General features: G+C 53.6%; 1 protein-coding gene across 1 annotated transcript; it reads left to right on the forward strand.

Annotated features, from left to right (window-relative positions):
- Positions 1–11,727: 11,727 nt before the first annotated feature.
- HS6ST1 (heparan sulfate 6-O-sulfotransferase 1) lies at positions 11,728–55,890 on the forward strand. The gene is made up of 2 exons (XM_080799336.1): positions 11,728–12,515; positions 52,359–55,890. Exons 1-2 carry the CDS (start codon positions 11,989–11,991, stop codon positions 53,065–53,067), a joined length of 1,236 nt encoding a protein of 411 aa, XP_080655462.1. The 5' UTR covers positions 11,728–11,988; the 3' UTR covers positions 53,068–55,890.
- Positions 55,891–70,514: the final 14,624 nt, after the last annotated feature.

Raw genomic sequence — 70,514 nt, forward strand, 5'->3', positions numbered from 1 at the left:
GAAGAGGGGATGTCTCTTTTAGATAAGATGAACAGGGAAGGCAATTCTAACCAAATGTTATCTGAGCAGAGACCTAAAAAAAATGAAGGCCATTTGGATGTGGGAAAAATTATTTCAGGCAGACAGATCAACAAGTCAAAGGCTCCTGAGAGGAGAACAAGCTAGGCATACTTGGGATATCAATAGGGAAGCTGTCCTGTCCGGAACAAGAAGGGGAGTCAGGGACCTGATATTCCTAGAAACTAGTATTCTCATACAGTGCTACCAGACCTATTCATTGGTGAAAGTTTTTGAAGGACAACTTGACAATATTTAACAAAAGATTTGAACCACACATGCACTTTGATTCCAAAATTCAAAATTTCTGAATTTACCCTACTGCAATAATCAGATGAGCACACAAAGATATACATACACGAATGTTTATCACAGTATTACTTACAGTGTAACCTAAATTTTCAACATTTTGGGTTATTTAAATTATGGCATCTTCAATGGAATTCTGTATAGAGTAATGATACACTTGTCCATTTCTTGACCATGGAATTCTGTATAGAATAATGATATACTTGTCCATTTCTTGACAAGTAAAGGTGTTCATAACATGTTTTAAAATGGAAAAAGTAGATTATAGGATGATATGTACTCTATGATTCCTTTTAACTAAAATGTTTGTTCATATGCATTTATATACATAGAAAAAGATCTGGAAATACAAATATCAGAATATTAGTGATAGTGTCTTCTTGGTGGTGGAGTTGCAATAATTTTTTTTAACTGGAAGTTTATATTTCTTAATCCCCTTTACCTATTTCACCTTTCCCCCCCACTCCTCACCTCTGCCAACCACCGGTTTGTTCTCTCATGAGAGAACAAAGAGAAAAAGAGACTCTCATGAGTCTGTTTGTTTGGGTTTTTTTAGATTCCACATGTAAGTGAAATCATATGGTATTTGCCTTTCTCTGCCTGACTTGTTTCACTTAGCATAATACCCAATATTCATGTGGCCGCAAATGGCAAGATCTCATTCTTCTTTATGTGTGAGTAATATCCCATTGTATATTTATAACACTTCTTCATCCACTCACCAGTCAATGGACATTTGGGCTGTTTCCATATCTCAGCTATTGTAAATAATGTGGCAATAAACATAAATGCACAAAAAAATGGTGCATATATCTTTTCAAATTAGTGTTTTTATTTTCTTTGGGTAATTACAGTAATGTAGTAGAATCACTATATCATATGGCATTTCTATTTTTAGTTTCTTGAGGAATCTCCATACTGTTTTCCATAGTGGTTGCACCAATTTACATTCCCACCAACAGAGCACAAGCATTCCCTTTTCTCCACATCCTCACCAACACTTTTTATTTCTTGTCTTTGTGATAAGTAGCCATTCTGACAGATGTGAGGTGATATCTCATTATGGTTTGATTTACATTTCCCTGATGACTAGTGATGTTGAGCATGTTTTTATGTGTCTGTTGGCCATCTGTATGTCTGTATGGAATTGCAGTAATTTTTATCCTTTTTATTGAATAACATGCTTAATTTTCTTAGTCACCTTGTATTTACATAACTTAGAAATAATGTTTTTAAAATCAAGAGACCCACCAAAATGAGAACTTTTTATTAAGTTTTTTATTTTAATTTAGTATAGTTAACAGTGTAGTATTAGTTTCAGGTGTACAAGACAGTGATTCAACACTTCCATATTACATGCTGTGCTCATCACAAGGGCGCTCCTTAATCCCCATCAACTATTTCATCCATTTCCCCCAGCCACCTCCCCTCTAGTAGCCATCAGTGTGTTCTCTACAGTTAAGAATCTGTTTCTTGGTTTGTCTCTCTCTGATAAGGGGAAATGTTTTTAAAAGACAAATCTCAGAAAGAAGCAAAGGAAAAGAAGACAAGGTTGAAGACAAGATTCCCTTTGACTGCCATTAAGAAGTTTTTCTTTGTTGGGCACCTGGGTGGCTCAGTCAGTTAAGCATCTGCCTTTGGCTCAGTTCATGATCCCCAAGTCCTGGGATCAAGTCCCACATTGGGCTCCCTGCTCAGGGGGAGTCTGCTTCTCCTTCTGCCCTTCCCTCCATTCTCGTGCTCTCTCTCTCTCTCTCTCATGTGCTCTCAAATAAATAAATAAAATCTTTTTTTTCTAAAAGTTTTTCTTTGTCTTTCATTTTCACAAGTTTAATTATGATGTGTCACATAAATTTCTTTGGTATTATCATAATTGCAGTTCACTCAGTTTCTTGAATGTGTAGGTTTATGCATTTTGCCAAACACAGTATGTTTCAGCCATTATTTCTCCAAATATTCTTTCCGTTCCTCTTCCCAGCTGGACTCCAGCATTACATGACACACACATTGGATCTTTTGTTATCATTCCACAGGTCGCTGAGGCTTTGATTTTAATTTTGATTTTGTGTTTTTGTTTTTGTTTTCAGTCTATTTTTCTCCCTATGGTTCAGATTGTGTCAATTTTGTTGTCCTGCTGTGAAGTTCATGGATTTTCTATTCTCTGTCACCTCCACTCTTCTATTGAGCCCCTTCAGTGGGCTTTTTCAAATTTCCATTATTGTATTTTTCAGGTAAGGTTTTTATTACTTCTATTTGCTAAGATTTTCTATCTTTTAAATTTGTTTCAAGAGAATCTGTTATTACTTGTAGAAGCATTTTTATTATCACAACTTTAAAAACCTTGACAGAGGGGCACATGCAGTGGAGCTCAGTAGGCTAAGCAACCAACCCTTGATTTCAGCTCAGGTCATAATCTCAGGGCCATGAGATCAAGCCCTGCATCAGACTCTGTGTTGAGCATGGAGTCTGCTTGAGATTTTCTCTCTCCCTCTCCCTCTGCCCCTCTCCTCTCCTCTCTGTCAAATAGATAAATCTTAAGAAATAAAAATAAAGTAGAATAGAATAAATTAAATAATAAAACCCTTGACAGAGAATTCCAATATCTGATTCATCTCTGTGTTGGCATTAATTAATTTTCTTCTCATATTCAAGTGGTAATCTTCCTGGTTCTTGCTATAATGCGTGACTTTCTATTGTATCCTTGACTATTATGTTCGGAGACATAGTGTTCGGTTAAACATTTAATTTTAGCAAGTCAGTTGCCAGTTTAGGTTCAGCATGCAGGTCCTGGCCTACTTTTGTGGTCTGTGTTTCCAATGAGAATATAATTTTCAGAATTTATAGCACTATTTTTGTCTGTTTGGTTGGCCTAGTGCTGCTGGGATTCCCGCTGGTCCCTGCTGGTGTTTAAAGGACAGATGAGTTTGCCTCAGGCCCAGCCAACTGATGCTTCTTGGTAGTGGAGGGATTCTCCATCCCATAGGGATGAAAGGACTTCCCAGGCTGGGCAGTAGTGGGGGTAGAGTACCCCTTGCTGCTGCCACTGTTTCTGGGGTGAGAGGGGAGTGTTAGGCCCAGGAGGGACAGAGGGCTCTTCCCCTGGCCACTTATTGTCATCGGACCTCCTGGCTGAGCTTTCTTGCTCACCCATTTTGGCATCACTGCCAGGGGAAGAGTGAACCTACCAGGCCTCTCTACATTGCTAGCTTGGGGGCTGGGGAACACCAGGCCGGGGTCCCTTCTTCTGTCAGGAGGGTTCATGAGCAGCCCTGCCACAGTCTCAAACCAGCTTGCTTTCCTCCTCCACCTTCCAGAATCCTCCTTTGCTTTTCTCTTGTGCCATTTCCAAGGTCTGTAGCCGTACTCAGCAGGGAGGAGCATGGAGAAATGCATCTCTACCACCTCTAAGGCACTTTTTAAAAGATTTTATTCATTTATTTGAGAGAGAGAGAGAGAGTGAGAACAAAGAAGGGGAGAGGGACAGAGGGAGATGGAGAAACAGACGCTCCACTGAGCAGGGAGCCTGATTCGGGACCCACTCACAGGACCCTGGGATCATGACCTGAGTCAAAGTCAGACGATTAAATGACTGAGCCACCCAGGCACCTGTCATTAGGGCATTTTAAAGTAAATTCTGTAAGTACCCCAGTTTGTATCTCTAATTAAGAGTAATCCTCAAACCCTCCCTTCAGAAAGCCTCCTCTCTATTTGCATGGCTCAAATAAACATTTGGTCTTTCAGAATTCAAAATTCTTCAAAAGACCCCAGAACAAGAGGGCAGGCGAGATTTGCAGGCTGCAAGCTAGTGGCAGGGCATGTCAGCCACCGCCCAATGTGGGGAGACTGGTTGAGCCTTCTGGGCAAGCATGAACAGAGGCCTTGCTGCAGGCCCCATTTCTGGCTGTTCCAGGAACAGCCTGCCCCCAGAGGCCCATGGGGAGCCACCCTGCTCAGCCCAGGTCTCAGTCAGTTTCCACATCCCCACTGGCGGCATCAGGATCCTCTAGGCCCTATCTCCACCACAAAAACCCAAAGCTGCTTAGGAAAAGAAAAAGCCCATGCGTCCTCCTGAGCACACAGCCCACCATATTTTATCCTCCTGGGGCTTCCCCATGTTGGCACAGGCAGCCCTGCATAGCAGAATACACCCAGCAGTTCCGGAAGGAATAGGCCCCTACAGACATCTCTACATTAGAGCATACCCACTCCCGTCTTGAAAATGCTAAAAGATAAAAGATTTAGAAAATCCTCATCTCTCAACAAAGTCTGCCTTTCAAGCCTACTGGCCAGGTGCAAACTCAGAAAGCTTCAATGTGGAATTCTGAAACTAATATTCACTCTTGCAAGCCCAAACCGCCCGAGGCAAAAAGGATACCGCCAGCAGAAGAGGGAAAAGTCAGGACCAAGAGATGCAAATGAGATGCATGTATTAACATATTTCAAGAACTGCTGTCCCTGTAAGGCAGTGATGAAGGCTATGTGAGGGGAACCAGTGCCTTAGGGACACAAGCAGGAGGGTCCCAGGTAGGAACACAGAAGCCCCATACCCAGCCAGACCAAGGAGAGTCAGGCCAGCCTGGAAGCACCAGAGAGAGCCTGGTTCTCAGGTCCCCAAGGGCTGAGCAGCCCAGAAGTGGGACAGTGAAGAGTGCCCTCAGCCAAGACTCTTGCCAGGCAGGGGACAGTGTGACCTTGGTCAAGCCTCTTATATCTGCTCAGCCTCAGCTTCCCCATCTGTGAAACAGGCAAATGATGCTGAGAGAACCAAATAAATGACAGTGTAGAGGAGACCAGCATAGGGTCGGGCCCACCGGAGGATCTGCACAGCTGGTATTTAATACACTAATACACTAATACAGTGCTTACCATAGGTCAGCGGTATCTTTAGGCCTTTATATATGTCGGCTCACTTGTCCTTACAACCCCAAAAAAGTAGGTCCTACTCTTATCCTCCTTTTATGGAGGAGGAATTCGAGGCTCAGAGAGGCTAAGTAATTTGCCCTGGACCACACAGCTGGGTAGACAGGGCTGGGGTGTGAACACAGTACCCCTTGCTCCTAACAGCCCCACTTGACTCTGTTTTTATACTAGGCTGAGGCCGAGATTCTCCTCCTTGGGGCCCCAGCCCAGGTGAGCCAGGTGGGGGGGGGGGGAATGGGTCCCAATCCCCAGTGACCCCAAAGCCAAAGCCAGGAGCCACACACCTCCCAGAAGGCCCTCGCTCAGTCCAGGGGGGGCCAGGACATGGATGGCAGGTGCCACAGTGCAGGCCCTCTTCCCCAGTCCCCCTCACCACAGGCATAGCCTCTCCAGGCCCGGCAGGCCTCAGCGCTGGAGGAAGAGGCCTCTGTTCACCCTCTGTTCATGCCTCCTCTCACGGCTGGCTCTGTGACCTTAGAGAGTGACCTGACCAGAGCCTGGCTGGGCCTGTGTCTAATTCCCACAACAAGCTCCCCATTAAAGGAGAGTGGTAAAAAGAGGGAGAGAGAGAAATGAATGGCAGGAACACAAAGAAAGGTGGTCAGTGCACAGCTGGGAGAAAGTGCCATGGCCAGCCAGATTCACAGCAGCTGGCACCTGGGGACAGAGGGACAGCGCTGTCCAAGGCCCGGTTTCCAGGACAGACAGCCCCCTCCCCACAGTGCCACTGGGGCAGGTGGGCCACCCAAGTGGCCTCTCTGAAACCTGGGCCCTCTCCAGAAAGCTTCCAGTACCCCCTGCTTCTGTGCACAGGCTCAGGGCCCTGGCCCCATCAAAGGCCATGTGGCTCTGCCCAGGAAAGCAGCTTCTGTCAGAAAAATCAACTGACTTGTCAGGCCAACTTTCATCTATCAGGATGGCAAATCTTTTCTAACCGTCAACATGAATCGAGTTAAAAAGAGCCAAACCAAATAAGGAGAGGGCATGCTACTATTTTCCAGCAAGGGCCGCTCAGCCCAATAGGAAGAACACACAGGGTGAGTTTTGGAGGAGGTGCTGGGGCAGGCCTCCTCAATGATGAGGTGCCCAGCAGAATTCAGGAGACAGAGAAAGAGGCACAGGCTATCCCTCACATAACATAAGGATGAAGCCGCCTGGAGGGTGCTGACTCCCCCCATCTCAGCCTTGCAAGGCATCAGGGCCTCTGCACAGATCTCCTTCACCCCATGTCCTGTCCCACATGGCTGTGAGGAGTGAGGTGGAGGGCAGAGGCAGCGAGCACCCAGGGTCCTGGTGGCTCCTATCAGCCTACACCATTTAACCCTCAAAGGGCCACTGGCCCCCGGGGAGTATTCCTAGCGGTACATCTTTCTAAAGTGCCCGTACCGCCCTCCCTGGTGGACCCACCACCCCAGCTGGGTTGGGCAGAAAACATAGTTGCATAAATCAGGGATGCGGTCCCACTGGGAGTTGGACCCTACACTGACACACCTCTCATTTCTCACTCCACCCCTCCCTGTGACACAGGCTTTGCCAGCCTTGACTTTGCTCTGGAATTTCTAAAGGTCTGTCCCTCTAAGAGACGTTCGAAGTGTAAGAATGAGGACAATGCCCTCAGGATAACATTATGCCCGTGCACACCTCACCGAGCTGGCAGAACCTGCCTCTGCCTGGTTCAGGCATTGCCCTCTCAATAACCTCAATAGCAGGAATCCACCCAAATAGGAAGGGGGGCTTCCCTGCTCCCTCTGTGATCCAGAGAGGGAGGGAGACCCAGAACAGAGCCTCCACTGCTGGACAAGGAGTCCACACTAGGCACCAGGCCAATCACAGCCCTGCATCACCCACCCACCCACTGTCAGTCCCTCCTCACACAGGAGGCCTGGCATGAGTGAGCAGCCAGGGTAGACAGTCACCCCAGCCTGGCAGGGAAGGGGCTGTGGAAGGGCCACACAGGGCCACAGCCAGGTCCCAAATCTCTGCTCTTAGGGGCAGGTGGAAGATCAGGGCTACATTGTTTCCATCTAAATTGCTCAGATTCTCCCTGATCTATGGATACCCCCACCTTCTTCCCAAAAGGGTTTCAGGAGGCCTTCAAATCCTGCAGAAGAGAGTGCAAAGTGAGGAAGACCTGGAAAGAAGGCACCTGCAGCATCCTGCTGGGGCTGCCTGTGCTCCACCTTCCCACCACTGCCCACTGGCAAACTGGGCCACCAGGCTCAGGACAGCACGGAGAATCAGAGACAGCTTCTCTAGCGTGCCCTCCATGATGCCTGGTCCGCCCAGGTCCTTCTGAAGCTCAAGTGGAGACAGGGGCAGCAGGCCTCCCAATTGCCCTGGTGGCCTCTTCAAGCCTGAGTCCTTCAACTCACAAGACAGCCGCCCTGGAAGACAGGGGCAGTTCTCTGTGTAGGGCTGGGGTAGGGGGAACGGGGTACCTCGCAGAGCCTGAGGTGCTAGCCGGTGGTACTACAGCAGGACGGGCAGCTCGTCATAGGACAGGTCTGCTGTGAGAAGGAGGGGGGCCTCCTGCAGGAGGAGACCTTAGACAGGTGGTAGGACTCTCCAGGAGACCGGGGCAGCGGATACAGCATGGGGGGAATGGCAGGAGGCACCAAGGGGCAAGTGTGGACACCCCAGGAAAAATGGGCTTCCACAGAGAAGGGCGCCCAAGTTAACCCAGAGCGGCCATGAGTCGCCTGGCTCAAAGCCCTGACGCACGCCCGCCCCCAGATCCCCCTGAGTCGGCCACTGGGATCAGCGCAGGCCGCTAGCGGCCCCACAGCCGGCCCCTCGGGCATGTCTAATAGCAGGCGACACAGTCCGCCGCGATCCAAAGTCCCCTTTAAAAGTTTGTCCCTAAACAAAACCCCTCTCTCCGCCCCGCCGTGGGAATCGGCGCCATCCCCGGAGGAGGCTCTGAGGACAAGCGCGGTTGCCCTCCTCCACCCCTTCGGAAACAACAATGGGCGACCGGACGAAAGAGAACGAGGGAATCAAGTGTGGAAAATCCCCCAGTCTTGCAATGTCAGCCGCCGGTCGCAGGGCCGGCCGGGGGCCGCCGTGCTGCCCCCGCGCGCCCTTCCACAGGATTGCACGCCCGGGGGGGAGGAGCGTTGAGGGTTGATCTCCTGGTTCTCAGATTCTAAGAGCGCGTGGCGCGTGGCGCGTAGGGAGGGAAAGCTTGCGTTTCAGTTCCGAGGCTATTTTAGATTCAAAAGAAATCTCATTTCATTACCAAAGCCGAAATTGTATCGCGCCTTACACTTTCCCGGGGCAGAAGTACAATGACTTGTTTTTATTTGATCATCGCATCCTACCACTAGCCGTGTTCTTTCCCTTTTCTTCAACATTAAGTCAGAGATCATACATTAAAGAATTTATGAAGAGGATATTCAGAGAACAAAGATAGTCACAGAGCAGAAGAGCTGCAATGGCTTTTCCCTGAACTCTGAAAATATTCAGGGCTGGGCGCTGCCTCCAGCAAACAATTAGCTTTCCTATACTCACATGCAATCTTAGGAGGGTGGGAAAGAAACCTTGGCTACCCACTGGTCAAACAGTGAGAGAATGCAGACAGGAAGGGAAGAGGACCTACTGAGGGCCAGGCTGTGCTGGGACCTCACTTGAATCCACAACTCCCTTTCAATGTGTGTGTTTCTGCCAATTTGTCAGCGATGACACGGAGGGCTCAACAACACACACAGAAGGTTGAGAAAGCCTCCAGTCGGCAAGGGTTAGCCAGACAGTGTCTGCATTCCATCCTGTTCCCAAATGTAGACTGACTTTTAGGATCAGTGGCTCATCTGACTTGACTTTGAGATATGAGAAAATCACCTACAGCCTTGGGGTCTCACAGTGCCAGTGCAGCACTTAAATCAAAGGGGGAAATTGAGTAAAATCCTGGAGGCAACTAGAACTTTCTTCCTCCTAAGAGAATTCTAGGAATAAAAGTTTTCCTGCCTAAATAGGTGGTTTTCTATCCACTGTCCTGGCAAAGTACAAAGCCGGGTTAAAAAGCTTCCCTGATGGAAGCACCTGGGCCTCAGTTTCCCCATTGGGACACTGAGATTGTCACAAGATGAGACCCTAGGCCAAGCACAGATGGGTTCAGTGGCCTTTCAATAAAACTTCAGCTCTCTCTTGAACACTCTGCACCCGCATCCCTATCTGGCAGCAGATAGACACTGGGAGCTGAGGAGTGGCCTCTCACTGCCCCCAGTCAGCCTTGGCATCTGGTCTGGGGGAGCTGAGAGGAGTACAGGGGTGAATAAGGGCTGGACTCTGAAGCCAGACAGCCCAGGATCAGAATTTTGACTATCATAAGAGTGAGAGGAGCTTGGCCCACCCTGTGGCCTCCATGCTGGGCCCAGATACTCAGGCCTCAAGGGATGAGTGTGACCATGGGCAGGCTTTTGCTCAAGCTTTATCCACCCTGCTGTTGTGGGTCAAGCAGAGGTAGCACCCAGAGAAAGATGGTGACTGGTCACTACCAGTCAGCCATGTGACCTTCTGTTTACCCTTCTGAACCTCAGTTTTCTATTCTGTGAATAGAAAATGGGTATTATAGTCTACTCCACAGGCTTGCCAATGGGATTGAGTGCCTAGTACTCAGTAGTTCTGGATAAAGAGCATCCTCAATTTTGATTTACTACTTGATAGAGAACTGTCATCTGGGTAAGGCTGCCTAATGGTTTGACCCAGGGTGGTCCTGCCCTCCATGTCTGGACTGCTGCCTTCAGGCCCATGAAAGGAAACTCCCCAGGCCTCAGACCAAAAAAAAAGAGTCAAGTAACTGCAGGCAGAGGCCGGCACCTCCCGGCATAACACTGGGCCAGTCCCCACTCCTGGAAAAAGTGAATCATTGCTGGGGAAGCTGGGCCAAAATGCCCCCCGGCCTCTCCTGGCCAGGGTCAGTTTTAAAGCAGCTTCAGTGTGGGCAGGGGCTTTGGGGCCCAGGGTCACACCTGGACTTCCCAAGTCACCCCCGGTAGCTCCAGGTCACTCTGTATTGTGTTCAGGGTGCTGCACAGGCCTGTCCAGAGCTGATGTTCCTTCAGCCCCTTTTGAAAACTAAATGATCCCCTCTTAGTCGGGTTTTGGGGTGTTAATTTTTGTGTTTCCAGTTATCTGGGTTTGTTTCCAAGAGGGCTTTCTGATGTGGTTTTTTAGTTTATTGAGGTATACTTGACACAAGAAGCCCGTATCAACCCTCCCCTCCCATCCCCCCACCCAGGCATGCTCTCAGGACCCGCACAGAAGGAAACCAGGGGAGCCCCTTACAGGGGGTGGTGGGAGCATTTGAACCCATCGCAGGTGCTATTCTGGCAGGTCATTTCGCCTCTCCATGGAGGTGCCACAGCCTCGGACACAGTCAAGGGCCAGGGCCCTGACTTTGGGATGTGGCATACCGGAAACCCAGGGGCCAGGTGGGGGGCCTTCTGCTGAGGAGCTGGGCACCTGGCCCAAGCTGGAAGGCGTAAGCAAGCAGTGCACGACCGGGCCAGGAAGCCCGATGCACCCACGAGCGCGCCAGCGAAAGCAAGCACGGGCCCAGGGCTGCCAGACCCTCTGACTGACCTCCCAAAGACCAAATTGGAAAACTTTTTGTGGACGTTCACAATTTGAAATATTGGCTCAACTCTTTATAACTTTTTTCATTAGGTTTATAATAAACGTGGAGGGGGGGGGAAAAAAAAAGCACACTAGCAGAAATTCCTTTCAAGAAGACTGCGTGTAGCTGGGCCGAAGACCTCTTCGGGACACCTCATTATCTCTCCAAGGGGAGCTCCGGGTCATTGTCCCAAAGCCTTGGGGCAGGCGCATACCGATCGCGGGCGCGCGCCCCGGGCTCTGCGTCCCCAGCCTTCCCTTCTCTTCCCGTCGCCCGGGCCCCACTGCCCCCAGGTCCCACCAACCGCAGCCCGGTCCTTTCGCATTTGGAACTTCAGAGCGCCCAGCGTGCAAGGTCAGTGGCTTTCCTCCGGAGAAGCGCGGAAAGGGGTATTCCACCAGCAGCCGGGACTTGCGGGGGGAGGCGGACCCAGGTGCCAGGGGTGCCGGTTGCTGTGCGCCCCGCTCTAGCCCAGAAGGGCCGCCCGCACCCTTGTTCCCTAGTTCCCTAGTCGCTCCCTTCGACTCTCGGACAGGAAACAGTTCCAAGTCGGCGGCGGCCCGCCTCGGAGCGTTCCGGCCACGGCCACAGACCCGGATCCCAGAGCCCAGCACCAGCCTGAGGCCCCGCGAGCTCCAGGGGAGGAGCCGGGGATCGGCGCGGGCGACAACGGCAAGAGGCGCCGCGGGGGCGGGCCGGGGGCGGGCCGGGGCGGGGCGGCGGCGGACTGCGGAGACGCGGCGGCGCGCGGGGCGGCGCAGAGCGTTCTCGGCGCGGCGCGGAGGAGAGTGGCCGGCACCGGGCCGCAGGGGGCGCGGGCCGGGGCCGGGGCCGGAGCGGAGCCGGAACCGAGCCCGGGGTCGGGCCTGGGGAGCCGGAGCCGGGGCCGGGCGGAGAGCAGCCATGGCGCCGCGCAGGGCCGGGGCCCGTGCCGTTGCGGGCGGCCTGGGCGCCGAGTAACCGGGCCGGCCCGGAGCGCGGGCGGCGGCTGCGGCGGCTGCGGCGGCGGCGGCGAAGGCAGCTGCGCCCGCGCCCCCCGCCCTCCCAGGCCCCGCGCCCCGCGCCCGGGCCGCCGGCGATGGTGACACATGCGGCGGCGGCGCGCCGGCGGCAGGACCATGGTTGAGCGCGCCAGCAAGTTCGTGCTGGTGGTGGCGGGCTCAGCGTGCTTCATGCTCATCCTGTACCAGTACGCGGGCCCGGGGTTGAGCCTGGGCGCTCCCGGCGGCCGCGCGCCGCCCGACGACCTGGACCTCTTCCCCACACCCGACCCGCACTACGAAAAGAAGTACTACTTCCCGGTGCGCGAGCTGGAGCGCTCGCTGCGGTTCGACATGAAGGGCGACGATGTGATTGTCTTCCTGCACATCCAGAAGACCGGTGGCACCACCTTCGGCCGCCACCTCGTGCAGAACGTGCGCCTCGAGGTGCCCTGCGACTGCCGGCCCGGCCAGAAGAAGTGCACCTGCTACCGGCCCAACCGCCGCGAGACCTGGCTCTTCTCCCGCTTCTCTACGGGCTGGAGCTGCGGGCTGCACGCCGACTGGACCGAGCTCACCAACTGCGTGCCCGGCGTGCTGGACCGTCGCGACCCCGCCGCGTTGCGCACGCCCAGGTGAGCGCCCGGAGCGACCGGGTCCCAGCTGGCGGCGGCTGCCCCCGAGCCGTGCCCCCGCTGGGCTGCCCTGGGCCCGCTCTACCTTCCTTGCCCTCCCTGCCCTCGTCTCCTGTTCTCTTGGGGCCCCCACTCGCCGCAGCCTCTCTGGACCCCCTCCCGACCTGCTGGGCGCCCGGAGCTTCCAGTTCCTCTGCTGCGGCCCGTTTCACCCTGCCCTCTATTTTCATCCTTTCCACCTCCTCGCCTTTCAACTTCTCTCCTCCACCACCCTCGCCCCCCAGGTTGTGCAGTGCCTGAGCGTCCCTCGGGTCACAGCCCATTATCTTGGGTTGTCACTTGCCTTGTCCCATGGGCCAGTGTAAAATGTGGCCCGCCCTAGCTGTGAGTCCGGCTGGCCTGGTGTTGTCCGGCGGGAAAGTGGGTTCTTTTGCGTGTGTAGCCCACCTGGAATGTTCGCTTACCTTGGCTGCTCACACACCCGGAGCGGAAGTGAGCGAAGTGAAGTGCCTCTCCCCCTGCACCTGTGAGCCCCCCCACCCCACCCCCCATCCTGCCTGGAGAGGGCTGGAGAAGAGCTGACAGGGAAAGGGGTGGGCTTTGCCTGCCGGTGTGTGCAGGTAGAACAAAGGCCTGAGTGTGACTTGGGGCTGGGGGCAGGGAGGAGGCAGTGCTGCCTGCCCTCACCAGTTGGGCCAGAACCAGTTGCAAGCTCTCTCTGAAAGAGGAGCAAAAGCAGACCGACTGCTAGATTGGGGGAACTGAGTTGGTAAGGGGTACCTATTCAATCACTTTCCTTGGCTGCCCCCCATTTCTGTGGAGGTTGGAGTTCCAGGATGACCTGTGTGGGGGGCAGCTCTCCTGGGAAGCACTTTGTAACCATAATCTCAGAGGGCAGGCTGGGTTTCCGGAGCTTAAAATTTGGACTCTTTATTTGGATTCTTTATATCCCCATGATATCTGGGCTGGGAAGGGCCAGGAATGAGGTCTTCTTGCCTGTCTTTTGTTTATCTTCTCTATTTGTCTTAGGACTGCACTTACAGATAGGCTGGGGGTGGCGGAGCTTCTGTGAACCGAGTAGGTGTGTTTGTTGTCACTCTTCTGAGTCAGGACGGGGCAGGGTCTCTGGTGTGTTTGGGGGATAAAGGTTGAGGATCTGGCCAGTCCACAGTTAAGCGTGGTCCATGGCATTGCTGTCCTGCTCAGTTCTTCAGTCCTCCTGTGGTCTTCCCATACTGCCAGGAAATTAGAGCGCTGGAGCTAGGGTCAGAGGTCATCTTACTTTCTCTTGGCTGCCCCACCTCCTGCCCACAGATGGCAGCTCCAAGCCTGTGACGTGGTGTTACAGGTCTCTTAATTCTCCACTGGTAACAGATCTACCATCCCAAAGCCTTTGAAGTCTTGCTTCCTGTTCAGCATTTGGTCTACTCTGCATGAGTGCATTTTCCTGATGTAGCGCCCACCCCCCACCCCTTTGCCACCGTGGTCAGCCAGTCTATACCATACTGAGCCAGGGTCTGGGGTTTGCATCTGCTGGCCCACCAAGACTGTAGTCCCCTAGAACTGGGCACTGACCAACCCAAATAGGCCTAGGGGGGCACCTCCCTGCCTGCAGGAGTGGGGATGGGAGTAAGTACCATCCTGTCTGCCAGAGGGAATTAGCCTGGGAGAATCCCAGAGGGAACAGTGTGCGGAACTTGTTCAGGGGGCTGCCAGGACCAGGACACTTTTTCTGCGGCCTATCTCCTGAGGCTGTTTCCCTTTGTGTCACCAGAATGAAGGGCCCCTGACCTTCCTTTTCTGGAGTTTGTCCAACAGAGCAAGAGCCCAGCCACCCTTTCAGAGAAGAGTCGGGAGACCAAGTGCAGCAGACAGGGTCCCCCTGTGCCACACAAGGGAGGCCCAGCACCCGCTCCTCAAGGTGGGCGTGTGTAGCAAGAAAAGAAAATGCCTGCCTAGTCAGCCGGATGCCTCTTGCTATGGGGGGCTGCCAGCCCCTCTGCCTGGACGTTGCTGAGCTCAGCAGCATGCAGGCCAGGTGGAGGCAGGGTTTCCAGGGTCCTCAAAAGGCCCTCCCTCTCCTGTGCCATGAGGCAAGTGACAGAGCTTCCTCTGTGCTGTTCGCCCCCACTCCCTTCATTTCTGTTCCAGAGGCTAGGTAGATTGCTTTTTTGATGAGCTTCCCTAACAGGCGGGGTCATCTTGGCTTTGTGTGTTTATAAGCCCATCTGACTAAAGTTCACCTGCTGAGTATTCCTGTAGTCTGGGACTGGACCAGGGTGCTTTTGAAGGTAGGGATACAGGTCTCCCACCTGCCCCAGGGACCCCGCACCACTCTGGACAAGTATTGTCAGTGCCGAGATTCCATGGGATACCTGGTTTCAGGAGCCCCAGATGTCACCCTCGCCCTCCTCCCAGAAGACTATGGCTTGTTCTCCCTCATGGCCATGTGAGTGCTGGAGTGACCACTTGGCTGGGTAACTGAGGAGAGGATGGACCTGGCTCTGAGAGCCACTCTGACAGGTCCCTGGGGGTCTGGGCTTAGGGTGAGGACCTTTCCTTCCTCCCTGGTCCCCAGGGCCAGGCATGTCGCAGGGCATGAACGAATGCTCCCTGCCATGAGGAGTGCTTCTAGAAACTGCACCAAGCCTCTCCCAATTCCTGGTGCTAGTGTCTGTGGTACTGGGGGGCCTAGGAGAGGCAGGCCTTCTGACTCAATGGAGTGGGGCTTTCCATGGCTCCAGTACCTCCCCATCACACAGCATCAGTCTTGGGGGTTCTAGGTGGGCAGGTGTTGTGGTGACGAACTTCAAGATGGGGAGATGTACCTTCCTGGCATACAGTTTGCAACTTCTAGCAGTGGTTAGTACTTCCTAAGTTGAAAGAGAGAAAAAGGTGTGTGAGCAACGCATCAGTAGGTCCCTGTTATATGGCCTGTGTCCACGGAGGGGGCTGCGACACCTGCTCACATCAGCCAGTGTACTTGAAAGGCCCCCAAGAAGGACTGACTTTGCAGTAGTGTGGCTAACCAAGGCAGCTGGCAAGTGGCTGGCCAGCTGTTGTCAAGGACCACTTCGGTTAGTGTCTCTGCACCCCATGCTCTGCGTCATTTCGTAGAGTCAGAATGGTTCTCCTAACGGCCAGAATGTCTCTCCTTCCTCTCTTCATCTGCCTAAAGGGGACAGAAGAGGAGACACAGTTGAGGTCTAGCCTGGGTGGCCCTGGAAATTCCTGAAATTGTGTAGGCTTCATCTGGAGCCACCAGGAGCATTTCGGTCCCCAGTATGGCTTCCAGGCCACTTCCATGTGGTATTGGGCTTAGCCATACCCTCTCTACAGCAGGGCCCCCCAGGAGCCCCTGGTGGGTTCCCAGCATCTGTGATAATGCTGTGTGGGAGCCCTAGAATTGATGGCTTGTGCCCTCTCAGTGCCCAGCCTCATTTCTGGTCATGTACCCTCCACGATGCTGAGTTCCTCTGTGTTCCAGAAATCTGCCAGTGCTCTCAGCTCAGCCTTTGCTACCTTCTGCCCCAGCATGCTGTCCTCTCCTCCCACTCCTCTGCTGGCTTCTCCCCACCCTTCAGCCTCAGCTCTGCTTCCCCTTCCTCCAGGAAGACTTCCCTGGCAGCATCCTGTTGCCTTAGATGCCCTTGGCCATCCTGGCATGTCCACAGCATCTGGCACTGGCCGGATGCTGAGTGGGTACTGCCCACGTGTTGGCACCAACTAGAATGTTCTCTTCCTGGCCCCACACCCTCTCCAGGAGCTGTGCCCCTCCATGAGTCCTTTAGTGAATGAGATTTAGAGTCAGCCTTGAGTGCAGTGCTGGTCCCAGAGGGCCTCAGGGGCCCCTCAGTGGGCTCAGCCAGGTTGGACAGACTTAAGATTCGGGCATTTTTGTGGCAGTTCTTTCTGTGGCACTCAACAATTTCCAGCTTGCCTTCACAGTTACTCTCTCATACGTGATCAAGGGACAAGGCCTGCATTTGCCTACACTGGGGCAGATGTTACCTAGAGCACATGATTGGAACCCATGAATGGGGCCCAGCCACTTAAGGGACCTGGTTGGGTGTCACCATGACCTGAATCATCCAGGGAAGCCTTGCATGGAGATGAGGGGAATGTGAGGTCAAGGTGTTCGGAATTAGATTTTCATTCATAGCCAAAACAAAACACATCTTCTTTTTAGGCAAATGCATGAGAAGGCAAACTTTCAAATAGCTTACTGAGGATTATGTTAAATGGTGCTCTGGCTTGTGAGGTTATTTGTGTAACTCATGTTTTCTTTAAAGCAGTGAGGATTTGCAAGACCAGGGCTTCCTGTCCTTCTAGGCCCCTCACTTATAAAACCTGGAGCCATGCAGAGTGGGCTGGACCACTGTGCTGAAGTGGGCTAGCTCTGATCTGCAGACTGTCTGCTCCCAGGTCAGAGAGCCTTTCCCAGGGGGCCCAGCTCCTACCCATGGGGTCTGTGAGGCCCCTTGTCTTTTTCTTTCTTTCTCGGTTGGCAGTGTGAGAGATTCAGCTGCTGTACTTGGGGAGTGGCAGGCGGTCAGCGGAGGCCTGGCTTTGTCATCCTTAAGGGACTCTGAGTCTTTTTCTTTCACATCTCATTCTTTTGTTGTTGTTGTTGTTGTAATAATTATGTGATAATTGGGAGGAAAACATAAAAGAGAAAAGAAAACTGTATTCCTCACACATACTTTTTTTTTACTATAATTGAAACCGTAATGTAAATTCCCCATAAATGTTGTTTCTTCTTATTAAAAACTTAATATTTTAGTAGCTGCAGACGACCCCCCTCTGGGTGCCTTGTTAGTTCTGCTGTGTTGTTGAACGTGCAGATTTCCCATTTCTGGCTCCTATAAGTAATGCTGGAGTGAGTGTCCTCATGTGTAAATGTTTTCCGTAGCTCTGATTTCCTTTGTAAGCTCGTAGGAGAGGGATTTCTGAGTTGAAAGGTCTGAAGGTTCAAATACTATCAGTGTTGAGTGTGAAGTTGCTTTTGGGAAAGTCTGCACCTTACCATGTTGCCACATGTGGTATTTGGGTGCCCGTTTGGTATTGAACAGTGTTGTGGGTTTGAAAAGAGTTTACTTTCTTAAATCAGCAAAATATGTCTCTCTGTGGTTTTTATCCAGAAGTCCTGCTTGGTGCATGGACCCTTAGAGGTGGTCTAAATCTCAGGGGATTTGGAAGGAGCCATGCCCAGTCACCCCACATACCTGCTCATCTGCTCACGGATATCTGCTTTTTGGCCCTGTGCACAGCCAGGTGCAGCTCTGCCATTTGGGGCGAAGGAGAGGAGTGCTGGGCTATGGGGACCCAAATCTGGGGAGGCCAGGGTGCAGAAAGGAGGCTGGCTCTTGTCCCCCAAGCACTCAGTGGGTACTTGGGATGGGTCATCTCATTTGGCCTCACCACCCCGACAATGCAGGCATATGACGATTGTCCCAATTTCCCACCCAAGGAAGTCTAGGCCCCGAAAAGGTGGGTAACTTGCAGAGTCCCTCAGCCTGGAGAGCCAGGAGCTGACATTGAGATGTCTGTCCCAAAGCCTGTTTGCCCCACCAGCCCTCTGCTGCACCAGCCCCCCATGCCCAGCCGGGAAGACTGTCTGTGGATGAGAACAATAGCCAACCGTTCAGGCAGACCCACCAGGTTCAGCACATGCAGCTTCCAAGACCCTGGGCAGACACGGGCAATTTCACACGCAGACCTGAGTCGTCGCTTTACTGGAAAACATCTGGCGGCCTTCACCCGAGTAGCAGTGAGACAAGAATCAGGCACCATCCCCTTGGCTCTGGCAGGGTAGCACGGTGGTGCTGCTGGCAGCCGTCTGTGGCAGTGCACAGGGGCCTCCCTAACAGCCTGGCCATTGCCCCCCGCTGCCCTCCCATGTGATCCGCTTGTCCACAGGGGTCCTGAGGGCCTGCAGCCACCAGCCCGCCACCTGGCCCTGGTGGAGGGGTTGTGTGATTCCCTCCAGCACATAATTCAGCTGGTCTGTTGAGGGTTTGAGAAACAGGCAGGGCGCTCAGGCTCTCTCCTGAGAAGATGGTTTCTAAGTACTTCTCCTCAGCAATTATTTATAACCACGTGGACCCTTCTTATTGGCAACCCTGCTCTCCTTTTCCTTGAGGCCTATATGTCGGCCTCACTTGCCAGCACTCACAGATGAGGAGATGTGTTTACAGGCAGGTTTCTGTCTCTCCAGACTCTTGTTCTTGCCTCCTCCAGAACTCCACTGGCTCTTTTTCTCCCTGTTAAATTTTGGCTCTCTGTTCGGGTTACCAGGGCCACTGGGGTGAGATGCTATCCCAGCTACAAAGATTCAGACAGAGGCCCAGGTGCTGGTGTCCAGGCCGCCCCTGAATGTAGGCCCATCACTTTCAGGCTGTGGGACCTGTGGTCCAATTTCTGGTTCCCCCACGAGGCTCCTGATGTGGCTGTGTCCCAAGTCCCTAGCTTGCAGGGCTGGTTATTCTGGAAGTGTGGTGTGTACGTAGCCACATACCAGGTAGTTAGCATGTTGATCCCAGGCTGCCTGCCATGGACACCTGTTAGAGGACATCAGGATCAGCTGGGAGGATGGTGGGCATAGGATGTCCAGCCACTGAAGACCACACACATGCTGCCCCAGCCTGGGCCTGGGGTCTGGGGCCTGTTTTCCTTGATGGGGAAGCAGAAACCAGCTGGTGCAGCCCTTCTCTCCCACAGTCACCCACAGCCCCTGACCAGGCTCTGGCCAGCTCTGGGTGCTAGGAGCTCTGCTTGGGCAGCACAGCCCCACAGGCCAGTCAGCAGCCCTTCCCTGCAGTGCTGTCTGCTTCCACCTCTCTGGAGGCTTCCTCCAGAGCGCATGGACCGCCCTCAGGTCCCACCCCCACCGCAGCTGCTGGTCCTTCATTCACTTAGCCAACCATCCTGGGGCCTCTTTTCACCAGGGCTGCCTGTGGGGACTGGCATCCCAAGTTCCACAGAAGCTCATGGGTCCTTTCTGTGTAGACAGGGCTCTGAGGCCCCAGTGAGGACGGAGACAGGTGGGACTCACTTTGGGTTCCTTCCACAGGGTCCAGGCAGCAACTCGGGGCCTCCACAAGGAACCAGAGGAGGAGAGGGGAGCCCCCTAGGCAGCCTGTTTCCCCATCTCAAAAATGGGGTTATGGAGTTTGTCATTTGGTTCTCCAAAGGAACCAGTGATTTGTTGTCCATGACTGCATAGTCCTTCCAGCCCCAGATTATGTTTGGGTCTTAAAGGAGTCCCTCTCTAACCCTCTAGAATTCTGCAATCCAAGTCATAGCCAGGAGTGGGGCCCAGGCCCTCGAGTGAAGGCAGCTGTCAGTGGCTAGCTACAGCCCAGCATGGGGCTGGCTGTGGTGGCGGGGCGGGGGCTTCAGTGAGAGGCAGCCCCCGACAGCTGTGCATCTGGCCCGGCTCCGAGGGCCGCATGTGAGCATCGCAGCTGCCTCCGTGTGTTTACACAAGGAACGTTTAAAAGGCCCAAATGGGGGGTGGGGGGGTCACAGCAAATCAACAATTGTCTAGAAAGATGGTAACTAGAGAGATTAAAACCCTGCAGTTAATTGTTTATAAAGCTGTGGAGTTGAAGGGGGTCAGTGGCCAGGCAGGAGCAGGGGACCCTGGGTCTCTGGAGACTGCTGCGATGCACCGGGGTGGACACCTGAACGTCTGAGCCCTTGAGTCACACCAGCCTGGGACCCAGGTATGCCTGGAACTCTCTGAGCCTTGTTGCCCTTGCCCGCCTGGGTGTAGCAGGAGGCGTCGGACAAACCAGACCCCAGCAGTTAGCCAGCTCCATAAGCTTCTCACTGCCCACCGCAGCTTGGAAGGACAAAGGCCGTCCATGGGCAGCCTGGCAGCAAAGAAGCCAGCGGGAGGAAACAGCTCAAAGCCAGTGGGAGAGCTGGAAGAGCAGGTGGGCAGAGTGGACAGCAGAGCAAGGGTGGGGGCCTCGGGCTTGGAACAGGACCAGCTGGGTCAAATCCTGGTTCTACCACTCTCGAGCTCTGTGAGCTCCGTTTCCCCATCAGTAAAATGGGCATACTGACAGTGCCTGTCTCAGGGGAGTAGTTGGAATGTGCCTGGTGCTGGAGACTGTTTTACAAGAGGCCACAGTGCATCCCCTCTCTCAGAGGACAGGGAGGGGTCCTTCAGGACCAGCTAGGCATTTGGAACCTGTGGTGGTCAGCTTGAGGGCCAGCAGGAGGCTTCCTTACAGCACTCAAAGTCTAGGTAGCTAGCTAGGGTCCCATCATGTGGGACATCCACCAAGCATCACTGGTTTTCCAACATGACAACCTGAGATGCGAGACATGCTGTGCTTCAGCTGTGGGGGTTTCCTGTTCACCCTGGGCTGTGGCACTGGGGACCCACCCTGTTCCTTCCCATCAAGGGCTTTGCTGTGCTTCGTCCCTGGATATCAAGCAAGCCCTCGGGCTGTGCTCTCCTTCCAACAGGCGCTGATGGGTGTGATGTGGCAGGTCTTCACTTGGTGGTGGCTGTGACCTGGGGCTCCAGTCCCTCTGTCCTTACTGCAGGCTGAGGGTTTAAAATAGGGGCGCCAAGGCAGCCTAGTGTGGCTCCCCTCTGCCCTGTTGCCCCCCTCGCCACTGTCTGTGTTTCGTGGTTGTCAGCACTCTTTTGTATATTTTTCCTGCAGACATGTATTCCTTAAACAGCACCTAGCATTGTTTATGCACCTTTCAGAACTTGCATCAGACTGTACTTGACCTTGTGCAACTTGCTTTCTTCACTCAGCCTTGTTGTTGAGATTTATCCATGTTGGTCCATGACATGCATATTTAATTCATCGACTGCTGGATTTAACATCAAGTTTGTCTAGACGCATCTCTTTTTTTCCCGTGCTTTGTTCCAAGAACAGACAGGAGGAGTGTTTTACAGACCAGGTGGGAGTAGCCAGGCCTGGCCACCCCTCCTCGCGTGTCCCTGGGAGTGGGCTGGAGGGCAGGTGGTCCGTGACGCCGTGCCTGAGGTCTGTCCCCCACACTGTGCCTGATGTGCCCCCACCATGTGGCCTGACAAAAGACATTGTCATCTTTGCCAGGCCAGCAGCTGTGAGATGTACCGCCATGGTCTTAGCGCCTGTCCCTGTGGCTGGTGAGACAAGCATCCTATTACAAGGTTGCTGCCACTTACCTGTTTGTGTCTCTGGGCTGTTTTCTGCCCTGAGGGGTCTCCTAGTACGAAGTTCTGTGGGTTCTGTGCTTGCTAGAAGTCCTCCCCACTGTCCTTCCATACTGCAAGTCACTGTGAGCATTTGGTTTACTGAATGCCTGTGCTGGTGTGGGCCAGGCAGGCCAGCCAGGCCTCTGCCCTCCAGTCCATGGCACCGAGTACACATGCAGGGTATGGAGGGGAGTGTACCTGCTGACCTTGGAACCCCTGTGGGACCCGCTATCATTGGAGCTCAGCCAGAGGCCTGGAAGACTGAGAAGATGGACAGATGGCTGACTAACCAGCCATCCTTCCTGCAGTAGGGATACCCTGAGGGCCTTCCTTGGAAGCCCTCAGCAGCACCCAGGGCAGCCACTGCGTGAGCCTAGCCCACAAAACCAAACAAGTACGGGGTCCTCCTGCCTCTCGTCTCACACCCATAGATCCTGGTTGTTGGGGTCTCTGTGAGATTGGATTGGGGAAAGATTCCTACGGTCGAAACCAGAGCCTGGAACCCACTGCTCTAAAGTCGCAAGAGCCTCCTTCCCATCCAGTGAAAACCAAGGCAGGGCTTCCCCAGAGGAAGGCCTAGCTCAGGAGCCAGACACCACTGCCTTGGCCTCCACTCTGGTGCCTGTCCCTGTCTGCTACAGTCATACCCAGGGCAGTCCCTGCATGATCCTCCTCTGTGGACGAGGTTCCTGCACCCTCCTCTCGTCATCCCCGGGCCTTAGAATATACCCCAACCACCCTAAGCCCCACATGGCCCCAGCCCCATACGTGAAGCATTTGCTTCTAGACCACATCCCCAGCTGGCCTGGGAGGAGTGGCCCATGCATCATTGCCCATCTGAGAATTAGCTCCTGCAGCCACAGGGCTCATGAACGAACATGGGCAGCGGGTGAGCATCTCCCCGCCGAGTTACGAGCTTGAGAGCCTAACGTGTAAATATTTACTTTTCTGGAGCATTGGTGTCCTTGGGAAAAGAGGACCAGCAGACATCGAGTTTGGCGTTTGCATCCCAGCAGCAAGTGGGGGGATGGGGGGTGTCGTCTTGGAACAGTGAGGCTGGGTGGCATTCTCTCTGAAATCCTGGTTCCCATTCCCTATGGGGGAAACTTCGCAGCCACAGACAGAGGTCCTCCGGCCAGACTACAGCTAACGGAGGGGGGCTTGTGTGAAGTGGAGCTGCTGTGCCACGTGCACCCTGCTTACGTTGTGTGTGCGCTGTGCTGGTTGGGGAGCAGGACAAGCAGGTGTCCTCACCTGAAGGGCGCAGGCCAGGAGCAAAGAGTGACTGTACTGATCTGCCACACTCGCTCATTGCTAGGCTGTGCTTGCTTATGCCTCATTCTTAGGGGCCCCACTTCACAGTTGAAACTATGGCTCAGAGAGCCTGAATAATTTTGTCACTTGGCAGAGATGGGTTTTGCACACAGGCCTCTGGCTCCAGGGCTTCCTGTTACCCCCTCCCCAGGGTCCCCAGGTGCAAAGGGGGAGCCAGGCATCTCCTGGGCACAGGGTTCAAGCCAACACACTGCCTGCTGTGGTGAAGGGTAACAAGGCTGTGTCAAGGATGGGCTTTCCCAGGAGCCCAAGATGGTACCATGGGGATCAAGGGCAGGTGGAACAGAGGAAGGGCAGAGCAGATGGCCTCCCAGGGGAATTTGGAGGTTTCTAATGTCCCCTATAAGGAGAGACCTTGCCCAGGCAGACACAAAGCCTGGGAGTAGTAGGTGAGCCACTGCTGAGCGTGCAGCTCCTGCCCAGTATGCCAAGCCAAGGCCTCACCTGTCTAGCTTCAAACCGTTGCCTCAGCCCTCCTTCCTGCCCAGCTCCCTGCAGCCCTCCAGGGCCCCTCGTCCCAAAGAGGAGTGACCACAGCTCCAGGCACAGGCCCCTTTCACCTCTCCTCTGTTCCCTCATGGCCAGAAGGCAGGCGGGCAAGCAGGTCTGGGCAGCTTGCTCTACTCATACAAGTCCAGACAGAAGGCTGCTTGTCAGCCCACCATCGGAACCCTGGAAGTTCAGGGCCTCCAAGTCCTCCTTTAACCCATTCGATGCAAGCTGTCAGGAAGCCCAGTCCTGTAAGGGGAAGTTGTGCCCAGCAGAAAACACCATTTTTATCAAGTAAAGGTAGTCAGGTTTTAGCCAAGTGGATAAAAGGAGGGTGGTGAGATTGATGTGGGGTTGTTCAGAGCAGGAGCAGACCCCCGTCCTTGAGCAGTTGAGTGGAAGGGGAACCCAGCAGGCATCAGGCAGGGCTTCACCCAGAGGCACAAAATGCACACCAGGCCAGCAGACTCCCAGAATATGAGAGCTTTGCTTAGAGGCCCTGGTGCCCTGATACGTTCTTCTGGCTTATGGGCCCTGTTTGACCTCATGGAGCCCTCAATTTGCCTGTCAGATGCATAGAAGACTCGAGAAGCAGAGGCCAGCAGCCAGTGCCTGGGGCTCCCTCACACGCCGCCATGTCTGTCTGGAGGACAGGCGCTGTCCATGAGGCCCAGTCTGAACCACAGAGTGGTTCTGCATTTGGCAGGGACTCCCCACAGACAAAGAACCCTACCTGGCTGGGGAGATGGGCCTTGCTTGGCGGGGCAAGGTTGAGCAGGATCCTGTTAACTCTCTCACCACCCCCCATTCTGTGCATGCTCCCCGGCCTGGGCCCTGCCATCTCTGGTACTGTGTCCATCTGCCTGCCAGGCCAGAGGCAGCCTGTGGTGATGCTAGGCATGAAAGTCTGGTCCTGGGGCTGCAGACAGGGTTGATTTCACGTCCCTTCCAGTATGCCACAAATGGGGTGGCCAGGTTAGGAGTGGCACTGCAGCCCAGCCAGTCTCCTGCAGAACAGTGCCCTGTCCATTCATCATGTGAGCTATTCTGGGTCATTTCCAGAGGAAACCCTCTCTGGGAGGATCAGTGGGTTACCAGAGAGGCTAGGGGTGGTGGCCTGCAGACATGTGTGGCCTCCCCCAGCCTGCCTCAGCTCTGAGCCCTGGCCAGGCCACACAGCCAGCTGGCGTAGGAGCCTGACCCTTGTGGGCCAGCAGCTGTTGCCTGCTGAGGTAACAGGAAATCCCAGCCTTAGCCAGCCTGGGCTTTGTGCTTGGAGCCCTGTGAGTTGTTTTAATTTCTTCAGCAGGTTTTTCCTGAGCCCTCGTCTGTGCAATCTTGAAAGGGGCACTGACATCAAATCGTGGTCCCCATCTTTCCCCGCCAGGGCTAATCAACTGTGTCTGACAGGCAGCCCAGATGCAGGAGGTCCCAGGGGTCATGGCAGTGGACACACCCTATGGCTTGCACTGTCCGCTCCCTCCAGTTAACAGGGGCAACATGAGGGCCTTGATTCCCTTGGGTGACGTTTCTGCTGTCCATCTGCCAGGCCAAATGTGGGTTTTCTCCAAGTTATGGTCCTTTGACATCTTGCTCTGACTTAATTTGGATGCACCCTGGACCCCCACTCACCCTGCCGGGGACTTGGCACTAGCCTGCAGGAACCAGTAGATGGAGAGGCAGGCACTGTCCAGGTCACCGGGAGGTGGCTCCACTATTCTCCCATTACAGAGGTGGAAGCAGAGGCTCAGAGAGTCCAGGGAACTTGCCAAAGTTCACGTGGCTTAGGTAGCGGACTCGGTACTTGAACTTGGGTGTCCTAGAGGTCCATCTGGGCCCTCGCCACACCCATGGCTGCAGCTGCTTGGCAGTTGTCATTGTAGAGCCAGTCCTCAGAGAGGGAGAGATGGTCCAGGATGGGCTCAGGTCTTCTCCGTAAGGTGCAGCCACTTGCTGAGGGCAGACAGTCACAGGAACACACCCAGCCTCCTGGCGGGGGCGGCGGGGTGGGGGGCTGGTCAGAGGTCATCCATAGCCTGGTTCATCTCACAAGCGGCAAAGAGGAAGCTCAAGGCTATGGAAAATTTTGTGGTAGACATGGAAGCCATGTTTTAAATATTTATCATCAGGGTTTTTCCTGGAGTACACGCTCAAGCTGGGGACCTGATCAGGGAGTCATGGGCCCAGGACCGGGCATTCTGCCATTGCTGTGCCCCCATGAGTCCATCTGAGGCAGCAGCACTAGCTGACAGTGCAGGGCCTGGCTGCAAGCGTGCGGTGAGGGGTCAGGAGGGCCGGTAGCCTTCCGTGTTCCCAGCACCCAACAGGTTGCCAGGTGCCGCCAGGTGTTCCTCAGGGACACATTTGGCTTTGTGACCCTGGCAAGAATGTTTTCTGATTGGGGCTTAACTTTAGCCACAGAGAGGACCCAGTGGGCACCAAGGAGAGCCTAGCCCTCTGCCCTCCCTTTCCCTCAGGCCAGCTGAGCCCCAAGTTCCATAGGTACCAGAGGGTCCCAGGAGGGCCAGGCTCTAACAGGCAGGCTGTCAGGCCTCATACCTGCCCGTGTGTCCCTGAGGTCAGGAGAAGCCTATTCATCTCTCTCCTCTGCTCAGATTATACACACAAGTGGCAGCCGTTGGTCTGATAAGCACAGCGTCTCCCCTGGGCTCCCAGCCCCCTCCCACCTCATGCCTGCCATGTATGTCACCCAGGAGAAGAGGTGACAGGCAAGCGCTACTACAGCAGGGGCCTTGGCCTTTCTTGGGCCAGCCACATGGCCTGGCCCCTTCTCCAGTTTGAAGACCTTTTTTTGTGGCCGGTACTGCATGTCACTGCCAATCACAGGCCATCCTCCACCTCACAGAGCAGTAGACTTCAGGCTGGGGCTACATTCATGTGGGCCTGGGGGACAATGGCCCCCTCCCCAGGAGGGAGGGAGGCTGACCACAGGCTGCGAAAGGCACCACACTCACACAGCCACACACAGCTGCACACCCACACTCACACACTCCTGGCAGTAGCTCGAGCTGTGGAGCCAGCAGTGACTCAGAAACATTCTGGAACAAGAATTCCCTTTTTCCTTACAAGTGGTGGGCACTTTGGGACGTTTCCTCCCATTTGCAATTCCTTCCCGCTAGCCCCCTTTAAGAGCCAAGCAATTTTTCCACTGCGCAGCTGGGCCATCCCTCATCACACCCCCTCAGAGCAGGCCAGGACTATAAGGAAGTGTCTTTTCAAGGAAGGTTTGCTGCCGTTGCAGAGGGGTGGAGGGGCAGGCTGGAACCAAGGCAGGCTGCCCCTCAGGTCCCTTGCCCCAGCAGAGAAGTGGAAGCCCAGCAGCTGGGCTGTGCAGGAGGTTCTGTCGAGGGTCAAAGACCAGACTCCTCAGACAGCTGGACCTTGGGGATCCCTTCCTCCTTACTGCCCTCCCAGGAGAAGGGGTTCCGGCTAATGACCGTGACAGCCATCCTTGTTTCTTAAGCAGGTGTGATGGGCAGTGTACCGTGGGTGCTCTCTATGGCTGCCATCACCCCTCCCTTACCACACCTGAGACAACCTGAGTGGTTGTGGTCCCACGGGCAAGGACCTCAGGCTGGGTTGGAGTAAGAGACTGCTGCATTGGTGGGCTGAAGCCGGTGCTGCCTTCGCTGCCTGGGGCTTGTCCCTGGGGTGGCCTCCTGGAGTGACCGTGGGGGCCCCTGGCTCCCAGACCGAGGGGGACTAGAAGCACGTATGTGACTGCGGGGCTGAGGGCATGGGTGACTGCTAGGTAGGAAGCCAGGCTCCAGTCATGGAACCTACCCTGTGCACCTGCATCAGCCTATCCTCCTCCTCCCCCTCTCCTCTCAGGTGTTTTTCAGGCTCGCTTGAAGAGATAATTACAAACAGGTAACTGGACAGATAGTTGTGTCTGGAGGCCCAGCTGCCTCTCCCTTCCCCCGTTGGAAGAAGAGGACAGGGGTGACTAGGAACAGGCCTGGGGCAGGGACTGTAGACCTCCAGCCACAGTTGCTGCTCAGCTGCTGGACCAGAAGCCCCAGAAACCCCCCACACCACCAGCCCTCAGGGAGGCACATGCCCACTGCCCCCACATACAGCCCCCCAGGAAGACACCCCCCCTGCCCCCCAAACTACCCCTCCCCAGTAGACCCATATGCATCACCGCAAATCAGGTAGACCAGAGGTGCAGGGTCAGGAGAGTGGGCATCTCCAGGACACTACACCTCCTGGGCATGGCATGAGGTCATGGGCAAGGCCCTACAGTGAGGCCAGTGTGGAGAGGGTGAGTGGGCCTACCATCTGCACCAGTGTGCCCCATCCCTGCCAGGTTCCAGCAGGGTGGTAGTCTTTGTCCTGGGCAACAGTCTCCACTTTATCAACCCCAGTGTCAGCCCAGGGAGCTAAGGGACTTAGGGGACTGCCAAGGTGGGTTGGGGACCAGGGTCCCAGCTTCCCAACCCAGGAGACTTCCTGTGCAATCTTGCCTACACCAGCCCCACCCTCGGTGCATGCCTTGTGTGCCTGTGACTCTGTGCAGAAATTTGGGGTTGAAATCTGTTGGGGGTCCCTGGAAAAGTCCCCCATTTTGCATAAGGTGCAGAAGGAGAGAGCCGAATGAGGTTGACAGAGCGGGACTTAGCTCACCCAGACCAGGGCCTGACATTTCCCGCTGTCCCAGCCTGGGCCTTAAAAGAGAAACCTGATGTTCATTGGATGGATAGAAGGGGCCAGTGCTCCCGGCCCCAAGATGTGGGGCAGCCTTCTGCCTGCTGAGGGCTGGTGTTTTTGCTGTTGTAGACCTCATATCTCTGCCTGGCAGATGGACAGTGTTTGCAGGACTGGGAGCCGGTGAGGGGCCATGAGCTGCTTTCCACCACAGCCCCCACCCTGCTGACCTCTGTCCCACCAACAGCTGGAGTCCCTCAAAATAGGCTGGGCCACCATGAGTCATTTATGTCTCCTTATCCTTTGCTGAGGACCTGATACAGATTAGGTCTTGATCTTCAGAAACAGAACCCTTCTGAAGCCCCACTGTGCTCCTCACCAGTGTGAGACCTCAGGCAAGAGTGACCTGTCTGTGCCTCTGTTTCCTCATCTGTCAAATGGGGCTAGGATGGACAGTGCAGCCTGCTGGAGTGTCTGGAACCCATAGGAAGGGTCCTGGGTAAGAGGGCTATTCATTCTGTTTACCTTAAGATGACAAGTTTGGGATAAGATTGAATTCACAATGTTTGTGGTTGGTAGTGACTTCTTGCAGTTTGTTGAGAGCTGGGGCAGAGGGCTGGTTCCTGCTTGTGGTCCTGCAGCCAAGGGCCAAACCAGAGCCTCCTGGAGCCTGCTTACTCCTGTCATTCATTCATAGGACAGGGGAGCAGAGCACCACCTCAGGGTTGTTAGAGGTGTGAGGCCCCCTCAACCAGTGGCGTTCGGGTCACCAGCATCACATGTGATAAGAGGTGTGGTACGGGGGCTGGAGAGGGGGCTGTGTGCTCCCTTGTCCCCACAGTGAGGGACGGGTACTTGCTGAACCCCTGCTGTGTCCAGCTAAAGAACAGAAACGGGGTTCTCAGATCACCCCTGGGTCCTGGGCTGGATCTGCATGCATATCTGCCCCATCCAAGGCCACACCTGGTGATCTGGGTCTTCTCTTTGGTCCTGCAATTCCCCAGGAGAGCCAAGGAAGTACCCCCCTTCCCAGACATACTCCCGCTGGGGCAGGTTTCACTGGGTGGACTCTCTTTGTCACCCAGTCACTGAGGGTCCCTTGGGGTGACTGTACCCAGAGAAATGACTTCTCTCCTGAGGAGCCTGCCGTGGTTTTTTTCTTGAGGACTTGCCTGGCCCGGGGCTGGCTGCAGAGCCCCCATCACGAGAGAGCCTTTTTTTTTTTTTTTAATTGTGTTCATATATGCATAACATAAGATTTACCATTCTAACCATTTTTTTTAAAAAAGTACACAGTTCAGTGGTTTTAAGTCCATTCACATTGTTGTACAACTGTCACCACCATCCATCTCCAGAACTTTTCCATCTTCCCAGCTGAAACTGCCCATGAGACACTAACTTCTTATTGTCCCCTCCTTCAGCCCTTGGCAACCACCATCTACTCTCTGTGTCTGTGAATTTGATGACTCTATAGACCTCACATAAGCGGAATCTGCAGTATTCGCCTTTTTGTGGCCACCTTACTTCACTTAGCATCACATCGTTAGGATTTATGCATGCTGAAGCCCGTGTCAGCGCTTCCTTCCTCCAGCTGAGCACTGTGTGACTGTATGCTATGTCACATTGTACTTATGCACGCATCTGCGGACGGACTCAGCCTGTCGCTATTGTGAATCCTGCTGCTGTGAACACAGATGCGCATTTCTGTTCAGGTCTCCACTTGCATTTCTTTTGGGTGTATAGCTGAAAGCGGAGTTGCTGGGTTATATGGCAATTTGATGTTTCCTTTGTTGAGGACCCACCGTGCTATTTATATTCCCACCAGGAATGCTTCAGAGGTCTACTTCCTCCACCGGAGCGAGTAGGACAGTCCAGAGCACAGTGTGGATAATGCTGGGGTGGGAGTTACTACCCCAGAGAGCCCTGACTTGGAGTCTTGGGGAAGGAGTCAGACAAAGCCAGGGTCAGACTCTGGGCCCCGAAGTTGGGGAAGGCAGATGCGGAGGACAGCTCTTAGGGTCTAGGCAGGTGCAGAGAGAACTGTGTAGGTCCCCACCCTTGGGAGGTGTGGAGCCTGAACCCACTGGCCATAGGGCAGAGCTGAGGAACAGGGGCTGTCACAGTTGTCTTGTCCCTGCAATGGTCTCCATGTGGACCCCGCACTGGGCCCAGACCCACCCCACTGCCACCACCACCCGAGAGGTCCAACATGGCCAGTTCAGCTTCTGCCTGGCTCAGCATGGCCACGGTCCCCTCCTCACGGAGCCCTCGCCTCCAGGTAGCCTCCCACGTCAGAGGGTTGATTGTTAATTCTCAGCACCCGTGGGCAGCCCTGAAACAGCCATGTCTATACTGAGGTGTATGAGACTCCTTCTTTCACCCATGGCCTAAGGCTGCACACATATGGGCTCTGGGTGCCAGGCACCCCCGAGGTCCTCTGTGCCTTTCTGTCCTTGTAGGCCCAATGCAGACCAGCCCACAGGAGGCTGGGGGTGCATGCCAAGTTCTCACGGCCTCAGGAACCCCGGATTTATGAGGGAGCCCTGCACAGGGTCATTTATGGCTCTGGAGGCTCCTGGGTCTTGGGCTGTAAGAGACTTGGTGCTTCCCTCCTGGGTGCGGGGGCTCCTGAGGACAGACAGGATAGTTATGGCCCAGCTGGCGCCACTTGCCAGCCTGCAGCCTTTATGTTGCTCTGTTTCCTGATTCCCACCGAGGTTGGTGTCAGCTCGGGGACAGTGCCTCTTTGCCTCTGGGGGTGCCGCTCAGCAAATGAGGCCCTGGATGACAGAGGGGAGACTTCTCAGCTGGCAGGAAGGGTGGAGGCTACCATCCTGTGGCTAACCTTCTAGACACTATTCAGGCTTTGTGTTTATGCCCCCACTTTAAGAAGTTTTAGAAGTATGTAGGGGTATGTGTTCCCAATTCTGAGTCCCCCCTGGGCCTGGTGAAGCCACCACTCTTTGGACTTCATTACAGAGCCCCAGGAGGGCGTGCAGTGGGGCCTTCATGCTGCTGTCTAGCATGGACTGACTCATACCCCATCTCACTAGGCCTTCCTCTCCTGGGTTGCCTGGGTGCCATGCCTGCCCAGGCCCACACACCCTAAAGCAGTGCCCTCAGCAAGCAGAGGATCCATCCCTAGGTCCCTTGAGGCCCATGGTTTGCTGCTGCTGCTGCTCCTTTAGCAGAGAGAGGCTCCCTCCTCTAGTGGGAGTCGGAGCTGTGGCTTCTGGGAAGTACGGAAGCTGCCCTGCTGACATCCCCAGCTCTGTGCAAGGAGATTGGCTGATAGGTAGGTGATGGCCACCAAAGCAGCCACCACTGCCTGCTTTTGGTCTTGGTTTTATGGAGCAAACGCATGCTGTCTTGTCAGTTTCAGTCCAAGACTCAAAGCCCTGACTTTTCTCTGAGTCTTCGCTCTGCCTAGGCCCCATGTGGCCCTAGAAACAGTGGGAGACAGGCCAGGCCATATTGTTTGATATGCCCGTGGCCGAGAGGAGGGCCAGGGCAGGAGTGTCTGAAGGGAGAGAAAAGGGGAGAAGGAGGTTCGCTGAAACAAGACTGGGACAAACAGTGCTGTTTCACAAGAAGCCAGGTGTGCAGGGGGGGCACCAGAAGGAGAGGAGAGCAGCTCTGCCAGGACCTGTGAAGACTGACACCACTGGCCTTGCACAGGTAGAGGGACTTGCAGCCAAACAAAGGACCCCATACCTGGGCCTGAGCCAGCACCCAGCATGGCCTTGGGAGCTCATTTGCAGCAGGAATGGGAACGGAGTTGGGAGGGTCAGGCATGGGGCCAGGCGGGTGGGTGTGGGGTGAACACAGGGCCAGACAGGAGGAAGATATCCTGGGGAGGGATGTCAGTCTGGACTCAGAGCCCTAAGGAGCTCCCCTCCCCTGGGGGCCTGGCAGGCAAAGGGAAACCATTGGCCACACTCTGATGGCTACAGCTGTGTGGTCCCCCCTTGATGTATTAGCCCTTGCTCCCAAGGGGGTGATATGGGGCTGAGTGGGCACCTATGGCACAGGCTGGGGCCTTGGTCATGAAAGGGGTGTGTGTCTTCAGGTAACTCCTGGGACCCCTAGAGCCCCTCAGAAGTGCTAAGAGGGCCTGCATTCAGCTGCACCAGCCTCAGCAGCAGGAGGGGTGGCTCTCCCTGGACCCACCCTGAGCTCCCAGCCATGGGCTTTGTCCACTTGGAAGTTTAGGGAGACAGACATGTCCAGGTTGGAACCTTGGTGGGAGTATGTGGCTGGGGGGTGGAGATAGTAGGTCCTCCCTCCAGTGCATGGAGACTTTGTGCTGCAGCTTCTTGGTCTTGTCTGTGGGCACCCTGGGGTATGTGACTTTCCATGGTCAGGGCCCTACAGTCTCCTGCTCGCTAGGTCCAGGCTGTGGCCCTCCATCCCCGGCTCCCACATGCTGGCACACTCCATCTTTGAGCCTGGGTGGGAGGTTCCCATAGTTTGTGTGCTGCCAGCAACGGGGAGGCAGTGTGGGTATCATGTAGGTGCTAGGGACCTGTCATTACCAGGGAGGAGGAGCACCGGTGACCAGGGACTTTTTGTGAACAGGCAGAAGCCCAGCCAGAGCCCCACTGGGAGATGGCCTGTTTCAGAATCTCCTTTGCACACATTGCACACACCCTCCTTCGTGAGTCAAGCCATCTTTTCCAGCTGGAGCCCGTCAGCAGACTGCACCCCACCTGCCCTCTGAGCCCGCCCCCCACCATGTGTCCACTGAGTCACGGGTCCTCTTCCTTGAACGATGTGTCCTAGCCTTCAGCCCTCGGAGGGCCCTGAATCTTCTTCAGAAGCTGCTCCTTTTTCTTCAGTGTCTCCACCCACATGTTGGGCCCATCCCCAGCAAGGTGGCCCAGGCTCAGTGCCCACAGCCGGAACTCTGGCCCCGCTGTGCTGCCACTGTCCTTTCCTGCAGGCATCTCCCCAACCCTGGACCCTCTGTCATCCTTCCTGTCATCCCCATCACCATGCTCCAGCTCATGGGCACTTTCTGCCTGCTTCTCATGGGAAGCAAGGTCTCTGAGCTCCTGGGCACAGAACACACTTTCCCTCCAGTTCAAGACTTGAGCCCTGGCTTGTTTCTGTGTTCAGGCTGGTATGGGCTCTTTCTTTGTCTGCACAAGGTATGGGTGTCCCTGCCCCATGGGCTGCCAGGTTTCCTCAAATGCCAGGCCAGGACCTTGCCCTAGCCAGTGTCCTATTGGGCTTGGACTCTAAGAAAGGATCGGCAGGTGGGGTGCCTGAGTGGCTCGGTGGGCTAAGTGTCTGACTCTTGATTTTGACTCCGATCATGATCTCAGGGTCATGAGATTGAGCCCCACATCAGGCTCCATGCTTAGCAGGGAGTCTGCTTGAGATTCTCTCCTTCTCCTTCTGCCCTGCCCCACTGCCAGCTCTCATGAATACACGGTCCTCCTCTCCTTCTGTCTCTCTTTCTCTCTCTCAAATAATTTTTAAAAGGGGCGGGGGGGGATAGGCAGGGCCTCTGGAAATAATCCCTCTCAGGTCCCTTGTCTCACCCCTTTCACCCAAGCTGGTTCCTGTGCTAGTGCGGGGGGGTGGGGGGGTCTGGCACCTGGGGCTTATGTGGCTCTGCCCCCTGCTCTCCTCTCCTCTCCCCAGCTTTCTCCCCACATGGCTCCCTCTACCCCAGACAAGGTCTGGCTCCCCCTCCCCATCCCCCAAAGCTGCCCTAGGATCAAGGAGGTTGGCAGGGGTTCACCAGGTGGGCAGCAGGAGGAATGTACATTTGGAGGATGCTGAGCGGTGAGAGTTGGACAGAGGAAAGGGAGGACCAAGAACCATGTTCAAGGAGATGAGGCTATGGGCCACTGGCTAACAGAGATAGAAGTGCGAGCAGGGCCCAGGCCATTTGTGCTCAGGGCCCTGGGGCAGAGCTGTAAGCACGTGTCCTTCCAGGGATGATCTTCCTGCAGATCTGTCCAGAGGCCTTTCTTGGGGTCCTGCTTGCCACCTGAGCATACCCATACCTCCCTCAGATGGAGAAGGCTCCAGCTGATGTAAGGCAGCAAAGCCTGGTGCTGTGAAACAGGGAAACTGAGGCTTGAAGAGGCCCTGGCCCCACATCCTGCCTACATGTGGACCGTCCCGATCTGCTTTGCTCCAGGCAAGGCATCAGCCCCTGGAGACCGCAAGTCATGCAGCCAGGGGTTCCCCCTTGGGGTCAAGGCCAGCCTGCTAAGCTCACTCAGAAGCAGGTGCTCTGGCTGACGCACCTGCTGAGCTCCCCTGGTGCCTGGGGCCCTTCCTGTCAGACACCTGGCCCCCAGGAGGCTGGGAGCGGGGAGGATGCCAGCTGATGAGGCCACTGCCTCTTGTCACTCCTCCCCAAACCTCTGGACCCTGCAGATCTCTGAGAACAAGCCAGACCTTTTCCTATTAGGCACTCTGGGTCTCAGGACGAGGGCACTGGGTAGCGGAAGTAGGTCTGCCCCACAGCTGGGATTCTGAGGGTGGAGCCCCCAGCCCGGTGCCCACACGTGGGTGTTTAACAAAGATGAGATGGACAACAGGCTCCATCTTACCATTTTATTGTGTGAGGTGAGACACCCCGTATAGAATGGGGCGTGGGCGTTTTTACCCCATTCCCTTCTTAGAGGGAATGCATCTGACTCTTCCCTGAGGACTGCATTGCTTCTAGCTTACTTTGTAAGCTCTATCAGCTTAAGAGAATTCTCATTCTATTGCTACTTTACTGAGAGTTTTATCAGGAATAGGTGTTTCATTTTATCAAACGTCTTTTATACATCTGCTGCAGTCTGTGACCTATTGGTATGATAAGTCTCGTTTATGAATTTTCTCACAGTAACCTATCCTTGCATACCTTGGGTAATGTGACTTGGCCATAGTGAGGTACCTTCCATTTGTTTTGCTGTATAGGATTTGGTAAGATTTTTGTGTGGGTTTTTTTACACATGCATTGTGAATGAAAAGGGCTGTAATTTTCCTGTCTTCTCTTGTGTTTGTCTGATTTTGGTGCTGGGGTAATGTTGGCCTTGTAGAACAGGTTGGCAAGGCGGGCGCCCTTCTTTCCCAGTGTCTAGAAGCGTTTGCGCAAGGTAGGATAATCTGTTGTTTAAAAATTTGGTAGAAGTAGCCTGGCATTTTCTTTGTAGGACTTCCCCCCACCACCACCTTTTTATTTTGAAAAATGAACCTACAAAGTAGTGAAGCTTTCAACCTTAACACCAGACACACTAATTGTCACTGCTTTGGCATTTGGGCAGGCGCACCCGTGCACATGAGCTCTCGCTCCGCATACCGGCATGTATCTGTGTATGTACATACTTACACGTACACGTGTAGGTGTACTTATGTGTGTGTCTGCTCTTTTTTTTCTTTTTGGCAGAACAGTTTCAAAGTAAGCTGCAGACATTTCTCAGTACTTGACTACTCGTAGGAGGATTTTTAACTACTGTTTTGATTTTTTTTAAGGTGATATAGGGTTACTTATGCTTTTTTATATTTGACGGATGGTTTTTCTCTGTGTCTCTTGCATGTTCTCCTGGTGCCCCCACTCACAACTGACGAGAACAGGTGAGTCCATTGTGGCTGTTCATTCTCTGGAGGCCTTTCTCTCCTTCCCTCATGGCTGGGTCCAGGGGCTCTGGATTGGGTTACCTGTCGGCCACGCAGCCGCTAAGTGGCAGAGCCTTTGGCAGGTTGAAAGACCACAGACTCGGTACCCTGTGCCTTGTCCAGCTCCTCTCAGAGACCCTGCGTCTGAGATTGCTCAGTGGGTGTGGATGCCCCTGGTAACTAGGAGACTTTGGCAGAGGAGGCACTCCTGAGCCTCAGTTTGCCCATCCACAGAGGGGGTCTATGGTGGTACCTATCCAGAATTTATAGGAGCAAAGCTAGTGAGTGCCTGCTAGGCCCCACTCCTCACATCAAGCATCACCCTCTCTTCTTCCACCCCCATAGAAGCACTTGATGGAGGGCTCCTTGGTTCTAGACAGGTTGGTGTCCCCAGCCACCAGGATTAAGGGTCACTGCTGAGACGGCCACTCTCCCAGGACATCAGCCAGAGGTAGTCACCCTCCCTGGGAGAGCAGAGCTGGGTCACAGGGACCACAGAGGGGAAGAAAGTGGGACACTGCATTTAATTTGGGTATCAGATGACTCTGTCTAGAGTTGCCGTTTAGGCTCAGAGTGTCTGTGTCTGGATAAAGATAGCGTTCAGAGAACACACAAAGCTGTCATTCCCCAGCACACTGTGCTTGTGCAGGTGATGGGTGCACATGGAAGAGGGAGTATCTGCCCCCTCCTGTCCATTCAGAGGCTCTGTGGGACCAGACGCCAGTTGTGGGATCAGCAAGTTGAGCCTAGAGGGAATCCCAGTGGTCCTCAGCCCAGCTCTGGCCTTTCTGACCCCCTGAAAAGCAGATAGCTGGTAGCCTCATGGCCTTGGAGACATCCTCGTGGCTGCTGGGGAGGCCCCCAGCTTCCCAGGCCTCTGACTCTGCATCTCCTGTGAGAAAAAGCAGATGGTATCAGGTATATAAAGGCTTTTAATCTTGCTGTCTTATTTGTTTCATAATATATGCCTGGTTATGTAAAATAGCAAAAACATGAGAAAAATGAAAAGCAGAAGAAAAAGTAGCCCGGGGCACCAGGCCCTGGGACCAGCTGCCTTTGCTTTTGGCCCGTGTTACATTTCTGTCCCAGCTTTCATCTGTGCCCAGTTTAGTGTTTCCCAGAATGGCTTCGAGTTGTAGCACGAGCTCTGATGTGGTGCTTTTGCTCATCATGCACATGTATGCTCCCATGTCACTGCAGAGTCCCCAGAAGGGCTGCGCGTCCCGGTTGCCATGGAGTTGCTGGGCACAGGTATCAAACTGTGTGCCCCTGAGCTCGAGTTAAGCCCTGAGCTCTTTGTAGCCTGGCAGGAACCGTGTCCGCCAAGCTGTATCGTGCTGCATGGACTGTCCATGCTCGGGCTTAACTGCAGGATATATCTTGGCACAGAGTCCCAGAAGCTGCTATTGCCTGGTGAATGGCAGGAGCAGGTACAGCTCACACGTGGGCTGCACAGCCCGGCAGGGCCTCACACAGCCTCCTACCTCCCTCATGGGCCCCCACCTTGTCCTCCTTGGGTCCAGGCAGCTGTGGCAGGTCTGCAGGTCCAGACTGTGTGGATGTGGGAGAAAGAGCTCAGCAAAGGTCTGGAAGCCACAAGAGCAAGCTCATGAGCCCATGGCTGGGATTCAAGCTGATGACAAGCAGAGGCCACGGCTCTAGAGGCCAGGTCTTGGGCTGAGTCAACAAGCGCACGGCCCCACCCAGGGAGGGAGTAGGGCACAGTCACCTTACCTTTAACCCAAGGTGAGTGTGTGTGTCCAGGCAAAAGTCTCACCTGCTAGGTGTCAGAATCCAGCAAGGGCCAGGTGGGCAGGCACGAGATAGGAATGGGCAGCCCCTGAGCACCATGAGCAGCCTGGTGGGGTCTGGAGGCCTGGTTGGGGTCACCTGCTGGTCAGCCCCACTCTGCTGGAGCAATGCCCAGGAGCAGCAGGCAGGAGCTTGGTAGAGACTGAGGGCGAAAGGAGATGTGAAGAGATGGTCCTCACTCCTGGAGCAGAGCGGCACTTGTGCTCAGGCGAGAATCCAGGGCTGGGGTTGACCCAGCCATGGTTGTTCGGGGGACAGCAGGCATTCTCCCAGAATGCCATCAGCCAGTCCTTTGCTAACGGGAGAAGACTTCTCCAGAAAGGACCATGCTTGGGTTGATAGAGAGCAGTCCTAAGCCTCACCTCACTGGGAGGATGCAGCCCCCAGTGAGACCCTGGGTGGGGCTTCCAGAACCGCAAATAGCCACAGTCTTTCTGGTCACCTGCCAGGAGGCACCCTTGTGGGCCTGGCATCCCAGCCATCACTGCCCAGCCTCTGGGCACCTCAGTGTCAGTGCTGTCAGGAAAACAGCTCCCCAGCAGGAGGTCTGCTGAAGCTCTCGTGCACCCTCGCCATGTACTGTGGCATGTAGCCCTGCCCATAGCTGAGAAGTACATCTCCGGGGAAAGCAGCCCTACCCAGACTTCCTTCACAGGGCACCCCCATCCTGAGGTCCTAGATGTGTCCACTGAGGTGCTCTTACAGGGAAGATGGAGAGTGACTGACACATAGGCTGGAGCCGGGAGGGCCACTCATGGTACCCCAGCCCTGGCTTAGGCCTTCTCCCATCTGTGCCAGTGCAGGTGTGGTGGGCATGGCCTCCACAGCACCCCATAGAGCATGCTGACCTGATGGCTAAGTCTCCTCCTGCCCCACGGGTCTCCCAGGGGCTTTGTGAGGGGCCAGTTGGGATCACAAAGGTCGGGGCCTTGGGGGAAAAAGCTTGGGCTTCCTCAAGCATAGAGCCCCACTCCCTGGTCAGTTGCCCCAAGGAGGAAGGTGAGGGAGTCAGGCTCCAGGAATTCGGTGCTTGGGGTCCAGCATGGGCCATGGTACCTGCCCAGCCAGCACCTCAGAGTTTCTGTGCCACAGAGCCAGGGGGCTGAGGTCATCTGCTCTGCTCTTCTAAAACTTGGCTAACCTTTTTAGTAAATGGAATATTTTCATCTACAGATGTTGTCGGGGGAGGAAGAAGGGCCTGTTAGAGGTATTTCCTAAGCCTAAACTAATCGACTTGTTTTTCTTCATGTTTTGTCAACAACTTGGAATTTTTAAACAGACAGAAATTTTCTTTTTCCCACTGTTTAATAACGATATCCTTTCATTGCTAAAATCATGAGCTCCCCTCTGCATTTGTGCTCTGCCCTCCCCCATCCCACCTCCTCTTCCTCTGGAGACTTGTCAGGAATGCTCCTCCTCCGGGTGCTTCAGATGTCAGCTCCAATGTCACACCTCAGAGGTCCCGTCAGACACTGAGCTGGGATTAAGGCACCCACCCTTTCTGCTCCCGGCACTGGCCACTCTTTCAGCCCTTCCAGGTACTAAGGAGGGTAGAGCTATATACTTCCTGTATGCAGCAAGTGCCCCATTGAAGGAGAAAAGAATAAGACTGAGGAGACCGTGGAGCCCAGGACAGGGTGCTGAGCCCTGAGGCAAAGAGGTGAGGTCACCAGGCTCCAACCTCCTGTACCTGCCTGGGCTCCGTGCATCTGCCCAGGACTAGAGGCTCTTCTCCATCAGGGTTGTAATTCTCTTTTACAGACAGCTTTTCACCAGGCCTTTACAGGAGCCTGGGAGGTCCAGGAGGTGAACCTGAGTAAGGCCCAGAGGGGTCCTCATTCTCCCCAGGCCTCATGGTAGGGGACAGAGCTGGCAGAGTCTGATCCTGGAGTGGCCCCGTCCATGAGGATGCCTCAGATGCAGAGAGCTCCATCTCTCCCCAGTCTCCCCTTTACATTCCCAGCTCCCAGAAGCCTACCTGGGAGCACACGATGAAGGAGTGCAGGGCCTCGGTCAGCCTGTGCCAGCAGCAGACAGGAACTGGCAACTGGGGTACCTGTGTGGTAGAGGAGTCAATACATGAACCTGCAGGCAGGGGAGGCCTGGTCAGGGTCCTTCTGCTGCCAGGAGCTTGCTGGAAGGCCCTGTCCTCAGTTTCCATTGGTCCCTAGTCAGATAGCCTCCCTCACCCTGGCCTGCTGGAACCCCCATACAAGAGCTCTGCTTATAGGTCCTTTCATTCTGACAACTCCTCCTAACAATAAGGGCCCAGCACCAGGCTGAGGTGTGCAAACCAGCCCCTGGTGCAGGTATGCCCAGCATGGGGAGCCCTACCACCACTCCCCTACACACCCTGCCTGTCTTCAAGACCTTGGATCCCATAGGCCCTAGAAGTTGGTGGGGGCAAGATCAGAGAGGCCTTTCTGGACACACTTAGGGCCTCTACTGGGGCCCTCTTCCTCCTTCAGGTAGGGGCTCTAAGGAGCATGGGCTTCTCCCTGGGAGCTAGACTGTGTGACAGCAATGGGAAAGGGTGAAGACTCATGGCAGCCCTGCTCTCATGCCCACTGCTCCCTGCCTCTGCCCTGTGAGAGTCACACCCGCCACCCATGCATCCTGCAGCCCCATAGGAATGGGTCTTCACCCATCTGGCTTCCCAGCAGAGGACACTGTACAGTTAGGTCTCCACCCCAGGTCTGGGCTTGCAGCAGTATCAGCAACCATCTGCCCTCAGGCAGGGGGAGCTGGAGGGCCTTGCATGACTGAAGGAGAGCCCATCCAGGAAGCCCTCTCAGGATGCCACGGCAACGTACTACCCAGGCCAGGCCAAAGTCCAGGGCTTTGGCTCTGTTCCCCGTGACTAACGCCCCAGGGAAATGGTATCAGGAGGATGTTCACAGTGTCCATGTGAAGTGTAGCAGCTCTGGAGACGGTGCATCCTAGCGGCTGGTCTGGATAGGTTTTTTTTCTTTGCGGAGACCACTCTTGACTCTTAATGAGCTCACTGAATGGATTGGAAATTGCGTTCATAGTTCACTTTAAAAAATATCACGGCTCCTGGCTGTGGTTTGGTGAGTGGTCAGCAGGTGGCCAGTGGCCAGCCTTGCCACAGAGTGACATTTACATGCCTTCTGGGGGCTGGGGGGTGGGGGACAGTTGTCATCAGGCACTTACGGTCTGGGTCCAGGTGGGCCTGGCCTTGAGCTCCAGCACCACCACCAGCCAGCTCAGTGGCTAGGTTTGCTATTTAACCTCTGTGGGCCCAGTTTTCTGATCTGTAAAGTGAGAATACTTCTTTCGTGGGATGCCTCTGAGTGTCCAGGATGACCAGGGTAAAGCACTGAGGTTCATCAAATTATTTCAGTCTTACCGAGCTCCTGATCCCCTGGGGCCCACTCCAGACGGGGCTGGCCTCACCCCAGGAGCTTACCCTCTGATCACGCGGAGGTCGTTCCACTTTGGCCCTGAATAGGTAGGTTAGGTTCAGAGACCAGAATAGGGTAGCCATTTATTCCCCTCCCTTTGGAAAGGAGTCCGAGTGCTGGTGCAGCCGCAGGAAGCACCAAGAGGCCAGGTTTTGTCAGTCCTGCCATCCGAAGAGTAGGGCTTCTGCCTCATGATCCCAAGTAACTGCTGGTGCTCTGCAGTCACATCCACACTCCAGCCAGCAGGAGAACAGGGGGAGGACGGCGTCTCCACACCCATGCCGATGGCCAGACTTAGTCACACAGCCACACCTGGCTACAGAAGAGTTCCTGGGCTTCTTCCTCCTCAGGACTTCCCTGCTGTTTCCTAGGCCTGAGGTGTCATCTGGGGGCCCGAGTAAGTGTTGATCCCTGTAGCCAGACTCCTTCACTAGGTGAGCCAAGGAAGGCCCTCCTCACTTTGCTGGAGGTGGGCACTGCCGGCCAGTCCAGTGTGTGCCCCCTGCTGGACAGGCACGCCAGGACACGTGCGTGGAAGCCCTGCTGCTCAGTCCCTGCCCAAGCACAGCTCAGCCTTCAGGGGCCAGGTGGTCTTGAGCCAGTCTTCTGTGTCTGTGTAAGCCACGCCCTCCCCATCCTCTCCAACTCACAGGCCACGGTGTGATTGATGCGGGGGATCAGTCGGACTTCACTCACCCCAGAGCTCATATTCTGGTGTTTCACCAAGGACAATGTCAGCTCTTGGCTGTACCTGTACTAGGTGGAGGGGCGGGAACTGGCCTGCACTCACATAGCCCCTGATCACAGACCCAGGTATTTTGGGAAGGAGGGTCAGTTGACCACAGCTGTTCTGTGGACATGTTACCCTAGAAGGGATGGCCTTCCACCGGCATTTTGTACGGTACATTTGGAGAGGGGGCTCCAGCCTGCCACCACCAGCTCAGCATCTGGTGATCTAGGTCTCCTGAAGGTACCAAGTGGGGTCTGCTCCCACAGTACTGGGTATGATGCAGGAGGTCAGTCATGGCCAGAGCCCAGTCCTGGTTCCCTCTTGTACTGCCTAGAAACTGGTCCATCTCCTCCTGCCCATCCTCCCACTGCCCATGCCAGCACTGAAAGGGCCTCACCTCTCCCTCCCACTCGGCTCCCTCTCCCTTCGGCCGGCACTGCTCACCAACCAGCTCTATTAATGATGCACATGGGGATCCTGGGTCAGAGAGGAAGAGTAACCCAGCTGACAGCCAGCCAGGTGCTCCCCCTGGTGAGCTGCACCTGCAGCCCTCTTCCTGTTACAGCCCCACCTAGGGCAATCTCGGGGAATCAGAGCCAAAAATCAGACTTGCATTTTTGTAAGGTTGTAAATCCTCCATCTGGATTCTGTGCTGGGTCATTTTTACTACACGAGCTACATTCCCCAGAGCTGCCTAGTGCACATGCAGCCCTTTCCAAGGCCCCCAAGAACAGTAGACTGGGCTATTGGGTGCTGTCAGGCATGGGTCCTGGGGCCACCAGCACCTTGCCTAGAGTTGGCAGCAAGCAGTCCTGATGGGACTCCGCTCAGTAAGCTAACCACAGCAGGTCAGGCCATGGCTCCTGGCTCCGGCCACCCCTGAAGTTTGTCATTTCCTTCCTATAATGTGGACCCAGGCCTCGGTGACAGCCCTGGCTGCCCTGTCCTGCTGTGCCCACAGGCCCTGGGGTGAGACAGTAATCAGAGCAAGACTTTGGGGAGGCAGGGCTCCTGGCACACCAGCCCCAGCCAGCCCATGAGTGAGGGCTGGACTACTGTGGTCAGCTCTCACCCACCCATAAAGTTCTCCTGAGTCCTCCCTCTGAATTCCCAGATACTTATCAGAGTAGATCCTGGCTTCATGGTGTGGCCTCTGTCCCCACGAAGGGGGATTTATGGGCCCTGGGAGGCCAAAGTACACAACTGGGGTAGAAGGGGGCATGAGTACCCCACACAGAGCTTCCCTGACCAGTCTGGGACCACCCCCAAGATCACCCTTAGGAGGGAGAAAGGGGCTGGTCCTCCAAGGGCACTTCTTGTGATCCATGGCATCAATTTTCTTCCAGTGACTGTGTATCCAGGAGTAATACAGCGGTATGTCCTTTTTTTTTCTTAAGACTTTATAATTTTGGCTGTAAATGACCGTGTCCTCACCCACAATTAGGGAGCTGCAGCTCTGTTGGCACTGGTTAGAAAAATCTGCCTTTATTTCAGGGTGTGAGTTTACACACTGGTGGGTTGGACCCTCTTTCACAGAACCCCTGCCATGGGAGCCCACAGCCCAGGAAGTAGGTGAGCGGCAGTGAGCCTGCCACTCTGAGATGCCAGCCAGCTGGCATGTTGTCATAGAGGATGAACAGCACAAACCTGGCCCTTTCCTGTGGCCTCTGTGTACCCCAGCGCCCCATACCAAGCAGCAGAGATGTTTCTGTAATCCCCATTCCTTTATTTCAGTTATTTCAACGGTGTGCACTCATTGTAGACAATGCAGAAATGTATAAAAATGTTAAAGTAACCCATTTAGGCGAATGGGTGTTCCCCAGACTTTCAGCTTTGCTGTGAGTTTATAATGTTTATAATAAAATGCTAGAAAGAATCCGTAACCTCACCATTCTGAGGCAGCCCCTTAATTGTACACCTGCCTGCTGGGTGGCGGTCATGGAGTGCAGCTGTGGGGTTGGCGTGGGCTCTTCCACACATCTTCGCCTCCAAGAGGCTCTGCTCCGACACAGTCTGCAGCGGGCAGCTATGATCTCCTCCCTCCCTGGCTTCCATGTGTCTTGGGTAGCTAACACGCAGCCAACATTCTGCAATGGCTTTGCTGCATCCCAGTCCTTCTTGTTAGGGCACAGAGCTAAAGCCCGACTGGCCCCTCACCCAGCCACAGGGTCCTGTGCATTCACCCAGCTCTGCCTGAGCCAGTTTCAAAGTCTGGTTTCTGGTCAGAGCCCTGGGCTGCCGGGGGAGGGTCGGGAGTGGGTGGGTTCAGGCATGAGGTTCAGATCACACCCATACTCTTGGGGCAGAGAAAGGAAGATAAAGCCTCCTCTGGCTACTGGTGTCATCCGTGGGAGGGGCAAAGAGACAGGGCTTTATTGCCAGCAATTTCCAGTGAAACAGGGCAGGTGTGGGCTCTGGCCTTTGACCATTCACCTCACCCCTGTGAGCCCAGCTGTCACATAACTAATAAAGTGAGCTATACAGAGATGGTTGTGGGCTGACTGGCCTGATGCCCACGGGCAGGTGGCAGGAGGGGGAATGGCTTGTGAGGACAGTGAAAAGGTGCCATCACCCTGATCCAAATCCCCAGAGCAGAGCAGGAGCTGCCTCTCAGCTGTCACCCACATGCCCCCCCCCCCACCTCCTCCAGGATGGTACTCAAAGCTCATTTGCTGGATCTTGCAGAATTTTCTGTGTGCTATGTTGTCAACAAAGCAGGGCTTCCAGACTAGGGGTAGAGCTGTCCTATAAAAACTCAGACTTAAAACTTTAGAGTCAGCCACTGCCTGACAGCAGTGTCTGGACCCAGGAACGAGAAACTCTCCTTGCCCACTAGGATCTTACACGATTGTGAGATGCACTAAACTGTGCACACGAAAATGGCAGAGCAGCTAAGCGCACAGAAAGCACTAACCCTAAGTCATCAAACACAAAAATGCATGGTACAGGCAGTAAATCCTGTGGGCTGTCAGGAGTGATTGCAGCCCATGCGGACTAGAATTACTTCACAGCATAAAATTTCTTTGAAGTCCTGCGTTTTATCTTTGAAATCCATGTGCATGCTGCACTCTATGCCGTTACCCATTTGAACTGGTTTTCCTGACAGATGAACAAGGCCCTTCTTGGTCTGGCCCTGCCTGTACCTTAAGCCTCCACTGTCCCCCTCCTCAAGTCACCCACCATCTCCAAGAAGCCCCCCGACCCTGCCCGGTTTAGTACCCCTCCGAGTGCCCTCCACCGTCCCATTTGTCACCTCCCCCTGTCCTTGTGGGTCCCACCCCACCCAGCCCAGAGCACTTGGACACTGAATAACAGAGAACCATACCTCGCTTCTAAGCCTGGAATTTGTCCTCTGTGAAAGGGGAGAAGGGCCTGCCCCCCCTGGGCTGTGCCTGGCAGGCCATGAGCCTCAGTAACCATGGTGGCCGTTGCTGGTGTGAGGGACCTGGGGGCATTGCCAGTTTGTGTCCTTTGCTGTGCAGGGCACTGACTGGATAAGTGGCGGTGAGCACCCCCTGTGCTTCAGGCCTCAGAGGAGAAAATGTGGGCAGGGCTTCCTCGTCACCCTTCTAGTTCCAGTACGTGTTCTGTTTGGGGGTGATAGTGCTGTCAGCCCTGCTCCCTAGCCATAGGCAGGAGGGTCTGGGCAACTTCCCGGGCCTGTCCCAGGGCAGAGCAGGCAGTTGTGCTCAACAGAGACCTGTCCTGGAGGTCAGGGTACCATGGCCACCCACTTAGGCCAGCACATGGTTTAGGGCTGTGCCAGAAACTTGGCACCCCAAAAGAGCATAACTTGCCAGCCAAGTCACCAAACAGGGTCCCTGCATTGGGATTGACAGCACTGAAGGGGAGCCCCAAGAGTGGAGCTGACCCTGTTTGTACCCTAAGGCCCTCCTGGTCAGGAAGCCAACCACCAACTGGATGCTCCAGCTTGGGAGAAGTTGTGGTTCCTTCCTAGAGAGGCCACAGAGCAGCCAGCCCACTGATGCATGGTTAGCTCGCAAGCCAGAGGCAGCCCCTACTAGCCCGGAAAACTGGCCGCCCTCACCATCCCCAGAGGTGACGCCCACAGGGGTACTCCAGGACCACCTCCTACCCCCTACTCTCTGTGGCAGTGTTAACAGGTGGGGGGTGGGGGAATGCAGGCAGAGGGAGCATGGGAGCAAAGATAGAGGTGACTGGTACATTTTGGGGAACTGAGGCTCCTTCTTTGGCAGAAATGCTGTTTCACCTGCAAAGCCAGCAAGGGAGAATCTTGGGTTTGTTTTGTTAAACTTTTTTAAACTGCTATTTTATCACAGTGTTTTATAAACATACAAAGGAATTTGCATAGCATTTGCAAGAAACAAAACATAAAACAAGCCCCCACACCCCAATTGCCTGCCTTAAGAAGGACATAATCACTGCCCTGGAAGTTGCCATGAACTTAGCACCCGCCCCCAGCACCCCTCCCAGCCCAGCACACACTGAGGCCGACTTCTGCCTTGAATTTTTGTGTGTATCACCTCATCACCTTTTAAAAAAATAATAATAATTTCAACATCTATGTGTGCATCATTAAATAGTACTTTCTTTGGCTGTGTTTATATTTGGAAACTATAAACAGTTTCATACTCTGTTAAATTTTTTTCATTTGCCTTTTCTTTGCAACATCTTATTCGTCAGATTGACCCGAGTTGTTGTAAACAGTTCGTCCATTTGTATCGCTGGGCAGTATTCCACTGGAATATACCGCTGCTTCCGTACCTGGGCCACTGTGGCAGAGGTTAGGGGCTGTCGCCAACAGTGCCACTAGGGACAGTCTTTCCCATACCTTCCAGCACGCTGCAACAGGGTTTCCCTGGGTCATGTGCCTGTGAGAGGCATCTTGGGTCACAGGGTATGTGTGTGTCTTCCGCTTTCCAGTGAAGACACTCCATAACAGCTGTTATGGTATAGCTGTGCCCAATCCACGTCGCATGAGCAGGTATTGAAGGTGGCACTGCCCTGCTTCTGTTTTGCCTGTCTGGTGGGTATCACGTTGTGGCTCAGTGTGCCATTTTCTCAGTGACTAATGAAGGGAAGCATTTTTCCGTATGCTTTTTGGCCAGTTTCCTCATTGCTACATTTTTAATATTTTAGTTAAAATAGTCTACATACAGGCTTCAGGACAAATAGTTCCAAGAGGCTTATAGTAAAAACCAACAGATCTGCTTTTCCTTTCCATCCTCCCCAAATTATCACTTGAAGCTCTCTTCAGTATTCTTCACATACTTACTTCTGTATTTCTAAATAATTTATGGTGCTATTTCTTGATTTACTGATTTAAACATTATCTGTTTGCTTTATGTTTTGGTAGATGAAGATTAAATGTTCCTAAGCTTTTGCACATCCTTCTCCGTAGCCCACCCATACTCCAAGTAGAGTGAAAAGCTCGAGTTTTTTATTAAATCAATAGTCACTGTTGACATTATGATGTCTCTAAAAGCATTGTTTACTTCATTTGCCTAATTGAATGCTTTGTTTTCTTTTTTATATTACTTCTTGTTTTTTTCCTAGAATTAATGATAGCCCAATTTCTTTTACTTGCTTTGTGTTTCATCTTCATAATTTTTTCCAACTGAATTTTTTTCCACAAATGTTCCATTACAGCAGGTAATCTGTCCATGCCCCTTTTTCCTGGAACCCCTGCTCCTCTCCTCCTGGGAGACCCAGTGGGGTGTACAATTTGACCTTCTCAGTCTCTCTCCTGAGTTGGAGAGCCTGTCTCTCATGCTAAATTTTTTGTTGTTACTATTTACTATATAAGATACCTAGTCCAATATCTTTCTAAAATAAGATTATAGAAAATAAATGTCTCCAGTCTCCCCTCATGTTTGGTTGATGGTTTGGTGGGGTCTGACATGTCACTGGTCATTTTCCCTCAGCATTTTGAAGCCATCATTTGTATTATTTGAAGCCACTGATTTGTCGCATATGGTATTGCCACAAAGTGGGTCCCTTTTTGACAACCAGTCCTCTTCATGTATTCTGTTTTTCTGTCCAGGTGTTGTATGGGTCATCTTTTTTTAAATCCTGGGTCTGGTCCCCACATTCACTTGCTGGGCACTTGGGGAGCCATTTCAGTCTAAGTGAATTATATACTCCAGTTCTCATTATTTCCTCATCTCCTCCCCTCTGCCTCCATACTTCCCTTTTTCTGGAAACCTTGTCATTTGGCACTTGGACCACCTGAATGGTCCTGCTGGAGAGTGATAGGCAGAAACCCCCCCGTTTGAGGGGGACCCCAGATGTCAGTACAGGAAGAACTTTGCTCTGGGGCAGGGTCTTGATTAGCCTGGTGGCAGCTGTCTGGACACGGGAAGGCAGGTGCTGGAGATACCAGTGAGGGTGCACACTGTTGTTTGGCCCCTGCCAAACACTCATATGCCTGAGTCATGAGCCCCTTGGCACCTTCACAGAATGTACATCAGGTCACATCTTGGGCAGGAAGCTGCCTGATGTGGGGTATGGTCAGTCATCTGTGGGGGGGGGGGGCCTTCTGCCCCACACTGCACTCTGTCTCTCTTCATTTCTGGACAGGGCCCCCATTCCTCGTTCACCCAACAGTAAACCAGAACATAAACAGCCAGTGTGTCCCAGCAGAGAGCAGAGTGAGGGAGATGGGAGCAGGACTCCTGGGCAGAGGATGGCTGGGGTACAGGCCTGTAGCCAGAGTGCCCGCTGTGTCATGGCAGCAGCGAGAGTGAGGACCAGGGTGGACAAGGTGGAGGTGGGTGTCAGGCTCGCTGAGGAGGCCAGCAGACTCTGGGTATGTGCCCCTCCAGGGGTTCCCACGCTGTCCAGACAAGAGCTGGGGAGTGGCCGGGGCTGCTGGCCCCTTGAGCAGATGCAGAATCTGCCTGAGCCCTTTTTCTCCACCACAGGCCATGTCTGGGGAGATAGAATGGAGGAAGGGGACACATTGCTCAGGGCATGGCAATGTCATGATGTCACAATCGTGTGGCACAGAGAAGGTATCACATACTCCATCCTGATGCCCTTCCAAGTTACCCTAGCACAGGTGAGCCTCTGCTCCTGCCCACCTGGGCCAGCACCCAGGGGTGCAGCAAGGAGAGAAGCGACTGCTTCACACGCATGTGGTGCCCAGGGTGCCATGGGGTCAGCGTGAGCCTGAGGCTCAGGGGAAGTCAGCTTCTCCAACTTCCCCAGACAGCACAAACAGGAAGCCCCAAGACTGGAAGACTCATATGCATCTTCTGGAACCTCCAGATACACCAGCACATACTGTACCCTTGGAGACCCCTCAGTGACCCCACCCATGGGGCCCTAAGCCCTCCACCACCCCGGCATCTCTGCCGGAATCGGCCCAGCTATCTCACCAGCCACAGGGCAGCTTGTACCACAGGCTTTGAAGAAGCAGCCTGAACTTGTCCTGCCTCATGACTTACTGTGGGACCCTGGGCAGGTCACACACCCTCTCAGGCTAGGAGCAGAGAACTTGAAAAGCAGGTAGGCCTGCCTCCGTGGCCAGGATTCCCATCAGTTGTGGCTGTCCAGATGGCAGCTGTAGGTCACTGCATCACCTTAGCTGTCTGGCCAAAGTCAGTACAACAGGAGAGACTCACAGGCAAGGGCTTCAGAGACGACCACACCTGTTTTCCCCAGGACCTGGAGGCACCAGCAGTGAGAGGACTGATGGCCCTGTTCCCATCACAGGGACCGGTGAGGGTGTAGGATAAGCTAAGGCTCCACCAAGCCTGTCCCCATGGTAGGATGGAGGCCAGTGCTGACACAGTACCTCAGCCTGAAGACTGGGGGGCACACACTGGGAGGGTGCCTGCGCTCTGTGCGCATAGCGTGTTCTTGCCCTCAGAGGTCACCTTGGGGCCATGTTGAACTCCAGCTGGCCTTGGGTGGCACCAAGTAGACAAGCCTCTCTGCAACAGACACCTCAAACTCTGCCTGTCTGTGTTCAGGAGGAACTACCAGGCTCACCCGTTTCCATGTGAGTGGTCAGGACCCCACAGGAGTGGAGGAAGTCCAAGTAACCCTCAGCCTCCACGTGGGGCCTAAGGGCACATGCAGGACCCAACAGGGCAGGCCACGGACACCTGCATTTGGTGCTGCCTCTGTTCATAGGCATGTTTCCGGGTGCATTCCTGTGTGTCTTGGCCTCTTCAGAAGCACTTGACATAGTCAGGATTTATCAGTGTCTTCTACTGCATTTCTAGAAAGTTGACCCTTAAATGAACTGACCTTTCTTGTCTTGGCCACATTTGGGGGCTTTCTCACTGAGCCAGGGTCTGCAGAAGGAGAGGGGAGGCCACCCACCTCCCCACCCCCGTGCTGAAGCCCCTGGGGACCTAAACTCTCAGGCTTGGTGTCCTCCACAAGGGGCTGAGGTGCTGTGTGAGGTGACCTCCCTGAGGCGCCTTCTGTCCTGGCTCCTCTGACTGTTGCAGTCTTGACCCTGGGGAGTCATGTTGGCCCTGCTTAGCACACACACAGGAGCTGGCTTCCTTCCTGCCCACTCCCTCCCCTGAGGGAGGCTCTGGTCAAGGGAGCTGAGAGGTCAGTGTAAAGTTACCACTGTGACAGAAGCCTGAGGGGGTGTCGTGTCTGCAGCATGAGGATCCCCTGGGAGGTGGCTCTGCCTGAGTTCTGAAGGGTGAGCCAGAGTCAGCTGATGAAGCAGAGAGGGAAGAGAATACAGCTTGTGCCAAGGCCCTGGAGTCTCTTCCCAGGAGCCAGCAAGAGGGTCAAAAGGAGGTCCGCCAGTCACTGAGGGCCTGGGAGGGTGCAGGTGGCCCGTTGCGCATCTTCCAAGGGCAGCAAGAGGCACTGAGTGTGTTCCACAGGAGCTGGGGTCAGGTGTGGGGCGCAGGGCTCCCCGCGCTGCAGGAGCTGGAACATGAGCTGCCTGCAGAGGCTGGAAGCGAGCAGAACGGTCAGGTCGGTGAGGGGGCTGGGGCACAGTACGTGGGGAAGGTACTTCCAGAGTGAACCAGGGCCTGAGGCAGAGACCACAGAGCAGAACCCAGGCATCAGGGAGGAAGTGGCAGTCAGGATCTCTACTCCCTGCTGAGAAAGTGAGCCCAACCCCACTCCCCAGGTGCTCTCCACTGCCTTGCCCCCCCTGCCCCACCGCCGGGGTGACACAGCCCCAGCCTGTGGAAGCCACAGGGAATGTCAGGTGGCCACCTGCTGCCCTGTCTCCTCAGCAGTCTGCATGGAAGGACCAGTCTTGCCCGCTGCCACCCCTCGCTCCCGCCCCAAGCCTTTGACTGGTTTCCCCTCTGCCCGGGCTCTACTTGGGGGATCCCAAGGCCCCTGAGGGAGGTGCTCCAGCGCTGCCCCCCTGCAGTTTCCTAGATGTTCCTCCCTTGGCCTGGGGTAGCCTGTAGTGGTACCCCACCACCTTTTGCCAGTCGCCATGCCCGTCCCCCAGGGCCCCCTGGGAGATGTGCAGTCAGATCAGCACACTGCCAGCAGCCCTCAAGGAGCTTTGTGTCCCTGGGGCTCTCCCAGGGGCTGGCGTGAAGGGTAGTAGATTAGTTGGGTGCTCTTGTTGGGCCTCAGTGAGGAGGGGGTGCTGTGGATGTGCTTTTACACTGCTGACTTGGGGGGGGGCAGTTCCTTCCTGGAGCTTCCCCAGCCTTGGAGGAGAGGCTTCCAAGAATAATCTCTCTGGCATTGACCCACACCCACCAGGCCTGTCACAGGAACATCTGGCAGCCATCCCACTGCCCACTGTGTCCTGGTGCCTTCAGGCCAGTCATCCTGCTGGGCAGGGACATGAGTCATCTGGGTGCCTGTCAGATAGGGAGTCATTTCTGCCATTTCTCCTTGCATACAGCAGGGAGAGTGGCATCTGGAGGGATCCCTGACTTCCTGGAGTGGAAGCAGTTCCTGGAAGACAAGATAGTAATTGATGGGTCACCCAGTGGGGGGGTGGGGGGTGGTCCCAGATTGGGTGGTCTACTGGCACCCCTCCCCCGCTGGAGCAGGAGGTGGCATGGGCCTTCTGGAGGCCCCAACCAGGCCTGCACATACAGCCTGGGACTGTGAGTGACTTCTGCTGAGGGGCCCCTTGAGCAGCACCTAACCAGCCACTGTGAGCAGCTCTTTAAACCACTGGTTCCAGATGGCATTGGCTCTGGGGCCCCGTACTCTGCACCCCCACAGGGCAAAGACAGGGTGTCCCTCCTGAGGAGTGAGCAGACAGGAGGGCACCCTTGGGGTTCAGGAGAAGACCTTGGACCAGGGTTCAGGAGGCACTGAGGCCTGAGGGACACTACCATGACCGTCATGGCTGGCCAGCATGAGCATGGCCATATGCCCTTTGGAGGTTCAGTCACATCTCAGATCCTGGGTTTCTCATTCAGAAGTGGCTGTTAGGAGGACATAATGGTTGGTATGAGAGGTGCCTAGGGTCCCCCCAGGATACACCCAAAGCATTCAGTTTTGGGACTCCAGCCTCTGCCCTTCATCCCAACGGTCCCCAGGTACTCCACACAGTCCCCCTCTGTGTCCTTACCTTACCGCCTGTCCCCTTCTCATTCCAGGAAGTTCTACTACATCACCCTGCTGAGAGACCCCGTGTCCCGCTACCTGAGCGAGTGGCGGCACGTGCAGCGGGGGGCCACATGGAAGACGTCACTGCACATGTGTGATGGGCGCACACCCACGCCTGAGGAGCTGCCACCCTGCTACGAGGGCACAGACTGGTCAGGCTGCACGCTGCAGGAGTTCATGGACTGCCCGTACAACCTGGCCAACAACCGCCAGGTGCGCATGCTGGCCGACTTGAGCCTGGTGGGCTGCTACAACCTGTCCTTCATCCCTGAGGGTAAGCGGGCCCAGCTGCTGCTGGAGAGCGCCAAGAAGAACCTGCGGGGCATGGCCTTCTTCGGCCTGACGGAGTTCCAGCGCAAGACGCAGTACCTGTTCGAGCGGACGTTCAACCTCAAGTTCATCCGTCCCTTCATGCAGTACAACAGCACACGGGCGGGTGGCGTGGAGGTGGACGAGGACACCATCCGGCGCATCGAGGAGCTGAACGACCTGGACATGCAGCTCTACGACTATGCTAAGGACCTCTTCCAGCAGCGCTACCAGTACAAGCGGCAGCTGGAGCGCAGGGAGCAGCGCCTCAAGAGCCGGGAGGAGCGTCTGCTGCACCGCGCCAAGGAGGCACTGCCGCGGGAGGACGCTGAGGAGCCCGGCCGCGTGCCCACTGAGGACTACATGAGCCACATCATCGAGAAGTGGTAGTGGTGGCCGGCCGTGGAGGGTGGCCCCTTGGGGGCGGGGGGCGGGAGGGGGAGCCGAAACCAGACAGACAACCCACGCAGAACTCTGCTGAGAAGAGGGTCCCAGGTGCGCTCACCAGAAGGCAGATGCGTGCTGAACAAGGATAAGGAGTGGGACGTGGCGCGGGCGGGGCTAGTTTTCACTGCTCCTCCCAGACCACTGTGTGAGGAGTCAACCAGTGCAACCCTCCAGGAGGGGCTGTGCTTGAGGGGTGCCCCAGGCAGGTGGCATCCATGTGTTCCTGGCCTCCACTCACTCACAGTGGCCGAAGTTCTGAAGACAAGAAAAAGCAGAGTGGAGACAACACTCACCCCGCCGGGAGCGCGTCCTACACCCACTGTGCACCCCTGCTTGCTCTCTCCCCACTGCGGGCCAGCAGCGGCCTGACACCAGCTCCAGATACCCTCCCAGGCTCGGGCCACCCAGGCAGTCCCTTGGTCCCTGGGGCCCCTGGGCCAGAGTGAAGCCCGTCCCTGGGCACACAGGCAGCCCCTTGAGGTGTCCTCAGGAATGGAGCTCCTAGCTCACCCATCTTCAATGGTCAGAGCCCACCTCGCCCAAAGCCGAGAAGACTGTAGTCCTTCCCTTGGGAAGCCCACTCTCTCTCTGGCCCAAGGTCAAAACACATAGTCTAGCTTTATGCTTTGGGTCAGGAGATCAAAGCACACCTCTAGGGCCCCTCCCCCCCCATTTCCCACAGTCCTCAGGCTGAAGAGGGCTGCAGGGAGATGGGCCCACATGCACTGCCCCCCATTCTGAGGGCAGAGTGCATCCCAGGAGTGGGAAGTCTGTGTCCAAGGATGCTGCCACCTGTGTCCAAGCACCACCCCCCTTGCCTTTGGGGATGGCCACCTAGCCAGACCAGCTAGACAGGAGGAGAATTTCCCCTGCCCCATATACCTTTCTGACCCTCTGAGATATGGTAGACTGTCCCTGGGCCCCGGGATCATACCCACTGTTCCCACAACCCCATGTGCAAAAGTACAATCAAGCCTCCACTGGCTAGAACACAGCAGACTGTACCTGCTGCCCATGAACCATATCTTGGGGCCGTGGTGGTTCTGTATGGCCAGGAGAGGGGCCTCAGACTTTCAGATTCTCAACTAGAGTTGGAAGAAATGCTCTCGGTGGCTTCCTGGTACCCAGATACACAGCCCTTCCCACCCCAAGCTCTCCCTGCATTGCCCTTTGCCCACCCCCTGCCCACCAGCAGGTCAGGCCCTGTTCCTGGCAGCCCTGCAGTTTGGAGAAGCCATGTTCCATATCCGTTGTAGACCCTTCCCTCGTGCCCTACCCCTCTTGTGCTCCAGGAAGTCAGGCCACTGTCTCCTGTGGGGGTGTTCTCCCCACATGAGGCCCAAAACCTGGATTCTGGGGAGCAGAGTGTGAGTCCCACACCCAAGGTGGTTGAGTGCCCTGTCTCTCCAGGAGAGGACCCACACGTGCCTGCAGGCACAAGGGTGGTGAGGGCCAGGGCTGGCCTGTTGGAGGGCGGCAGCCTCACAGGCAGATTGTACCAGGGGCCCTCCTCCCTGCCCCAGGTTCTCTTCAGCCATCACAGCTGTCCCACCAGAGAGGTGTGGAAGCAAGGAACCTTCTATAGCACAAGAAATGCTAATGTGTTATCAAATGAGGTAGCCACCAGGAGGAAGCAGCCTCTGATCTTTGCCTGCCTGCGGTGGGATGGTGCCCATACTTCCTGCTTCCTACAACGACCACTTCATCTTGTAGTCCCAGGGCAGTGGTCTGCAGCCTGGAATAGGCACCATGCTCACCCGGCCCGGGACCACCGCCAGAGTGGGTGCATCATGCTGAGCAGGCGAGAATCCAGGAGATACAGTGGTTCTCTTGGGGTAGTGAAGGTCAGCATGGGGGGATCCATTCCAATACTCATCCTTTGGGATGGGCATGCTCCAGGGAGGAGGGTGGGACACGTTCATGAGAACTCGGGGGTCTTGCACAAGCACGTCAGGTGCTGGGGGCTTGCTGTGGCCTCCGTCAGGAGGTGGTCATTTTCAGGGCATACATGGAAAGCTCGGCCATGTTCTGCCCTAGTCCCTGGGCACCTGGCCCTCGAGGTGGGTTTCCTGTGTGTGTAGGCTTGGGTGTAGGATCTGTTCTGTACATATTGGAATGTTTTAACTTATGATCCGTTGTCCCAGTTCACACGGAAACACGGGTCTCTCCTTGGTTTCTTTGCTGCATCTGGAAACCGGTCCCATCCAGGGCCAGCACTCAGGCCGAGGTGCCCAGAGACAGCAGCAGCTGCCAGTGCCCCTAGGCCCCTCGGGCCTCCAGTCCAGCACCTCTGCTCAGGCCACCTGCGTGGAGGTGAAGGTTCCTCGTGCCTGCAGCATCTCATCCGATGCTGTCACCTGCTGGGGCTCTACAGAAGGGGTGCCCCACCCAGAGGGGCTCCACAGAAGGGGCACCCCGCCCAGGGGCTCTGCCTAGGGCCACGAGGACAGAGGCAACACGCAGTGAGCAAACAGCCCACTCCCCACACAGACCTGCAACGTACCCTCCCGGAGGAGGAACTAGGGACGGCAGAACTGTCCGAGCAATGAGTCTGTGACCTTGTTGGGAACTGGAAGTGTTTAACTTGAACCCAGGAGCGTTTAAAGCTTTATTTATTTATAGCTTCTTATTAAAAAAAAAATGTTGAGAAGAAATCTTTTGGTTATTCATACAAGACAAGTTGGTGATGGAAAAGCAAGTCATAATCATCTAATTGTTTTTGTCTAGGTCAAGAGTGAATGTTAGCAGATGAAATAAACCCTTGACAAGGAGTGTGGGTGTACTGTGGTCTGTGGTGACGGCCATCCGCCTAGCGCCGTGTGGCCAGACCTTCAGGGTTTGATTTTCAAAGGGAGCATCTGAGCAGAGGGATGGAGGCGGTGGCGGGGGCCTCCCTCGGGAGCAGGCAGCCCCCGGAGGAGGCATTCACGCACTTTCCCACTTACGCAACGCTTTGTGAAAGGCAGCTGTCCTCACCCCAAAGCACAATTTGGTAATAGTCCATGGCCGCGCCTGAAAACAGGACCCCAGCTCAAAGTCAGGCTGAGAAACCAGACACAATGTGCTTCTCGGAGACCTCTTTCTCAACTTTTAATTTGGAAAGATCACAAACAACAAAGCGAAAGAACAGCTCGTGGTCCCCCACCAACCCTGAGCCTAGATTTGCCTCAATTAACATTCTGTCCTTTTTCACTGTCCTGCACTCACACTTGCTCTGTGTACATGTGTGCACACATGAGTCCACACAGACACACGTGTCCACACACTCACATACACCCAGACGCACGGTTTTCTGAAATATTTGAAAATAAGTCGCAATCCTCAGAATACTTCTAACCACAGCAGACTATAGCTCCTAAGAAATGACATTCTGCTATAAAACTCAACCCATTATCATCTACCCAAATTTAACATAAATTCACTAAAATCAGCTAATGTACAGTCCATTTCTACAGTTCCCAATTGTCCCCACAATATCTTTAGGCTGGACTGCTGAGCCAAGGGCTGTGCCATCCCGCTGTTCCCATCTCCTTTCCCCCAGCCCAGTCCCACCCCGCACCACCCACTTTTTCCTTTCTTAGCGCTGACATTTTAACATAGACCAGTTGTCTCTTAATAAACATCTGCATAAGTCGGGTTGTTTTCTCATGATAAGATTCTGTCAAACATTGGGGCACAAATGCCACTTGGGGGAGATTGTTCTGGCCACTAACTGATGGATTTTAGTTCTCTGATGAGACAGGGAGGGAGAGCCCGTGCTTAACTTCAGGGTCTTGATGCGACTACAGGGCTGATAAAAGCTGCTCGCTGCCTTTTCTTCAGGGAACTGGATCTGTTCTGCTCAGAGCAGGGAGCTAGCTGTCACTGGATGGTGCTTGGTCCAGGGGCCGGAGTGCACCAATTTTCCACTTCCGCGAGGGTCCTGGAAGACCCAGCAGGCTGAGTCAGTTCCCAGTGACTTCACCTACAAGACTCCAGGAAAGCCATGTTGGAGGTTGCGGTTCAGACCTCAAGGCCTTCCCCCCTGCCTCCCAGATTCTGTATCTGGACACTCCTCCTCCATCCTCTCCAAGTAGAGGGAGGGATGAGGGGGAAGGGCAGGGTAGCTGAGGCTTCCCTGGCCCCAGAGAGGAGCCCCTGAGCAGCTGAGGGGTGGAACGGAACCCCAGGAGAGGGGGGTCACCGCTGATTCCCACAGCAGTCCCAGGACACAAAGTTGGCCGCTGCCTCATTGCTAGAAGTGTCCCATGTAGGGGAGAGGGTGAGGGACAGACACAGCTGAGCCTTAAAACCCCAACCCTTAGATCCAAACAGAGCGTTCTTGACCATCTGAATCTGTGAGGGAGCATCTCTTTATTAACAGAGTCCTACAAGGGAGGCGTTCCATGTGGAACCCCAGTGTGGAAAGACTTGTGTGGCACCCCATACCCCTGTGCCCCCCACACCCCATGCCCCCAGCTTTGGCCTTCTCTGAACATTTCATCTGGAGCCTGCGGCTTGATTTGCCCATCAGGGAACACAGGATGGGAGTGACCTCCATTTCCCCGCAGTGCCACTGCGCTCCAGGACCACGGTCCTGATGAGAGACAAAGACAGAGTCAGTCCTGAGAATAGCTTCCTGCGAAGATAAGTTTTCATCTTCCTACTTCTGTTTACGTTAGAGGCCCCTTGGGGTGCCTGGGTGGCTCAGTCGGTTAAGCATCCGACTCCTGATTTCAGCTCAGATCATGATCTCAGGGTCGTGGGATCAAGCCCCTAGTGGGGCTTGCTTGGAGCCTGCTTAAGATCCTTTCTGTCCTCCTCTCCCTCTGCCCCTCTCCCTTCACCCACCCCCAGCACTGCTTCCTCTCTCGCTCTCTTAAAAAAAAAAAAAAAAAAAAGAATACATTAAAGTAAAGCTGGAGACCCCTTTTAAGCCTTCCTGACCCTGAAGGTGGGGAGGCTCCTAGGTCCTGCCCAGCCCCTCACCCCCTCCCTATACACAGCAGTAGCCTCCCCTGTGTGACGCGGCAAGTAGACAGCATCCACCCACTGTGGACCCCGCCCCTCCCTCACTGCTGAGCGAGCTCCTCTGATCTCTGGATTTGGACCAGCCCCCCTCCTCATCGTGGCCAGTGGCCACCCAGCCCCATCCAGCCCACATCTGCTTTCTCTGCTGTCCCCTCTTCACTCCCAACACTCCTACAGGGATCAACAACTGCCACTTCCTGGGGCGGGCCTGCTACTAACTTGCTTTCCCTGGATCCTCACCCCAAAAACCTTCTACCAGGCACTTGTCCTCACACGGTGCTCTGTGTAGCTCCAATTCTCTCTTCCTGGAGAAAAGTAGTCCCTACTCACTCCACCTGGGCATGGTCCCCTTTACAATGGCACAGGAAGGAGTCCGTCCTCCACCCCCCATGTTCCCAGCCCAGAGCACGCAGGCTCCCTGGGGGCCAAAGGCCAACACCAAGGGAATGGCAGCCCACAGTCTTCTCCTGGGAGTACACACCTGGTCTCAGGGACCTCCAAGCCTAGGAGGCCTCCAGAGGAAGCCATGTGCATCAATGTCATGGGGACCCTTTGCCCTGCATCCCCTTCTGGCTGACCAGCCCCCCCAACCACCACAAGCTCTTGCCCTAGTGCACTGGGGTGGGCACCCAGCCCTCTTGACAAGACCTAGCTGGACGTGTTTCACTGCCATGGCCCAGGAGACGCCCTGCTACAAGGAGCTGGTCTTGGCTCTTTTCCCTGCTGTGGCAGTGGAGAAACCTACAGCCTGTTGTCATATCAGGGTTTGGATTTCAGCTGGACCACTGACCTGCCATCAGCCCCTCTCTGTGAAATGGGAAGGTTGCTTCCAGAGGAAGAGCCAGACTCCGGCAGGGCACGTCTCAGACTGGGCCTTCATCTCCAGCTCCAGCTCTGACCCAGAACAAGCCACTGGGGAGGGTGCAGACTCCTGACCCTTCCCACCACCAGCTTGATCACACTCTCCATGCCACCCTCCATAGAGCAAAGCCACAAGGGCCCCAGCCTATAGGCACACCTAAGACCTGTTTTCTCCTTTCCCTTTTTTTTCCTCAAAGGACCGTGACAATTTTCCAGGTCCCCTGCCCACCCACCCCACCCATCCCCACCTGGTCAGCTCCATCTTGTTTACTGCTCCTGGAAGTTGGGTGGGTCCCCCAGACTGCCTTCTCTCCCTGCCTCTCCAGGCTCCACACCTGCTGGACCTCACCCTTCCCTCCATTTCCAGCACAGCCCACCCAGTCCTGGGTCCTCCTCGGCTATGGCTCTAGGCTCCAGGCAGGACCCAGTCTCCTGGGCAGGCCCAGGAGAGGAATTTACATGGCACTGCCCAGACATGCCCCAAAACATGCTCTTTGTAAAGAAACTGTTCACATCCTGACTTCTTCAAGTCTCCATTCCCTCTAACATGGGTTTAATTTTTTTTTTTAATTTGTTCAAGTTGATGGTCTCTACTGGTTAGAAATGGTATGTTAAGGTTCCCCCTGTCCTCCTCTACTTCCCCTCCTCTCTGGGTGACATCGGGGCCCAGGGGACACTCCTATCCCCCAGGGATGGGTGGCAGGGTGCTCACACGGGTCCTCCCTCCTCCACTGACTCCCCAGCCACCTTGTCAAAAGGGCCATCAGCCTCTGTCCTCCCCAGCTCCACTGCAGGGTGTCCAGGACAGTGAGGACTCAGGGTCTAAGCTCATGTCGTGGGGGAGGCACAGAGATCCCCCCTGAGAGCCAGTCTGTCCCCTCTGATAATCTGCTGATGAGCCTCCACCTCAGCTCTCCTGGCGCTGCCACCCCTCTCTCCACCCCCTCCCCATGCTGCAGGGATCCCCACCCCCACAGACAGACACAGGTTTTTAACTTCCCACCAGCCACAGGAGGCCTGCTTTCCATCCACGTTTGCCACACTGCCATTTCCATTCTGCTGCAGCAGCCCCATCCTGTAACTGCACGGTGCTAAGGTACCAAACACTCCGGGGGATGGTCCCTCTTTCTGCCCCACTCTTGGCCCATCCATGTTGTTTCCAGTGCCTGGCCCTGGCCAAGGCCATGGACACAGAGCCCAGAGCCCCAGGGTGCCTTCCCCTTCCTCTCCAGAGTCGTTCCCACCCCCAGGGCCCCCAGCAGCTTCCCACCCTCCCTTCTGATGGGCTTGTCCTCACCAGCCCCATCCTCCTGCCCTGCTCTGTAGCTCCTCAGAATCCTGGAGACTTCTCTGTGAAAGGAAGCCTAGGGAAAGAAGCCACTTTTCTTTCTCAAACATAAAGCCAAGCATTCAAGATGCAGCCTCTCCAAGACTCGAGGGAGACAGCCTGGAGCCCTGCGGCTGGGACTCGGCTGTGCTGTTTTGTTCTCCATGGTGCCCGCCCTTCCCCAGGAACCATGAGGCCGGATTCAGGGTCCTGGGAGCTCCGGACAGCATTGTTTGTGAGGAGCCCAACATTCTAGCTTAGCAGTTCCACACTGCCATCTCCAGGGAGTGGCAAGCTGAGTGACAAGGCTGCACACACAAGGGCTGCTCTGAGTGGCTCTGGCAAGAAGGGCTTCCAGGGGAACAATGCTTCCAGAGTAACCGAGACCTGCCTGCCTCACTCACATTGTTCTTGCCGAGCACATTGAGAGGTGTCACTAGGGAAGTGGCCTGGAGTCCCTGCCTGTTTGCAGCTGGCACTTCATGCAGGAAGTGATTTGTCCACTTCAAAGGATTTTAAACTCAGGGCATCACAGGGGAGCCTGCCAGCTGTCCCTTGATACCTGTCCTCCCCTCTTTCCATAGCAGTAGAACCTTCACGGATCAATGGGACCACAGCCAGCCAGGGACTATGCTCCCCAACATAGATGAGATGTGGCTACACCACTAAACTCTGGCCAACAGTGTGCAAGAGATGACACTTGTAGCTTCAGGACACAGTCCTGAAAGAGGAGCAGTGGACCTTTCTTCCTTCCTAACTCATACCTAACGGCTAGAATAAGGGTGTGATGGCTGGAGGTGAAGCAGCCATTTTGGACCATGAAGTAGAAGCCTCATGCTGAGGACGATTGAGCAACAGCATAGGTCCCTGATGATTGTGGAACCACCCTCCCAGCTTTGCCTACCTCAAGACATGTAAGAGAGAAATAAACATGTACCTTGCTTAAGGTCCTGCTTAGAGCTTCCGTCATTCTTAATAAACCTAATCCTAACAACAACGGGCTGCCTGGCATGGCCACTAAAGTTGGTATTTCTGCAAAGGCAACACAGCTGAGGGCTGCAGCCCAAGTGACAACACCTCCATTCCAGCAACTGCTGGGGATGTACTGCTTTAAGACTGCCCACCTGCAACTCTTGGCTCATACACATGCTGGGGGCATGGGGGAGGGCTCTTTCCTGGGTATCCTTTTGTACATTCTGAATTTTGAAAACATGAATAAACTACCTGATCAAAACACAGATGGACAAAAATTAAAACTAAAGCAAAATGGAAGACAAGAGGTAAATTCACGACAGTGATTTTCTCAGAGCTCACAGAACAAGGAGAGGGTAGAAGAATATGGGAACTTCAACTTTATCTAGAGCATTTTACATATTTTAGGGTGAAAACAAGTCAGAGGAACAGCAACTGTCATTTCTGGGGACATGGGCGTTTGTCATGTTATGCTTTATACTTTTCTGTACAGTTTTATGTTTTTCAATATGAAACGATGATGGTAAAAAGCCTGCAGACACTCGGACTGCCACGCAGTCTCCAGGACCCTGAAACAGGAGGGGACACCTGCCAACAGTCTGGGCCAGAGTCTCCCAGACTGAGATGTAGAGCTCAGGAATGTGGGACTTTGCAAATACCTGTTTCACGTCATTTTGCTGATTAATCAGAGAGTAATCCTGACCACCCCACCCCACCCCCAGCGTAAGCAGGGGATAGCAGCAGAGGGAGAGGGAGAAGCAGACTCCCCACTGAGCAAGGAGCCTGATGCAGGACTTGATTCCAGGACCCCCAGATCATGACCTGATCTGAAGGCAGATGCTTAACTGACTGAGCCACCCAGACCCTCCTGACCAAGTCTTGATTTTCCCTTCATTCTTAAAAGATATTTTCACAGGGTATAGGATTCCAAGCAGATAGCTCTTTTCTCTTTGCACTTGAAAAATACTGTAACACTTCCTCTGGGCCTCTATAGCTCCTGATGAGAAACTCACTGTCATTCGAACGGTTTCTTTCCCTATACATAATTTTTTTTTTTCTGGCTACTTTTAAGATTTTTTTTTCCTCTGTCTTTAGTTTTAAAAAATTTTAATGATGATGCCTCTTGACATCAATTTCCTTGTGCTATCCTCTTGGCCATTCACTAAGCTTCTGGAATCTGCAGATTTAGGTCTCTTGACAAATTTGCAAGGTTTTATAGCCATTATCTCTTCAAGTCTTCAGTGTGCCCGTCTTCTTTCTTCTCTCCTTCCAGAACTCAAATGACATTAAAGTAAGATTCTCTGTTATAGTCCCTTACATCCTGGGGCTCTGAGCCTCTGTTCTTTTTCTTCCCCCACCAGTGTGCTTTTTGTCTCTGTTGTTCGGATTGCATTATTTCTATTGTCTGTCTTCCTGTTCACTGATTCTTTCCTCTGTCTCTTCTATTCTGATACTGAGCCCACCCATTGAGCTCTGTATTTCAGTTATTGTATCTTTTTTTTTTTTTTAAGATTTTATTTATTTGACAGAGATCACAAGTAGGCAGAGAGGCAGACAGAGAGAGAAGAGAGGGGGAAGCAGGCTCCCCACTGAGCAGAGAGCCCGATGCGGGACTTTATCCCAGGACCCTGAGATCATGACCTGAGCCGAAGGCAGCGGCTTAACCCACTGAGCCACCCAGGTGCCCCAGTTATTATATCTTCAATTCTGAATTTTCCACTTGGTTCTTCTTTATATCTTGTGTTTTTTGTCGAGACTTTGTTTTTTAATGTCTTTCAAGAGTGTTCATAACTGTTCACTGGAGCGTTTTTGTCATAGTTGCTTAAAAAATCTTGTCAAGTAATTCTAATATCTCTGTCATCTTGGTGTTGCCATCTACTAATCATCTTTCTTCATGCAGCTTAAGACATGCCTGGTTCTTGGTTTGATGAGTGATTTTTCTACGGAAAACTGGACATTTTTTTTAAGATGTTATTTATTTATTTGACAGACAGATCACAAGTAGGCAGAGAGGCAGGCAGAGAGAGAAGGGAGGAAGCAGGCTCCCTGCTGAGCAGAGAGCCCGATGCGGGGCTCGATCCCAGGACTCTGGGATCATGACCCGAGCCGAAGGCAGCGGCTTTAACCCACTGAGCCACCTAGGCGCCCCTGGACATTTTTATATTATAAAATTCTGGACCTTATTTTAACTTTCTGTTTTAGTTGATTTTCATGAACACTGTGCTAGCAGGGAAATAAGGGGTGCTGCCTTGTTACTGCCAGGTGTAGGTAGAAATTCAGTTTCCCCATTTGACCTCTCTTAACACCTGATTTGGGGGATCCTCATTACTGACACTCATGGGGGGCTTTTACCAGCCAGTGGTGATAAAAGTCTTGACTCCGTACTTGGTCTTAACTGACCCCACTCTAGTAGGGATGTTGGGGCCTTGTTATAGTCTAGCATCCTCATTTGGCCTTTGCCATTAGAGGCAGACTTGGGGGCACAGATTTTCCTGTTGTTTTTGACTGGAGTAGAGTGGCTAATGCCCAAGTGTTCTGTTTTTCTGGGCTGCTCCTTTACTGCTGGTCTTTTGGCTAAGAGACTTGTTGTCCATGCCCATTGGCCTTTCTGGGCTGCTGGCTGTTTCTGACCCAATTCTGGGACACATGAGGCAAAAAGAAAACCTAGGGACTCACTACCATTTCATTCCTTGGGTCTCAAGATCCCTAGTTGGTCCATCTTCTTTTCTCCGCTTTCAGGGTCTGGATATTATAGATAGATTATGATAGATAGATAGATAGATAGATAGACAGACAGATAATAGGGTGCGCCTGAGTGCCTCTTGATTTTGGCTCGGGTCTGATCTCAGGGTCATGAGATCAAGCTTGGCATCAGGCTCCCAACTCAGCAGAGAGTCTTCTTGGGATTCTCTCTGTTCCTCTGCCCCTGGACCCTCCTACCCCTACTCATGCATTCTTTCTTTCTTTCTTTCTCTCTCTCTCTCTCCCTCAAATAATCTTTTTTTAAAAGTTTTTATTTATTTGACAGAGAAAGAGAGCACAAGTAGGCAGAGTGGCCGTCAGAGGGAGAGGGAAAAGCAAGTTCCTGCTGAGCAGTTAGCCTATGTGGGGCTCAATCCCAGGACCCTGGGATCATGACCTGAGCAGAAGGCAGCAGCTTAACTGACTGAGCCACAGAGGTGCCCCTAAATAAATCTTTTTTTAAAAAAGATAGATGATGTAGATAGATAGATGATATAAATCAGAGATAGATAGATATTCTATAAACAATATCTCTATCTCTATAAAATATTTAGGGTTTTTAATTTTACTTGGAAGGAGGAATGGGGAAAAGTATGTTTGCTCCATATTTCTGGAAACAGTAGTTTCCTATCCAGAAGTTTTATTTCAGCTAAGCTGCCTTTGGACATGGTTCTTAATCTAGGAGTGGCATGAACATTTCCTTCAATCAGCTTAAGGGAGGCTCCATGCAGATAGACCTCAGGCACAGTCATGGAGAAAGTCAGGGTGAGAACAAAACAGTGACCCTATCAAGCCTTTGCTGCTCCCCTCTGCCAACAAATGCCAACTCAGCAGGACACCCACAGCAAGCATCAGCTGGAGCAGCCTGGCCTCTGGCCCTGTCGTCCGGACATGCTGTTTCTGACTCCCCCACCAGAGGGAGGACCGACAATCCTCACAAGGCCAGCACCATCTGTCTGAGGACCTGGTGAGGAGCCAAACCACCACTGTCATTTCCCCTGGTTCTTGTTTCAGCTCCTTTAAGGGACCTGCTCCTTGGAAGGCCACACTGTGAGCTATACGCAGCCAGCTTCTCCTTCGGGAGCTTGGCCTCTCTTCAGGGCTGGGCGACGGTGGGGCTGTAGGGCCTCATCAGACAGGATGGAGTGAGAAGAAGGCACTGAGTCAGGTCGTGGGGTGCTGAGGGCTCATGGCACAGTCTCACCTCTGCTCTCATCCAGATGGGATGCAGATCAGGAAGGAAGGGTCCCTGGGGGTGTGCCCCACTGCCCTCAGGCCATCCTACACACACCCCTTTCATACTCACAGCTTCCTGGCCTAGTAACCAATGTAGAAATGGGACCTCCAGCTCCTCCACTTAGCAGCTTTGGGGCAAACTCTTATTTCAGTAAGCATGTGTTTCTGCTATAAAAGGAGGGTCAGATTCGATTTCAGAAGTAAGGAGCCAGCAGCTGCTACTTGCCTGTGACATAGTGTCTATAGCGGGAGAAGGAAAGGATAGATGTCCTGGGGTCCCAGGGGCAGGGACTTCCAAGTGCCCTCCTTCATTTCCCCATTCACATACTGGAGTTTCCTGGGATCACCTCCTGGATCCACTGCTGGTAGTTGAATTACTGATCCAGGTCCATTTCTGGGGAACACAAACCTTTATACCCTGATTCCAGGGCAGCCGCCAGAAACCCTTTCCTTGTTGCTTCTCCCTTGATGGGGCCCCAGCAGGGTGAAGGAGAGGAAAGCCACCCATCTCACTCACTTAGCCTGGGGGTCAGGCCTGCAGGGCAGCCAGAAGTCTGGTGCTGCCAACACTTACCTCCAGGTGATCGTTTAGAAAGAGCCTGTGCAGCCATTCTGCTCATAGCTGCATTTCAAAAGATGCCTCTCTATCTCAGCTTATTCAGGCCGCATCTCAGGTAGAGGGTAACAGGCGGGGCAAAACAAGCCTGGTTCTGCCTGCTAGAAAAAGCTACTCTCCAGCCAGCCCATCCAGGGCCGAAGTCCCTCATGGAGGGACAAACCACAGTCACAGGGCTTATGCTATGCACTATTTCATGCTAGATCTGGTACATGTTCAATGTGTTATATGCTATGTGTTATGTGCTTTGTACGTTACAGGCTGTGCATATGATGTGCTGGGTGTTACATGCATACATGTTAGGTGCAATGTACATTATGTGCTATAAGTGTATGCGTAGTATGCGTCACGTGCTATGTGTGCCATACGTTGTGTATGTTGTATGCTATGTGTATTATATAGGATGCGTGTTATATACTGTGTGTAGCATATAGCATGAACCCTCTTATGTGTCCCTTGCTCTACATACTATATGCTCTGTTACACATTGTAATTGTGTATTACACATTGTAATTACACATTGTAATATTATTCACTGTTACATATTATACATGTGTACATGCTATGTGTTATGTGCTATGCATATTTTATACCATATGTGTTACATGTTATGTATGTTGCGTGCTATACATTATATGTCATGTGTGTTTCATGCAACTCTTTGCAGACTCTGGCCAGTTGAGTCCAGTCCCAGGAGGAGATGGTCCTGGCTGTGGCAGGCTGAGCCCTCTCCAGCTCTGAGCTCCCTCTACTCCCAACTATACCCACCAAGATGTTGCTGCAAGATCCCAGGCCAGGCCCAGAGCCTTTGAGCTGTGCTAAAAGCTGGGCGTGATGACAGCAGGGCCCACAGCAAAGGACTTTTGTTCTTTTTTATATCTGTGATATATGAACGTTCCATAACTTGTTTATCCACTCTCTTATTGTTGGACATTGGGCTGTTTCAAATTTTTAGCTGTTTATAAAATAGTTGTTATTAAATTGTTTATGTTTTAATTTCTCTTGGGTAAATACTAAAGAGTGGAGTTTTCTGGGCCATATAAAAGTATATTTTAACTTTATAACAAATTTGCACTGTTTCGAAGTGTTTGGACTAATTTACCATCATAGGCAGTGGATGTCTGTTTCCCATCCCGGGCAAACTTTGTTCATCAATCTCTTCCATTTTAGTCATTCTACTTGTTAAATAAGGGCATCTCAGGCGGTTTTTAATTTTTATTACCCCGATAACTGACGATGTGAAGTATCCTTTCATATACTTATGGCCATCTGGATATCTTCTTTTGTGAAATGTGTCTTTTGCTCATTTTTTAAAATTGGGTTGTCTTTTTCTTATTAATTTATAGGACCTCCTTATATATTCTTGATAGAAATCCTTTGTCAGATGTATGTGTTATGAATGTCTTCTCCCAGTCTTTGGCTTGGCTGTTTATTCTCTGGATGAACTCTTTTGATGAACAGAAGTTCTCAATTTTAATTTCGATTAGTATTTTGGGTCTTTTTGTCCAAATAAATGTAAGCATGAATGCTATGTAATACTTCCAGGAAGCTTCTTTAAAAGGAATAGGGCATGTTCTTCACCTTCCTTTCTCCTATCCTGCTGCCTGGAGGACATATGTAATGGTTGATGCACCAGCATCCATATTAAACAAGGAGGTGGTCTTGGGAATGGAAGCCACATGATAACAGGAGCCTGAGACGTCATAAGGACACCACACTAGCCGTAAAACTGTCTACTTCCAGACTTTTTTAAAATGAGACAAAAATGCACTTCTAGCTTGTATAAGCCTCTATGCCTTAGGATTTTGTTCCTCATAACTGAACTTAATCATAACTGATACATAAAGAAAGATCAATTAGCAGACTCACTGATTATTCTTCTGTTTTCACTTTGTTTCAAAATTTCTCTAAATCAGCAAGTCTTCATGCTCATCATCCACCAGAGTCACACAGTAAGCTTATATAAGTGGGAATGCCCATGATTCAGTGTGGGCCTGAGTGGGAGGCCCAGGTACCCTATTTTTCAAACAGGATGTGGTTTCCCCAGGGGTGTCTCCATGGGCTGTCTAGGTTGAGAATTGGTGCTTGAAATCCATACTCTATTCTTGGCTTGAAAGTGTAAGCATTATGATCTAGACAGCTGAGCTTTGGCCTCTGGAGAGAAATGGACCAATACTTCACAAGTTATATGAAGTAGAACTGAATGCGTAAGTTCTAACATGTGCCTTGAAATACAGGCAAAAACTCCCAGCTGGCCAAATGAAGTAGTTTATTTAGAGAGTATATGTAGTGGGGAGCAGTGGAGCACCCAGGTCAGGAACCAGAAGGTCTTGGCTCCCAGAGGAATGACTTTGGGCCGATTATGTGAACCTCAGTTTCCTCCTCTGAACTATGAATCTGTTAGAAATAATATCTACCTGCCTGGTGCCCAGATTGTTGGGAGGACAAAATAAGATGGATGGTGGACTTCGAAGGGCCTCGCGTGTTACATGCAGGCATGCTCCTGACATCTCTGTGCCGCGGGCAAGAAGGGATTCTGTTCAGCATACTGATGGACCCTGTGCACAGCCGTGCTCCCTTTAGAGCTTTGCGTGGGGCCACCAGATCTAGGCCTATCCCCCCTGGCACCTGGAACAATGCTCTCTATCATTTTTTTGACTCAGAGAATCAAATGAAAGCTGTTCTCCCTGGAAAATGCAAAAGGCACAGACTTGTGTCCCCACAAATATGCACACAGCCTCAGGGCTCACTGTCACCAGGAAGCCAACTGTGAACTTAAAATGAGAACACATGTTCTATCACCTCACCTCCATTCAGGACCAGAGAGAGAGAGTGGCCACTCCAGGAGGTGGGACAACCTGTTAACAAGGGTGTGGCAGAGAATACTGAGTGGCGATTCCTCAGAACCGGATTGCTCATGGATACTCTGGGACAGGTGCCTCAAGCCTCACCTGTAACAGGAGGCAGCTCTCCACTGTTGGTGCCTGTTATAGACTGAATTATGTGCCCCCCAAATCCATGTGTTGAAACCTTAAATCCCAAGTGACTGTATTTGGAAATCGGCTTTCACAGAGGTAATTAAGTTTAAATGAGGTCATAAGGGTGGGGCCCTAATCCAGTAGGACTGATGTCCTTGTAGAAAGAGGTGACACAGGTTGCCTGGGTGGCTTAGTTGGTTAAACATCTGACTCTTGATTTTGGCTCAGGCCACGATCTCAGGGTTCCGAGACTGAGCCCTGCATTGGGCTCTGTGCTGGACGTGGAGCCTGCTTAAGATTCTCTGTCTCTGCCTCTCTCTCTCTCTCTGCTCCTGCTGCCTCTCCCTATCTCAAACAGAAGAAGAAGAGGAGGAAGAGGAGGAGGAAGGAGAGGAGGAGGTGACACCAGGGATGTGTGACCACAGAGAAAAGACCAAATGGGAATACAGTCAGAAGGTGGCCATCTACAAACCAAGGAGAGAGCCCTCAGAAGAAACCCTGCCAACACTTGATCTTGGATTTTCAGCCTCCAGAATGGGAGAAACAAATTTCTGTTGTTTAAGCTGCCTGGTCTGGGTATTTGTTCTGGTGGCCTGAGCAGATTGAGACAGTGCCCACACAGCCTGAGGTTTGCTCTAGACATTGAGATGGGGCTGGAGTGCAGGCAAATGAAGGGTCCACAGAGCTCAGCTTCACTGGCCCAGCAACTTCCAGCACTGCCAGCCCCAAACCATGCCCCTCTTCCCCCACTCCACTCACAACATCTGTTCATCTCCCAAGCCTCTTGGTCCATCATTTCTTCTCTGGTTTTATTTAGTTTTTTAAGGTTTTATTTATTTATTTGACAGAGAGAGCGTGAGCACAAGCAGGAGGAGGGGGAGGCAGAGGGAGAAGCAGGCTTCCTGCTGAGCAAGGACCCCCCCCCCATGCAGGGCTCGATCTCAGGATCATGACCTGAGCCGAAGACGACACTTAACCGACTGAGCCACCAAGGTGTCCCTTCTCTGGTTTTAGAAGGTAGATTCATGGGGCACCTGGGTGGCACAGTGCGTTAAGCCTCTGCCTTAAGTGGGTTAAGCCTCTTACCTCCTCATGACTTCGGTCATGATCTCAGGGTCCTGGGATTGAGCCCCGAATCGGGCTCTCTGCTCAGTGGAGAACCTGCTTCCCCCTCTCTCTCTGCCTGCCTCTCTGCCTACTTGTGATCTCTCTTTCTTTGTCAAATAAATAAATACAATCTTAAAAAAAAAGAAGAAGAAGAAGAAGAAGAAGAAGAAGAAGAAGGTAGATTCACTTAATAGTTTTCACCCAGAAAGTTGTAATCCCTTTGTGGAAATAAAGACCACCCAAATAACAGGCAAAGGTGATTTACTCAAGCGTTTGCTTCACAAGGGAGCCTGCCACCATCACACACCTTTTGGCAGAGACTCAAAGCCAGCCAGAGAAGGAAAGATTCATAGCCGAGCAAAGGTCAGGTTTTCAGTGCACCCTGGGCGCAAAAGCTAAGTGTTGGGTCTAGGTAGTGGATGTATGGGTGTTAGTTGAACTGTTTTTTGCACTTTTCTAACTTTATACACATGAGGACATTTTCAGAAGTTGGGGGAAAATGCTGGATCTGCAGTTTTACTGAAACAGAACACTGATCAAC

This window comes from Martes martes (genome assembly GCF_963455335.1).
Source record: "Martes martes genome assembly, chromosome: 3".
Taxonomy (NCBI): domain Eukaryota; kingdom Metazoa; phylum Chordata; class Mammalia; order Carnivora; family Mustelidae; genus Martes; species Martes martes.

What these genes read in the sequence shown, in the direction of transcription:
- HS6ST1 (XM_080799336.1), top strand. Translation starts at nt 11,989, where the DNA reads ATGCGGCGGCGGCGCGCCGGCGGCAGGACCATGGTTGAGCGCGCCAGC. An exon ending in GCCGCGTTGCGCACGCCCAG is followed by an intron (nt 12,516 to 52,358) that starts GTGAGCGCCCGG and finishes TTCTCATTCCAG; the next exon opens with GAAGTTCTACTACATCACCC.